Genomic DNA, 72,089 nt, shown 5'->3' with positions numbered 1-72,089 from the left:
AGGCCCGGCAAATTTTATAGTTAGCCGAATTTTCATCACTTTTCACCATTCTTTCAAAACCCAAACACCATAGGCGATTTTTCAAGAACAATCTTCATCCCAAATCAATTGTAAGTCGATTTTTACTCAATTCTTTCAATCTTTAACATCATTTAACATGTTTTCCACTTAAAATCAATGATTTGCATGGGTGAAATTGGAGGTTTTGGGTAGAACCTAGGTTTTCTAAAAATTGGGGATTTGCACCTCGATTTGAGGTCCGATTTCAAAACAAATTACATATTTGAATTCGTGGGGGAATGGGTAACCGGGTTTTGGTTCGAACCTCGAGTTTTGAGCACGTGGGCCCGGGGGCGTTTTTGGAAATTTTGAGTAAAACTTGGGAAATTCATTTTTATGCATTCAAATTGATTCATATAGTGTTTATTAAAGTAATTGAGCAATTTGCGATTAGACTTGAGCGAATTGGAGGTGGAACCGCGGGGTAAAGCGATAGTTGAGGATTAAGTAGATTTCAAGGCTTTGAGGTAAGTGTTTGGTTTAACCCTAGCTTGAGGGAATAGGAGTTCAGTCTTGTTTGCTAATTGCTAAATGATCGAGTACGATGTATAGGCATGGTGACGAGTATCTATACATTGGTGTCTAGTATGACCGTGAGTCCTCATAATGTGATTATCATGATTTGGTTGTGATTTTCGGGTTTATTGGAGGATTTCTATATGTTGTGAATAACATGTGAGTGATGATATGATCATTTGATTCCTAGGAGCATTGGCTCGAATTGTGATACGTATATTGAAAGTATATGAAATGACTTGATTCTTTGGAGCGTTGGCTCAAAATGGTAAAGTGGATTATAACGTAAGAAATGAAAGAAGGAGAAAGCGTTGTTGGTAGTTCCCTTGTCGGGACGTTGTATTGAACTTGTTGGTTTCTTTTCCCTTGCCGGGATTCCTTCCAATATTTGTTTAATTTTATGTCCCTTATTTGTGACTATTGTTTGGGGAGCTAGACTGTCGAATGATATGGATCGGGTTGCACGCCGCAACAATGATAAATGATATTTGAGGATCGGGTTGCGCACCGCAACAATGTTAAATGATATTTGAGGATCGGGTTGCACACCGCAACAATGATAAATGATAAATGATATGGGTCGGGTTGCACGCTGCAACAGTGGTATTTGTGGATCGGGTGGCACACCGCAATAATGGTAATTGTGGACCGGGTTGCACGGCGCAACAGTTATTGATACAAATGTGTTTATATTCAGTATTGGTTCCTTGTTCATCGTAAATTTAGACTGCTTTAGATTGTTACTCTGGATTACTGTTAATATTGCCATCTCCCCATAACATGTTTCCCCTCCCATATTGTTAACTGTTTGGTATTTCGATTCCGTTGTACATTTATAATTGCACAGGTTTATGTGGTGTCCAGTCTAGCCTCGTCACTACTTCGCCGGGGTTAGGCTAGACACTTACCAGCACATGGGTTCGGTTGTGCTGATGCTACACTCTGTGCATTTTTGCACAGGTCCAGGTTTTGAGGAGCAGCAGCAGCATTAGCACGGGAGTAGGCTTTCATTATCACGAGACCGAGGTAGCCTTGCAGGCGTCCGCAGGCCCGGCGTCTCTTCCTTATTTTCTCTTTAATACTGTTGCCTCCTTGTTTTCGAGACAAACAGTTTATATGTTTCTTTCAGACCTTTGTATTTAGTAAACTCTTAGAAGTTCGTGAGTAATGTGACACCAATCTTGGGTAGAGGCTATTGTTGACTGTTCCGCGTTTTGTTTCAGATTATGATTCAGACTTCCGCTATTATTATTAAATTTCATGTTCTATATTGATGTTATAAATTGTTAAAAGATTTGGTTAGCAATGGAAGAGCAAATGAGTAGGCTTGCCTAGCTACCACGAGTAGGCGCCATCACGACCCCGAGGGCGGAAAATCCGGGTCGTGACAGGGGAATGGCTATATCACGGAAGTATGCATGAAAAAATGTGTGATTCGCAAGCAAGGATTAATTGCATCTGGATAAGTAGGTTTCCATTTGAACTTTCCGTAGTGAACTTATGCCAGATATACTCGGTCAATCAGTAGATTTGATATCTTTGAACTGTCTTAATATAATGAGATTGTGACAATGCCAGACCTTGAGAAGTCTTATGGATTTTAATTCCCAGAATTAAATCAGCGACTCCTAAGTCTTTCATATCAAACTTGCTAGTTAGCATGTGCTTAGTCGCATTTATGTTGGCAATGTCATTACTCATTATCAGCATATCATCCACATATAAGCAAATAATGACTATGTGATTTGGAACATTTTTAATGTACACACATTTGTCACATTCATTTATTTTAAAACCATTTGACAACATTGTTTGGTCAAATTTTGCATGTCATTGTTTGGGTGCTTGTTTTAGTCCGTAAAGGGACTTAACAAGTCTACATACCTTCTTTTCTTTACCTGGAACCACAAACCCTTTAGGTTGTTCCATGTAAATTTCTTCCTCCAACTCTCCATTTAAGAAGGCCGTCTTAACATCCATTTGATATATTTCAAGACCATAAACTGCAGCTAACGCTACTAATGTTGGTATGGACGTAATTCTTGTAACTGGAGAGTATGTATCGAATAGTCAAGACCTTCTCGTTGTCTATACCCTTTGACCACAATTCTTGCCTTAAATTTGTCATAGTGGCATCATCTTTCATTTTCCTCTTAAAGATCCATTTAGAACCCAACAGTTTATTTCCAGGAGGAAGATCAACCAATTCCCATGTATGGTTGTTCAGTATGGATTCTATTTCACTATTGACTGCCTCTTTCCAAAACAAATGATTCCGAAGAAGACATAGCTTCTTTAAATGATTGAGGCTCATTTTCCAATAAGAAAGTAACAAAATTTGGTCAAAATGAAGTAGACATTCTTTGACGTATACTACATCTTGGATCCTCCTGATTAAGTGTACTTTCTTTTGTTTCTTCCCGAGGTCGTTTAGATCTTTCACCAATCGACTCACATTCCTTTTTATACGGATATATATTTTCAAAGAACTCAGCATTATCTGATTCTATAACCGTATTATTATGAATGTCGGTATTTCTGATCTATGAACCAGAAATCGATATGCTTTACTATTAGTCGCATATCCTATGAAAACACAATCAACGGTTTTCGGTCCTATTTTTACCCTTTTGGGTTTAGGAACTTGCACTTTTGCCAAACACCCCCACACTTTAAAATAATTTAAGTTGGGCTTCCTTCCTTTCCATTTTTCATATGGAATGGATTGTGTTTTGCTATGGGGTACTCGATTAAGTATTCGGCTAGCCGTAAGAACGGCTTACCCCCACAAGTTCTGTGGCAAACCAGAACTTATCAATAATGCGTTCATCATCTCCTTTAATGAACGATTCTTTCTTTCCGCAATCCCATTGGATTGGGGCATGTAAGGGGCCGTTGTTTGATGAATAATTCCATATTCTAAACATATTTGTTCAAAAGGAGATTCATATTCACCACCCCTATCACTTGTTATCATTTTGATTTTCTTGTTAAGTTGCGTTTCCACTTCATTTTTGTTAAGTTGCGTTTCCACTTCATTTTTGTATTGCTTGAATGCGTCTATTGCTTCATCTTTACTATTAAGTAAGTAAACATAGCAATATCGAGTACTATCGTCAATAAAAGTTATGAAATACTTCTTTCCACCGCGAGATGGTATTGACTTCATATCGCAAATATCTGTGTAAATTAAGTCTAAAGGATTTGAATTCCTTTCAACTGACTTATAAGGATGTTTAACATACTTAGATTCCACACATATTTGACATTTTGATTTGTCGCATTCAAATTTAGGCAATACTTCATAATTAATCATATTCCGCAAGGTTTTATAATTGACATGACCCAAACGTATATGCCATAATTCATTTGGCTTACGTAAGTAAGACGAAGCTGAACTTTTATTATAATTTTTAACAACCATTACATTCAGCTTGAAAGGGCCCTCAGTGAGGTGACCTTTTCCTACAAACATTTCGTTCTTACTTATTACAACCTTATCGGAAACAAAAACACATTTAAAACCATTCTTAACAAGAAGTCCAGCAGAGACTAAATTTTTCCTAATCTCGGGAACATGAAGGACGTTGTTCAAAGTCACCACTTTGCCGGAAGTCATTTTGAGAAATATCTTCCCACATCCTTCAATCTTCGCCTTTGAAGCATTTCCCATAGAAATCGTCTCATCGGGTCCAACAGGAGCATAAGTAGCAAAAGCTTCTCTAACAGCACAAACATGGCGAGTGGCTCCAGAATCAATCCACCACTCTTTAGGATTGCCCACCAAGTTGCATTCGGAAAGCATGGCACATAAATCATCAACATCATCACGCTTTTCAACCATGTTTGCTTGACCCTTCTTCTTGTCTTTCTTTGGAGCACGACACTCCGTAGATTTGTGTCCAGTTTTTCCACAGTTGTAGCAGTTTCCATTGAACCGCTTCTTGCTTGGGTTGTATTTTGGTCCAGAAGCCTTCTTCCTCTTTTTATTCTCTTCAACAATATTTGCTCCCATTATTGTTGAGTTTCCATGGCCTCTCTTTTCAGCAGCTTTGTTGTCCTCTTCGATTCTCAACCGAACAATGAGATCTTCAAGGGACATCTCCTTGCGTTTGTGTTTCAAGTAGTTTTTGAAGTCCTTCCACAAAGGAGGCAACTTCTCAATCATCGCTGCTACTTGAAATGCTTCATTGATAACAAGACCTTCAATGAAATTTCTATTAGTAAAAATACTAAGATTACTACTTTCAACATCAATATTAAATTGAGTTATACCTTCAGCAAGGAGATCGTGAATAATCACTTGCAATTCCTGGACTTGGGTAATAACAGACTTGCTATCTACCATTTTGTAGTCCAAAAACTTTGCAGCAACAAACTTTTTCAACCCGGCATCTTCGGTTTTGTATTTCTTTTCAAGCGCAGTCCACAGTTCCTTTGACGTTTCCACGCCACTGTAGACGTTATACAAACCATCCTCCAGCCCGCTTAGAATATAATTCTTGCACAAAAAATCTGAATGCTTCCATGCCTCAATTACGAGAAAGCGTTCAGTTTCTGGAGTTTCATCGGACAGCACAGGAACATCTTCCTTGATGAACTTCTGGAGACTTAGAGTAGTCAGATAGAAGAACATCTTTTGCTGCCAGCGCTTGAAATCAATCCCGGAAAATTTTCCGGGTTTCTCCGCCGGTGCCAATGCTGCCGGTGTCGTTCGGCTTGTTGACGCATTGGCAGTCACCATTGGAACCGCTTGGTTCTCATTCTCATTAGTCATTTCTGTAAAAGAATGACACAAACGTTAAAATCACGTAGATTTTAATAGAGTACAAAACCACAAAGGTTTTACTCTTCCAGAAACAGTAAGTACAAATACAGAAAATAAATTATTAAATTCCTTAAGCTTGTTATTACACTGTATTTGTAAAATAAATTCTGGAAATATAAATGAATATAAACAGTAATGAATATAAACAGAAATGACATAAACCAATTCGAGCCCACTGAATTCACAGTGTTTCCTTAAGGAATTTAATCCCCTCCTAGTACCCAAGGTTATGGATTATTTCCTCCCAGGATAGAACGAATTACACACTGGTGTAGTGGTACTTCAAACCCCAGTGTTTCAGCGAACACAAAGTTCGGTAGCAAATCACACTTACTTTTTGCTTTGTTTTGATGCTAAAAGTATGCAGAAGAAGGAGAGGAAACTCAGAAAATTGTAGTTAAAATTCTGAGCAGAATAGTGTTGTATTTATAGCCAAAGTTGGGTCTCTTCAGAATGGCTGTTTATGCAAAACGCCCACAACATAAATGCCATTACATAAATGGCCATTTACTCAATAATAAAGAGGGAAAATAAAGAGGGAAAATTGAAGAGGGTAGTTACTTTTCTGTTACCAAAACAGAAAAACGGATTGGATTTAATATTAATATTTAATATTAATATTTTGTTATTAAAACAAATATTTAATAACATTTCTGTTAATATTTTACTATTAACAAATAAATTTGGTCCAAAAAGTTAATCAATCAATCGATCATTTGACCAAATCCAAATCCGAATCCGAATCCGAATCCGAAGCCGAAGCCGAAGCCGAAGCCGTAGCCGTAGCCGAAGCCGAAGCCGAGCCGAGCGAGCGACGACGACGACGGCGCGAGGCTTGCCTTCTTCTCAACTCTTTAAGAGCTAGAAGAAGAGCAATTGCTTATATACCCATAAAAAACCTCTTCCTCTTCCAATATGGGACAATGCCCATTTGCCAAGGGAGGGGGAACTTAAAATTTCACTCAAAAATTTCATTTCCCTCCATTTCCCATTCACCCTCTTTTAAGTATTTAATATATTAATTAAATACATCCAAAACCCAACAATCCCCCACATGAATGGGGAATGGCTATATCACGGAAGTATGCATGAAAAACTGTGTGATTCGCAAGTAAGGATTAATTGCATCTGGATAAGTAGGTTTCCCTTTGAACTTTCCGTAGTGAACTTATGTCGGATATACTCGATCAATCGGTAGATTTGATATCTTTGAACCGTCGATCTTTGGTGTATACCTAGACAACCATAAGTCACACAACCAACCCTTAACCGTCTTTGGTTCTCATTGTTGTGTTCGTTTCAGCCATGAACACCGCCTGGTTTCATAAGTGCGTCGTGAACTGGCCTTACAAAGTTCTCCTTGAAGCGGCTAACACTTCACACTTACATAGGTGATTCCTAAATGTGTCATCCCATAGATACACTATTTGATATACCCCGTATCAAATTTAGAAATTATTAAAAAGCCTTAATGCTTTATCCTTGGTACTGAACATTGTCTCATCACGAGAATGGACCAAAAGTTTAGTTGACAATGTTGAACCATCATTAATGACTTTGTTTGATCTCCTTGAACCTAGATCTTGGGATCTCCAGTCTTCTAGGTAGAGTTACCGCCACTATGACTTGTTCCCGGCCATAGTCCCATTCCCCTTGATGATTTCTCAACTACCTCTCTAGTTAGGCCTTTTGTAAGTGGATCCGACACATTATCACTTGACTTTACATAATCAATCGTGATAATTCCTCTAGAGAGTAATTGCCTAACGGTTTTATGTCTTCGTCGTATATGACGAGATTTACCGTTATACATAATGCTCCTAGCCCTTCCAATTGCCGCTTGACTATCACAATGTATGCATATTGGTGCCAACGGTTTGGGCCAAATTGGAATATCTTCCAAGAAATTCCGGAGCCATTCAGCTTCTTCACCGGCTTTATCTAAAGCTATGAATTCAGCCTCCATTGTAGAGCGGGCAATACAAGTTTATTTGGATGACTTCCAAGATACCGCTCCTCCACCAATAGTGACTACATATCCATTTGTGGACTTTGAATCAGTTGAACCGGTGATCTAATTCGCATCACAGTATACCCTCAATCACCGCAGGATAGTTTACTGTAGTGACAAGCAAAGTCCTGGGTATGTACTAATTATACCCCAAAACTCGTTTCATGGCCATTCAATGAGATTGACCTGGATTGCTCGTATATCGACTCAATTTACTTATAGCACAAGCTATATCTGGTCGTGTACAATTCATGATGTACATTAAGCAACCCAAAACACGAGCATAATCCAATTGTGATATGCTTTGGCCTTTGTTCCTTGCTAATGTAAGATTCACGTCAATTGGAGTCTTTGCAACTTTAAAGCCCAAGTGCTTGAATTTATCAAGTACTGTCTTAATATAATGAGATTGTGACAATGCCAGACCTTGAGAAGTCTTATGGATTTTAATTCCCAGAATTAAATCAGCCACTCCCAAGTCTTTCATATCAAACTTGCCAGTTAGCATGCACTTAGTCGCATTTATGTTGGCAATGTCATTACTAATTATCAGCATATCATCCACATATAAGCAAACAATGACTATGTGATTTGGAACATTTTTAATGTACACACATTTATGACATTCATTTATTTTAAAACTATTTGACAACATTGTTTGGTCAAATTTCGCATGCCATTGTTTGGGTGCTTGTTTTAGTCCGTAAAGAGACTTAACAAGTCTACGTACCTTCTTTTCTTTACCTGGAACCACAAACCCTTCAGGTTGTTCCATGTAAATTTCTTCCTCCAACTCTCCATTTAAGAAGGCCGTCTTAACATCCATTTGATATATTTCAAGACCATAAACTGCAGCTAACGCTACTAACGTCGGTATGGAAGTAATTCTTGTAACTGGAGAGTATGTATCGAATAGTCAAGACCTTCTCGTTGTCTATACCCTTTGACCACAATTCTTGCCTTAAATTTGTCAATAGTGCCATCATCTTTCATTTTCCTCTTAAAGATCCATTTAGAACCCAACAGTTTATTTCCAGGAGGAAGATCAACCAATTCCCATGTATGGCTGTTCAGTATGGATTCTATTTCACTATTGACTGCCTCTTTCCAAAACAATGATTCCAAAGAAGACATAGCTTCTTTAAATGTTTGAGGCTCATTTTCCAATAAGAAAGTCACAAAATCTGGTCCAAATGAAGTAGACGTTCTTTGACGTTTACTACGTCTTGGATCCTCCTGATTAAGTGTACTTTCTTTTGTTTCTTCCCGAGGTCATTTAGATCCTTCACCAATCGACTCACATTCCTTTTAATACGGATATATATTTTCAAAGAACTCAGCATTATCTGATTCTATAACCGTATTATTATGAATGTCGGGATTTTCTTATTTATGAAAAAGAAATCGCTATGATTTACTATTAGTCGCATATCCTATGAAAACACAATCAACGGTTTTCCGTCCTATTTTTACCCTTTGGGTTTAGGAACTTGCACTTTTGCCAAACACCCCCACACTTTAAAATAATTCAAGTTGGGCTTCCTTCCTTTCCATTTGTCATATGAAATGGATTGTGTTTTGCTATGGGGTACTCGATTTAGTATTCGCTAGCCGTAAGAACGGCTTACCCCCACAAGTTCTGTGGCAAACCAGAACTTATCAATAATGCGTTCATCATCTCTTTAATGAACGATTCTTTCTTTCCGCAATCCCATTGGATTGGGGCGTGTAAGGGGCTGTTGTTTGATGAATAATTCCATATTCTAAACATATTTTTTCAAAAGGAGATTCATATTCACCACCCCTATCACTTGTTATCGTTTTGATTTTCTTGTTAAGTTGCGTTTCCACTTCATTTTTGTATTGCTTGAATGCGTCTATTGCTTCATCTTTACTATTAAGTAAGTAAACATAGCAATATCGAGTACTATCGTCAATAAAAGTTATGAAATACTTCTTTCCACCGCGAGATGGTATTGACTTCATATCGCAAATATCTATGTAAATTAAGTCTAAAGGATCTGAATTCCTTTCAACTGACTTATAAGGATGTTTAACATACTTAGATTCCGCACATATTTGACATTTTGATTTGTCGCATTCAAATTTAGGCAATACTTCCAAATTAATCATATTCCGCAAGGTTTTATAATTGACATGACCCAAACGTATATGCCATAATTCATTTGACTTAAGTAAGTAAGACGAAGCTGAACTTTTATTATAATTTTCAACAACCATTACATTCAGCTTGAAAGGGCCCTCAGTGAGGTAACCTTTTCCTACAAACATTTCGTTCTTACTTATTACAACCTTATCGGAAACAAAAACACATTTAAAACCATTCTTAACAAGAAGTCCAGCAGAGACTAAATTTTTCCTAATCTCGGGAACATGAAGGACGTTGTTCAAAGTCACACTTTGCTGGAAGTCATTTTGATAAATATCTTTCCACATCCTTCAATCTTGGCCTTTGCAGCATTTCCCATAGAAAGCGTCTCATCGGGTCCAACAGGAGCATAAGTAGCAAAAGCTTCTCTAACAGCACAAACATGGCGAGTGGCTCCAGAAGCAATCCACCACTCTTTCGGATTGCCCACCAAGTTGCATTCGGAAAGCATGGCACATAAGTCATCAACATCATCATGCTTTTCAACCATGTTTGCTTGACCCTTCTTCTTATCTTTCTTTGGAGCACGACACTCCGTAAATTTGTATCCGGCTTTTCCACAGTTGTAGAAACATCCACTAAACCGCTTGGGTTGTATTTCAGTCCAGAAGCCTTCATCCTCTTTTTGTTCTCTTCAACAACATTTGCTCCCATGATTGTTGAGTTTCCACGGCCTCTCTTTTCAGCAGCTTTATTGTCCTCTTCGATTCTCAACCGAACAATGAGATCTTCAAGGGACATCTCCTTGCATTTGTGTTTCAAGTAGTTTTTGAAGTCCTTCCACAAAGGAGGAAACTTCTCAATCATCGCTGCTACTTGGAATGCTTCATTGATGACAAGACCTTCAATGAAATTTCTGTAAGTAAAAATACTAAGATTACTACTTTCAACATCAGTATTAATTTGATTTATACCTTCAGCAAGGAGATCGTGAATAATCACTTGCAATTCCTGGACTTGGGTAATAACAGACTTGCTATCTACCATTTTGTAGTCCAAAAACTTTGCAGCAACGAACTTCTTCAACCCGGCATCTTCGGTTTTGTATTTCTTTTCAAGTGCAATCCACAGTTCTTTTGACGTTTCCACGCCACTGTAGACGTTATACAAAGCATCCTCCAGCCCGCTTAGAATATAATTCTTGCACAAAAAATCTGAATGCTTCCACGCCTCAATCACGAGAAAGCGTTCAGTTTCTGGAGTTTCATCGGACAGCACAGGAACATCTTCCTTGATGAACTTCTGGAGACATAGAGTAGTCAAATAGAAGAACATCTTTTGCTGCCAGCGCTTGAAATCAATCCCGGAAAATTTTCCAGGTTTTTCCGCCGGTGCCAATGTTGCCGGTGTTGTTCGGCTCGTTGAGGCATTGGCAGTCACCATTGGAACAACTTGGTTTACATTATCATTAGTCATTTCTATAAAAGAATGACACAAACGTTAAAGTCACGTAGATTTTAATCTCCAATAGAGTACAAAACCACAAAGGTTTTACTCTCCAAAAACAGTGAGTACAAATACAGAAAATATATTAAATTCCTTAAGCTAGTTACTAATCTGTATTTGTAAAATAATTCTGGAGAAAATAAAATAACATAAACAGAAATGTAAACGAAATAACAAAAACCAATTCGAGCCCACTGAATTCACAGTGTTTCCTTAAGGAATTTAATCCCCTCCTAGTACCCAAGGTTATGGATTATTTCCTCCCAGGATAGAACGCATTACACAATGGTGTAGTGGTACTTCAAACCCCAGTGTTTCAGCGAACACAAAGTTCGGTAGTAAATCACAATTATTGTTGCTTTCTTTGAAGTTAAAATATGCAGAAGAAAGGTGAAGAACTCAGAAAATTCGTATGGAAATTCTGAGCAGAATAGTCTTGTATGTATAGCCAAAGTTGGGCTGAAATCTGAAGAGGTGCAACTCTTAAGAATGGTTGTTTTTGCAAAACGGCCACAGCATAAATGCCATAACATAAATGGCTATTTACTCAACAATAAAGAGGGAAAATTGAAGGGTAGTTAATTTTCTGTTACAAAAATAGAAAACTGAAAATTGGATAACTGAATTGGATTTAATATTAATATTTATTTTAATATTAATATTCTGTTATTAAAATAAATATTTAATAACATTTCTGTTAATATTTACTATTAACAAATAAATTTGGTCCAAAAATTAATCAATCGATCGTTTGACCAGATCCGAAGCCGAAGCCAAAGCCAAAGCCGAGCCGAGCGACGACGACGACGACGCGAGGCTTGCCTTCTTCTCAACTCTTTATGATCTAGAAGAAGAACAATTGCTTATATACCCATAAAAAACCTTTTCCTCTTCCAATATGGGACAATGTTCCTTCATCAAGGGGGGAAACTTAAAATTTCACTTAAAAATTTCATTTCCCTCCATTTCCCATTCACCCCATTTTAAGCATTAATAGCTTAAAACCCCAATAAATATAACGTCAAATCCACCTCTGCCCTCTGCCCCTGCCCCCTGCCCCCTGCCCCCCACACCCATGTAACGACCCGACCGATCGTTTTGAGTCCTAGCGCTCCGTTCAGCAATCGGAGGCCGTGAACAACTTCATTTCAGGTGTCATGACTTGTACGCATGGTCGGAATTAAGTTCCGGAAAGTTCAGAGTTGATTTGGAAAGAGAATTCTCGTTTCAGAAGCTTAAAGTTGAAAGAATGAACTAAGATTGGATTTTTGAGTAAACAATTTTAGAATCAGGATCTGAAGGTTCCAGCAGGTTCGTATGATGATTTCGGACTTGGGCGTATGCCCGGTTCGGGTTTTGGATAACCCGGGAGCGTTTTGGCGCCTATTGTGGAAGTTAGCATTTTAGAAGGAATTTCATAAGTTTGGCTTGAAGTGCATTTCAGTGTTATCGATGTCCGTTTGGGGTTCTGAGATTGTGAATAGCTCCGTATGGTGATTCTGGAGTTGGGGGCGCGGTCGGAAGCGAATTCGGAGGTCCGTAGGTCATTTTGGAGCCATTTGGCTAAAGATAGAAATTTGAAGGTTTTTGAGAAGTTTGACCGGAGGTGGACTTTTTGATATTGGGGTCGGACTCCGATTTCCGAAAGTTGGAGTAGGTTCGTAATGTCAAATATGACTTGTATGCAAAATTTAAGGTCAATCGGACGTGATTTGATAGGTTTAAACATCGAAAATAGAAGTTTGAAGTTCTAAAGTTCATAAAGCTTGAATCAGGGTGTAATTCATGGTTTTAGCGTTGTTTGTTATGATTTGAGGCCTCGAGCAGGTCCGTAATGTGTTTTGGGATTGGGTTGTAGGCTTGGTTGAGGTCCGGGGGTCCTCGGGTGGATTCCGGGTGGTTAACAGATCAAAAATGGAATTTTTGAAGGGCAAAGGTTGCTGGTTGCTTGTATTTCCGCTTCTGCGAAAAAGGGACCGCAGAAGCGGCCCCGCAGAAGCGGCCAGGAAGACCGCAGATGCGGTTTTTTGGAGGAAAAGCTGGGACCGCAGATGCGGTCAGGAAGCCGTAGATGCGGGACCGCACCTGCGGAATAGAAAGCGCAGAAGCGGAAGCTGGGCGGCTTGGGAAGGAGCCGCAGAAGCGGCGTTTTGACCGCATAAGCGAAAAAAATTCCGCAGAAGCGGAAATCACTAGAGGCAGAAGACTTGTATTAAGTCGGGGTTTCGGTTCATTTCACCTATTTTTCATGGCTTGGGGCGATTTTTGGAGAGCTTCAAAGAGGGATTTCGTCATCTATGTTAAGGTAAGATACTCCTACTCATTTCCAAGTTAAATACAAGATTATATCATGAAATTAGACATAAGCATTGTGGGCAAGTTAGGATTTTTAGAAGAAAACCTAGAAACTTGATAAATTGGATTTTACCACGAATTTGAGCATGGAATTAGGAGTAAATTGTATATTTGAGTTCATAGGGTCATGGGTAATCTTTATCTTCAAAAAATTTCGGATTCCGGGCACGTGGGCCCGAGGGCATTTTGGTCAACTTTTCGTTCGGGGTTAGGAATTGTTACAAATTGGGTTGTAAAGTTTAATTGAGCATATATTAATGGATTTGTATAATCATTGGCTAGTTTTGGAGCATTGTGCGTTGGTGCAAGTCTTCGGAGGAATGTAGAATGCCGGTTATGAGTCTTCGGAGCGAGGTGAGTCTCCTTTCTAACCTTGTAAGAGGGAATTGTCCTCATAGGTGAAGTAATTGATTATGTGCTCCTATTTGTGGGGGCTACGTACGCACAAGGTGACGAGAGTCCGTGCGTAGCTACTATTATGCTATTGTCCGGGTAGTTAGGACCCAAAAAGCATGTTACACTTGGATTATTTATGAACCCCTTGATAGCTTGAATTGCTTAAATCACCTTGGATTAGTAAATGAATTTAAAAAGAGATTAAACCTCATTTTTCCTGAATTGTTAAAAAAGAGAAATTGTCTTATTTGGATAAATATCCCCGATAAGTTCCTAATTGACTGACTGAGCATGTATCTCTATGTGTACCTGCGTCGCACGCATTATTCGCGAGCAGGGTATGTGTTTATTTATGGAACGAGCCGAACGCCTCGGCAGATTAAATAGATGCATCTATGGTTCGGGCCGTTCGACCCTCGGCAGTGCACAGTTTACATTTCTGTTGGAGCGGACCGTCGACCTCGGCATGATTTGCGCATCATATATATATTGTTTTTCCTGAAAATTTTTAAATGTGGGTATTGCCTTTCATGGCTTGGTATAAATTGATAAAACAATGAAAAGAAAATCCTTTATTACTTGTTGATGGTGTTTACCTGTTTTCTCGCTTTGTGAGTTAGAACTGCTATATGAAATCCCTGATTTCCTCGCACATTTAGTATATTATTATTGGACCACTAGTAAGTGTCAAAGTTGACCATCTCGTCTCTACTTCTTCGAGATTAGACGGGATACTTGCTGAGTACACGTTGATTACATACTCATACTACACTTCTATGCATTTTTGTTGCACAGGTATAAGTAACTCCAGTGGCCTACTGGGCGTAGCAGCGCGGATGATTCTGGGACTAGTTGAGCTGCATTATTTGAGGCGCCCCGTAGCTAGTGTAGTTCCTTTCGGCTTATGGTATTTAATTCCTGTCCACTGTATTTTGGACGGATATTGTATTTTATTTCCTTATCAGTAGATGCTAATGCACTTGTGACACCGGGTTGTTCTTACTTAATTCGAATTGAAGTAGAAATTGTTTTTAATTATGAAAAATGGAAGGAAGAATCCTAGATTTTCAAGGGTATTAAAAGAGAATTTAATTGATAACTTAGTTGGCTTGCCTGATGGTAGTGTCCGGCGCCATCACGACCCGTAGTGGATTTTGGGTCGTGACAACATGGTATCAGAGCACTAGGTTCCCGTCGGTCTCACGAGTCATGAGCAAGTCTAGTAGAGTCTCGCGGATCGGTACGGAGACGTCTGTACTTATCCTCGGGAGGCTACAGGGCTGTTAGGAGTACTTCCCTTCTTGATTTCCTTATCGTGCGATTCAATTCCATTGAGGCTTACGCCTCTGATTTCTTCCTACTCAATCTTACGCGAGCGCTTGTTATAAATCGAAAATTGAAGGATTGTAATGGCACTACAAATGTGGTGCGGGATGATTCTCCCGGTATAGTTGATTGGACTATTATAGTCGCCTTATGGAAGGATATTCTATTGTTCAGCTCATCAACACAACTTCTAAGAGCCTTGAGGCTGGGCACAGGTTGCCACGATGCTTATGAGCGATTATTCCGCAGTATTGTTGTGATGGTAGGATGTTTGCCCACGTGTCGGGGCAGTGAATGACTTGAAGGGAGGTTTACTCAGTACATAATCACGAGATTCAGTATTTTATTCCTGGGAGGGAAAGGCAATCGAACTAAGGATGGTCAGAAATGGACTGATGGAAGTAATGAGACTTGGTAATTGCAAGCGTGGTGGAGTTTTCTCCTATGATGGGGTACTATTGTCCTAGTTGGACGTATTATGTTTGTTGGTATTATGATCTTCTACAATCCGCCTTTGGGGCAGGACATCGGGAAATAGTATCGGAGATGCAACTATGAGATATCGCAGGGTGCGGTGGTTTTGGATTGAATCAGTATTTCAAATGTGGCGGTTCGAGAAGGATGACCTTCGAAAAAGTTTGGAGTTAGTAGCAAATTGTGGATTCAAGTACTATGAAGATAAATTTTATTAAGACAACGACTGAGCAACAAAAGATGAGAAGGACATATGGGAAGTGTCAGGTGGAGTTTTAAACTCCTAAAGGGCCAGCCTTAGGGAGCGCAGGCCGAGCAGTTGATTAAAGAAGTGAGTTTGCCCAAAGTGGGAGAGTAGCGGAGCTGTGTAGGGGCTTGGTAATGAGATGACTATGCACCTTAAGGGAGTTTGGAACGATTTGAGAATATTGGTGCTTGGTTATTGGGGTATACGGATCTAATTTGAAGTAGGGATTCTTGTGCGGCCGGAGATTTAATATAACGGGAAGGAGCCGCTTAAATGAAGAAGGATGTAGCATAACTTGAATTGAAGGATGTTGTCGCGCACTTAAATGATGTCCACGAGGGGTAAATAGACCTGTGCAGCTGGAGAGTAAGCTCAGACTTAGGAAGGGTCATTGACGTCGAAGTGATTGTACCCCCATGCAGCGGCGTTGGAGGATGCCGGGGAAAGCTTTTTATAGGTGGGTTACCCAAGTGAGCAGGTTAGCAGTCGCATGGTTGGCGAGGCTCCTGCGAAGAATTTTATCGATTATGTAGCAGAGAGATCGGTCGTACGAATGTAGTGGGTGAATCAGAGTATAAAAGAATGGGGCTTTGCGAAAGGAATCCGAGAATTTATGCGGTTGATCACGCAAGGTTATGTCGATGAAAGCTGGGGAATCTTGGTGAATACCAGAGTTGTGAAATAATGGCTTCATTATAAGTGGGAGAGTCCCACCGCTTATGATTGGGTTGCATGGTTAACTACTTGCGAGATTTTTGGCTATTAGCATATCGACGGGCTGTTTCAGCTATGGAAAGGACCATAAATCGTAATTTAAGTAAAGGAAGTATTAAAGGTGGGCTATCGTTGGCCCTATTGGCCCATGTTCAGACTTGGGGAAAGATTCAGGATTTTGCCTTGTATAGATGCGGGTTCCTAGGGAAGTGACTCGGCGTGTTCTTCGCCAAGAGGGTATTCATGTGATGGAAGACTCATGAAGTTGACTATATTCGGGGCCAAGTCAGAGCGGGTGGCTCTTAGTAGTGGTCCTAGTAGATCCTGAGGGATAAAGTGTGGTGCCCAATGATTTCAAGCCTATGAGTACAGTTAAGGATCAAGATTGTAACAGCTTATGAGAAGGTGCCCAAAATGTTCCATGATTTTTTGACTTGTGGTGTAGCATTTGAGAGATATGAAATAGTTCGTGGGAATTGAGACAGCATGGCCTCGTGACTCAAGGTCACTCGAGGTGAGTGTAGAGGGAGTATGTTATGTGTTGAAGAGAGTTAGTATTATTTCCAAGGCAATCAAGGATAAACTGGAAAGAGGTAGATTGATCAGCCATAGTTGAATTGGCATATTGGGGTCAGTGATCAGTTCATTCAGCGCGATCAAGTTATGCGTATGATTTGTGGCGGTACGTGTGAGGCTTGTCGGCCGCCGTAATTGATGTTATTCAGAAGCATTCTTCTGTTATGGCTTGTTAAGTGGAAGCGGATTCTGGAAGGGCTGTGGTTCCTTAGACCATTACTTAGAGATTTATGCATTTCCATGGTCATAAGAAATTGCCTGTGTGTTGCTATGATTCTCCTGAAGTGAGTTCAGTGAAAGGCTTTTATGTGATGAAGTGAGGACCTATTAGCAATTTCGGGTTATGATAAGGGTCATGTTCTATCGTACATTGGCATGTTGGGTGCAATGACTAGTATGGGATTTAGAGTGAAAAATCAAGGTTGCAGTTCGGTGCTGACAAGGATGTCACGAGCTCGGATGAGCACGAATAGAGTTTCGATGTTTAAAGTAAGTGGTATTGTCATCAGTGTCACCTGAGATCGGTGCTTTGTGAAAGAGGCTTTGCATCCTGGTTAGGGATTCTTGATCGCTTTTCAGCGTTAGTGCGGCCGATGGTTTGGATGTGTGGACCTGTTAAGTGTGGTTGAGAAGTTACACCAAGTATGAAGAGTTGTGAGGATATCGTTAAATTTAGAATATATGCCTGGAGGGCACTCATCTATTAAGTTGTGGACCGTGGAGGATTTCTCCGGTTATGACGGTTGTTCTTGTGTGTTATGAGAAGCGGGAAATTAGTATGGACCTTTGAAAGGTTATTGGCTTAGTTTGATGTGATCAGAATCGACTTGAGGTCAGTGGATGGGTTTAAATGTGAATATGGGCTCTATGTCAGGCCAGTTGTGTTCATTTCAGTAACGCGCTCCTTATGGAGTAGTCAGGGTGTTATTTCGTTGTCAGATATTTTGTGTAGTGGCACGTTGCGCCGTGTGAGTTGTGAGACGGCTTGAGAAATTGTTTATGTGTTGAGGATCCGCGTGGAAATGACGTATTATGAGCAAAATGGCTCTTGAGATTCAGATTATATATATCGCACCTCAGTTGTGCTTGAGTTTTGTAGCTTTTGACGCTATATGTTCCCTCAGGGATGTTATTGTGCCCTTAGCATGCTTATGACCGATATTCGATATTTTGTTGTAATGGGCAAATTTAGCTCGATGTTTATCTCCTTATGTGAGTTCTACGTGTGGATCGGTTGGCACGCCGCCATGGGTATGTTATTCGGATCGAGTGGCACGCCGCCATGGTTATGTTGTTTGGATCGGGTTGCGCGCCGCAACAGCGTAATGATCAGTACAGTTCCCCATATCTGTTTATTGTGTCCTGTTCCCTATTTTCTGAAGGAAGCTCATATTAGTTGTGCGCCCGCGTCGCATGTGTGATTCGCGAGCGGGGTAATTAAAAATTTCTTTCAGAGTTCATTTCCTTTTTGGGTCGCATTCTAATTGGTAGCCTATTGGCACATTGTGGCATCATATGAGACTTTTGGTCATGTCGGGGTGGCTTATTGCCTGAGCAGTTCGTACTGGGTGAGACGAGGTTGTTGGATTTGGGATTAGTGCAATCTGATTACATGAAATATATTAAGGAGCATAGATCATTATTTGGTTCAGAATGTGGTAATGTTACTTGTCAGAAGTATAGGCTCAATGATTGGTTGGCTCGGCAGTTGATTATGAATTTCTGCACATCTCTTCCATCGCGGTGTTATTGTAAAAACTAGAGCAAGACCTATGTAGGTCATGAGGTGCAACGGGAGCCTCAGATTCGTGGAATTTCGGTCAATTGATCAGAGAAAGTTATTGTAGTCCTATGAGTAAAGTGGTGCAAGTTGTGAATTCAGCAAAGTTATGCAGTCGCGTCTGGGTACAGCGTGTAGTTATTGATATGGTGATCATATGTTGGAAACGGGCCTAGCATTGAGTTCCGGATGTTGGAATTGGACTATAAGGCGTATCTGCTTGAATAAAAGAGGATATCTTCAGAATGGATCGAGCTAATGTGCTCAACTGAGCCGTAGTAGCATGGGAAGGTGCATGAGAAGTTAAACAGCAATTTCGGACCACTCCAGTGCAGTTCTCAGCACGTTCGAGGACGAACGTATAGTTAAGTGGGAGAGAATGTAACGACCCAACCGGTCGTTTTGAGTCCTAGCGCTATGTTCAGCAATCGGAGGCCGTCAACAGCTTTATTTCAGGTATCATGACTTTTACGCGTGGTCGGAATTAAGTTCCGGAAAGTTCAGAGTTGATTTGGAAAGAGAATTCTCATTTCAGAAGCTTAAAGTTGAAAGAATGAACTAAGATTGGATTTTTAAGTAAACAATCTCGGAATCAGGATCTGAAGGTTCCGACAGGTTCGTTTGATGATTTCGGACTTGGGCGTATGCCCGGTTCGGGTTTTGGATAACCCGGGAGCGTTTTGGCGCCCATTGTGGAAGTTAGCATTTTAGAAGGAATTTCATCAGTTTGGCTTGAAGTGCATTTCAGTGTTATCGATGTCCGTTTGGGGCTGCGAGACTGTGAATAGCTCCGTATGGTGATTGTGGAGTTGGGGGCGCGGTCGGAAGTGAATTCGGAGGTCCGTAGGTCATTTTGGAGCCATTTGGCTAAAGATAGAAATTTGAAGGTTTTTGAGAAGTTTGACCGGAGGTGGACTTTTTGATATCGGGGTCGGAATCCGATTCCGAAAGTTGGAGTAGGTTCGTAATGTCAAATATGACTTGTGTGCAAAATTTGAGGTCAATCAGACGTGATTTGATAGGTTTAAACATCGGAAATAGAAGTTTGAAGTTCTAAAGTTCATAAAGCTTGAATCAGGGTGTAATTCATGATTTTAGCGTTGTTTGATATGATTTGAGGCCTCGAGCAGGTCCGTAATGTGTTTTGGGATTGGTTGGTAGGCTTGGTTGAGTTCCCGGGGGCCTCGGGTGGATTCCGAGTGGTTAACGGATCAAAAATGGAATTTTTGAAGGGCAAAGGTTGCTGGTTGCTGGTATTTCCGCTTCTGCGGAAAAGGGACCGCTGAAGCGGCCCCGTAGAAGCGGCCAGGAAGACCGCAGATGCGGATTTTTGGAGGAAAAGCAGGGACCGCAGATGCGGTCAGGGAGCCGCAGATGCGGGACCGCACCTGCGGAATAGGAAGCGCAGAAGCGGAAGCTGGGCGGCTTGGGAAGGAGCCACAGAAGCGGCGTTTTGACCGCATAAGCGGAAATCACTGGAGGCAGAAGACTTGTTTTAAGTCGGGGTTTTGGTTCATTTCACCCATTTTTCATGGCTTGGGGCGATTTTTGGAGAGCTTCAAAGAGGTATTTCGTCATCATTGTTAAGGTAAGATACTCCTACTCATTTCCAAGTTAAATACAAGATTATATCATGGAATTAGACATAAGCATTGTGGGCAAGTTAGGATTTTTAGAAGAAAACCTAATAACTTGATAAATTGGATTTTAACACGAATTTGAGCATGGAATTAGGAGTAAATTGTATATTTGAGTTCATAGGGTCATGGGTAATCTTTATCTTCAAAAAAATTCGGATTTCGGGCACGTGGGCCCGAGGGCGTTTTGGTCAACTTTTCGTTCGGGGTTAGGAATTGTTACAAACTGGGTTGTAAAGTTTAATTGAGCATATATTAATGGATTTGTATAATCATTGACTAGTTTTGGAGCATTGTGCGTTGGTGCAAGTCTTCGGAGGAATGTAGAATGCCGGTTATGAGTCTTCGGAGCGAAGTGAGTCTCCTTTCTAACCTTGTAAGAGGGAATCGTCCCCATAGGTGAAATAATTGATTATGTGCTCCTATTTGTGGGGGCTACGTACGCACGAGGTGACGAGAGTCCGTGCGTAGCTACTATTATGCTATTGTCCGGGTAGTTAGGACCCAAAAAGCATGTTACACTTGGATTATTTATGAACCCCTTGATAGCTTGAATTGCTTAAATCACCTTGGATTAGTAAATGAATTTAAAAAGAGATTAAACCTCATTTTTCCTGAATTGTTAAAAAGAGAAATTGTCTTATTTGGATAAATATCCCGATAAGTTCCCAATTGACTGATTGAGCATGTATCTCTATGTGTACCTGCGTCGCACGCAATTTTCGCGAGCAGGGTATGTGTTTATTTATGGAACGGGCCGAACGCCTCGGCAGATTAAATAGATGCATCTATGGTTCGGGCCGTTTGACCCTCGGCAGTGCACAGTTTACATTCTGTTGGAGCGAGCCGTCGACATCGGCATGATTTGCGCATGATATATATATTGTTTTTCCTGAAACTTTTTAAATGTGGGTATTGCCTTTCATGGCTTGGTATAAACTGATAAAATAATGAAAAGAAAATCCTTTATTACTTGTTGAAGGTGTTTACCTGTTTTCTCGCTTTGTGAGTTAGAACTGCTATATAAAATCCCTGATTTCCTCGCACATTTAGTATATTATTATTGGACCACTAGTAAGTGTCAAAGTTGACCATCTCGTCTCTACTTCTTCGAGATTAGACGGGATACTTGCTGAGTACACGTTGATTACGTACTCATACTACACTTCTGTGCATTTTGTTGCACAGGTATAAGTAACTCCAGTGGCCTACTGGGCGTAGCAGCGTGGATGATTCTGGGACTAGGTGAGCTGCATTATTTGAGGCGACCCGCAGCTAGTGTAGTTCCTTTCAGCTTATGCTATTTAATTCCTGTCCACTGTATTCCGAACGGATACTGTATTTTATTTCCTTATCAGTAGATGCTCATGCACTTGTGACACCGGGTTCTGGGATGATTTTTCATAGATGTGTACTAATTGTTATTACTTAATTCGAATTGAAGTAGAAATTTTTTTAATTTTGAAAAATGGAAGGAAGAATCCTAGATTTTCAAAGGTATTAAAAGAGAATTTAATTGATAACTTAGTTGGCTTGCCTGACAGTAGTGTCCGGCGCCATTACGATCCGTAGTGGATTTTGGGTCGTGACACCCCACACCCCCCACCCCCCTCCCCCAAAAAAAGAAGGGAACAACAGTGTTGGCAGAACATAGATTTTATTATTTTAATGCTCGCTTTGCTGGTATTATATATGAAGCATTTACTTCAGCCAGGTAACATCAAAAGCGATTGAGAACTACAGAAACCTAAACGATGGAGTTTCGTTCTCCTGCTCAAGGTTACACTTGTAATAATATTGTTTTTATTTTAGATCTGTTGAAGATTGAATATGTTGTTCAAATTAGAACCATAAGCCCGCTGCTCTTGAATATTACTAATAAGTTTGTTGTCAGGGGATAACCAATCCCCAAGAGCTATTACAACATACTTGAGAAATGTAATCTCAATCTTTGGCTTTAAAAGGATAATTCCACATGGTAATGCATAAATTTTTACTCGAGTACAAACAAAAAGAGTATCACATTTAGTTCTTAAACCTCAAAAAAGATATTGATTATCTTTTGAGTGTCAGTAGAATCATTCCTCGAGATGTTATGACAAAAAATAATGAAAACTCCATGAAACATACAGCGAAAAATCTAAGCAAAATATAACTCAAAATATCAATTTGTAGAAGTAAAAACATAGCAGAAACCGCTGTTTGAGGAGCACAAAAATTGTTCCTTTTCACAAGCTTTTTCTTCCACCTTAAACCCACACAAACCAGCTTTAAACTGGAACTTAGAACAGCCGCAAAATACTCCAAAAAGCTGAGAAAATCAGCATCAAACAGTCCGAAACGCTGCGACTTTCTCACCTAAAAACAGTCCAAAAATTCCAGCTGAAACCTGCTGCCGATATCGCTGAAAAACAGTCAACAAATCTGGACCAAGAATAGCCAATACCTAGCGAAATACGGCTATAAGATCTGCCGCAAAACTCACCCTAAAAAGTCAGTCAATACAGCCCCCCGTAAGTTCCGAAAATCAGCCTAGAACGCAGCTTAAATTGTTCCACTACGCAGCAGGAAAACGACATGAAAATATCCATGAAAGCAAACGTAAAACCAGCCCCAAATAAGCTGCGGAGAAAAAGTTGTACGATGAAGTGTAGGTGTGTTTATCTAACTCTTTTTTTTGGTTTGAGACTAATCATCACGAATGAATTTTGTGTAGTTCTCTTATCTTTCTGTTGCATTATATTGTCTTGTAGGTGCATTCTCTTTCTTCCATGTTTTCCCTTCGCCTGTTTGGTCTCCTCATAACCAGATACTTACTTTATTGACATGATTTTTCCTTCATATGCTTACTAAGTTATAGTAGCTTTCAACCTTCATATGAGACGAAAGGTTCACGTCCCTGATGTTAATTTCAAAAGATTGTCTTTAGTACCTGTGAAAGGCAATACAAAAATTCAGTAAGGCATCACATTTGTACTTCGTGCTAACACGGTTTATCAAAATGACATTCTCAAAAATAATATTAAGTAATGAGTTCATCATATGAAAGTAGGATAAGATATTCGTTGCAGAATGATTGACCTGGTGTATATACTCGGAAATAAAGTTGTTGGCTAAGGTACTGCGTTGCCCAGAATTGAGGCCTCAGGTAGCTTCAAGCTTATATGATTTTTGTGCTACATTATCCTTCACCTCAATTAGAATAGAGCATCAACTACATCGGAAAAATGGAAACTCAAGGTTTTAGCCAATTGACAAAATGACTGCAACGGTCTAGATGAAAGCAATATGATTTATCCCCGAGAAAAAAAAGGAGGCAAGCAGTATGATGTGATCATTCCGTGCAAAGACGTCGACAAATACATATTCTAAAAGAAAAGACATCTATACATACAGATAAGTACTGTGCAAATGAACTTCACCCTAAGCAACTTCATAGCAATTGATATGAAGCTAAGACCAAGAAAGGAGCACTTACCAAAAGCCATTGCATAGTCTGGTCGCACAAGGAGAGCACGCTGGTAACACATAATAGCCTCCTGTGGCATTCCCAGAGCCTGGAAAATGCAAGGCAGAAACACATATGTCCCATATTCTTACCACGGCACTTGCACCACAGACCATATTAGCACAAAGCAGAAGGTGTTACCTTATACACGTTTCCCATGTTCAAATATGCATCTGTAAAGTTTTGTTTTAGCTTGACGGCTTCCGGGATACGAGAAGGTTGATTCACAAAAATAGTGAGTAAACATAATGCCAAAACAAATCCAAAACTCTGGATAATGTAATATGCGAAATGATTTAAGGTATTCCATACCTTGTAGTATTGTAATGCCCTGTTAAGATGACCTGCATCCATGAAGAGGCTAGCAAGATTGGACCATGCAACGGCAAAGGTAGGTTGTATACTAGTGCCTCCACATAACAATTGTATGCGTAAAACAAAACCAATAATCAAGACCACAGAAATCAATCAGCATAACAGCCAGGAACGCGGAGTAAACAGAAACGCACATGAGATGCACCTGAAGATTAAAAGATCTGTTAAAGAATAATAAAATTCGATAATGCATGAGTGTACCTAACTCAGACATATGCATAGACAATGTACAAAGTTAACGTCCACAGCCATCCCAAAACCACAAGTAAAATGTATGTATTTACATAAAAAGGCTAAGAAAGTCTCAGTATTTTACCTCTTCCACTAACCCTTGTGCTTTCATATGATTCCCAAGATTGCTATGTGCATCAACCTAGAATGACACAAGTGAGTTAAGAAACAAACATAGAAGGATGCAAATCATCTGAGCTGTTAAAAAGAAGCCAAAAACATAGGTAAACCCGAATACCAGTGTCACGACCCAACCCCCGGTCGTGATGGCGCCCAACACATTGCTAGGCAAGCCCGACCATTTCCACAACCTTAGCCAATTAATCTAGATAGATAAATAAATATTCACTACTAAAATACCAATTTAATGCGGAACTTCTGAAATAATCTCTAACATTCGAAAACCCCAAAATAAAAACAAAATACTAATCAGCCCACAGAATCTGGTGTCACGAACATGAGCCTCTAATACAAATATTCACCTAATCACAATTCTGTCTAGGAAAGAAAATACGAATAAAAGGATAAAGATAGATGGGAGAGATCAAGGCTGCGAACGCCATGCAGCTACCTCGATACTCCCGGATAAACGCTGCTCAGCCAACAAGTCCTCACTTACCCTGTGGTGTACCTGAATCTGCACACAAGGTGCAGGGAGTATTGTGAGTACTTGCAACCCAGAAAGTAATAAATATAAATAAAATTTGAGGATAAGAAATCCTAAATAACACAAGGTAAAGCTATAAATACAATAAAACAGCGAGGACAATTATAATATTACCACAACAAATAAAGAATAAATGACAATTAAAATATGCAATGCAATACATAAACCGGTACTCTCCAGTACCCCGCTGCGGCCGTGCAGCCTGCTCCATTTATTTAACGTCGACGGCGCTCACTGGGGGTGTGCAGACTCCGGGAGGGGCCCCAAGCGCAATAATAAGCCATATCGTGGCATCAAACAGGCCCTCGGCCTCATATCAATATCAACATTATACCACTGCGGCGTGCAGTCCGATCCCATACTCAGTCCAAAATCACATAAGCCTTTCGGCACAATACTATAAAAATATTCAGCCCAAACTTCATTTAAAAATATTACTTTAGTTTCTACTTTTAGAAAAAATGGCTGAGTTTACAACAACAGTCTTAAATACCAGGACTGAGTTCAATATCTAGAAATATGGTAAGAAACCAGTAAAAATAATCCCTGAAGGATTCAAGTAGTTGGCACGAAGCCCAATTATGACAATTAATCCATTTTTATAAGGATATCACAAAAACTACAATCAATTAGGTAGTAATTTTATTAAGCGGGACAGATCAAGTCACGATCCCCGACGGTGCTCTACCCCACGCCCGTTATCCGGCGTGCAAGTCACCTCAACATAGCACTACAATGTGCAAATTCGGGGTTTCAAACCCTCAACACAGCATTTATATTTATTACTAACCTCAAGCCGGCCAAAGTCCTAGCTTGCTATGCCCTTGCCTTTCGAATTCACCTCTTCGTGCGTCGAATCTGACCAAAACCACAACGAATACGTCACAATATGCTAAGGGAATATAACCCAATCGAAAAGACTCGAAAAAACATCGAAAATCACGAAGTTGGCAAAACCTGAGCCCCGGGCCCACTTCTAGAAAAATTATAAATTTCACATCACCGGATTCCTTATCTCGCCACGAGTCCATGCATATAAAGAACACCAAAATCGGAGTCCAAATGACCCCTCAAATTGCCATTTTTGTTCTCTTAGGTTTCAAGCCCTAAACCACCCTTTCTGACCTTAATTCCTTGAGTTTTCAGTGCAATTTCATGTATTTGCATGATAAAATTGTGTTCTAAGTCCAAGAATGCTTACCTGATCGAAGTCCTTGAATTTTCTCTTCAAAATCGCTCAAGAACACCCCAAGTCATTTTCCGTTTTTGCGGCTACCGCATCTGCGGTCTTTTTCCGCTCATGTGGAAATCTCCTTAAAGTCCAAAATTCCGCATCTGCGGTCCTTTTGTCGCATCTGCGACTCCGCAGATGCGGTTGGCATCTTCGCACTTGCGATTACTGTCGCTTCTGCGGTTCTTTAATCGCTTCTGCGGTACCGCTTCTACCGTCCCATTTCCGCAGAAGCAAAAATACCAGAAGCAGCAAAATTCTGCAATCTCTTTAAGTTCAAAACTTCCCGTTAGGCATACGAAATCACCCCGAGGCCCCCGGGACCTCAACCAAAAACACAAACATGATCCAATACCTTATTCAAACTTTCTCCAATCATCAAAACACCTCAAACAACACTAAAACCATCATTTCTCATCAAATTCAAGCCTAAGTTCTTTCGAAACTTCCGAAACACGCATTCGATCAAAAACCCAACCAAAACACCTTCGAATGACCTGAAATTTTGTACACACATCCCAAATCACCTAACGAAGCTACTGAAACTCTCGGAATTCCATTCCGACCCCCGGATCAAAATCTCACCTATCGACCGGAATTCGCCAAAATCTTAACTTTGCCAATTCAAGCCTAATTCTACTCTGGACCTCCAAAATCACTTTTGATCACACTCCTAAGTCACAAATCATCCCCCGAAGCTTACTAAATCATCGGAATTCAAATCAGAGCCCTCTAACACAAGGGTCAACGTCTGGTTGACTTTTCCAAAACAAGCCTTCCTTAAAGAGACTAAGTGTCTCATTTCCTTCTAGAACTAATCCCAATCAACTCTAACACATCAAATACTTATAATGAAGCATAAGGAAATAGAAAATGGGGAAAACAGGGCGGTAACACACGTGACGACGGGTCGGGTCGTCACATCCTCCCCAACTTAAACAAACGCTCGTCCTCGAGCGAGTCAAGAAACATACCTGATGCCTCAAATAGGTGGGGGTATCTGCTCCGCATCTCCCGCTCGGTCTGCCAGGTAGCCTCCTCCACGGGCCGACCTCTCCACTGCACTTTCACCGATGCAACATCTTTTGATCTCAACTTCCGAACCTGACGATCCAAAATGGCTGTTGGCTCTACCTCATAAGTCAAGTCACCCTCCAGCTGAACTGTACTGAAATCTAAAACACGGGACGGGTCCCCAATGTACTTCCGGAGCATAGACACATGAAAAACTGGATGGACGCCCGACAAACTAGGTGGCAGGGCAAGCTCATAAGCCACCTCCCCAATCCTCCTAAGTACCTCAAAAGGCCCAATGAACCGCGGACTCAGCTTCCCTTTCTTCCCGAATCTCATAACACCCTTTGTGGGTGAAACCTTCAGCAAGACCTTCTCACCAATCATAAAAGATACATCTCGAACCTTCCTATCTGCATAGCTCTTCTGTCTCGACTGTGCTGTACGGAGTCTCTCCTGAATCACCTTCACCTTCTCCAATGCATCCTGAACCAAATCTGTCCCCAACAATCTAGCCTCACCGGGCTCGAACCAACCCACTGGAGATCTACACCGCCTCCCATATAAGGCCTCATACGGTGCCATCTGAATGCTGGACTGATAGCTATTGTTGTAGGCAAACTCTGCAAGCGGTAGAAACCGATCCCATGACCCTCCAAAATCAATAACACAGGCACGCAACATATCCTCCAATATCTGGATGGTGCGCTCGGACTGCCCGTCCGTTTGAGGGTGAAAAGCTGTGCTCAACTGCACCTGAGTACCCAACTCTCGCTGAACCTCCTGCCAAAACTGAGAGGTGAACTGAGTGCCCCGATCTGATATGATGGAAACTGGGACACCATGCAATCGAACTCTTTCCCAAATATAGATCTCTGCCAGCCGCTCTGAAGAACAAGTAGTACAAACCGGAATGAAGTGCACGGACTTGGTCAGCCTATCTACAATCACCCAAATAGCATCAAATTTCTTCAGAGTTCGTGGGAGTCCGGTAACAAAATCCATAGTGATCCTCTCCCACTTCTACTCAGGAATATCCATCTGCTGATGTAAGCCACCCGGTCTCTGTTGCTCATATTTCACTTGCTGACAATTAAGACACCGGGCCACATACTCCACAATATCTCCCTTCATCCTCCGCCACCAATAGTGCTGTCTGAGATCCTGATACATCTTCGCGGCACCCGGATGAATGGAATACCGCAAGCTATGGGTCTCCTCCAATATCAACTCCCGAAGCCCATCCACGTTGAGCACGCAAATCCGTCCCTACATCGTCAACATACCATCATCTCCAATGGTCACATCCCTGGCATCATCATGCTGAACCCTGTCCTTAAGGACAAGCAAATGCGGATCATCATACTGACACTCCCTGATGCGGTCATACAAGGAAGACCGAGAAACCACACAAGCCAACACTCAACTGGGCTCTGAAATATCTAATCTCACAAATCGGTTGGCCAAGGCCTGAACATCAACTGCAATTGGCCTCTCCTCAACTGGAATGTATGCCAAGCTCCCCATACTCACCGACTTCCGACTCAGGGCGTCGGCCACTACATTGGCCTTCCCCGGGTGATACAGAATTGTAATGTCATAATCTTTAAGTAACTCCAACCATCTACGCTGCCTCAAGTTAAGATCCTTTTGCTTGAAAAAATGCTGAAGACTGCGATGATCAGTGAATACCTCACAGGATACGCCATACAGGTAGTGCCTCCAAATCTTCAGTGCGTGAACTATAGCTGCTAGCTCCAAATCATGAACGGGGTAGTTCTTCTTATGGGGCTTCAACTAACGAGAAGCATACGCAATAACTCTACCCTCCTGCATCAAAACACAACCAATCCTAACTCTCGAAGCATCGCAATATACCGTATAAGAGCCTGAAGCTGATGGCAAAACTAACACTGGGGATGTGGTCAACGCTGTCTTGAGCCTATGAAAGCTCTCCTCACACTCGTCCGACCATACAAATGAGACCCCCTTCTGAGTCAACTTAGTCAAGGGCGATGCAATAGAGGAAAATCCCTGAACAAACTGGCGATAATAACCTGCCAACCCTAGGAAGCTGCGAATCTCTGTGGCTGAGGTCGGTCTAGGCCAACTCTGCACTGCCTCTATCTTCTTTGGGTCTATCTGAATACCCTCACTGGACACCACATGTCCCAAGAAAGCCACTGAACCGAGCCAGAACCTACATATTGGTAGAACTTTAGTCATAAAGCCTCTCCTCCCTTAATCTCTGCAATACAACCCTCAAATGTTGCGCGTGCTCCTCCTGACTGCGCGAGTATACCAGTATGTCATCAATGAACACTATGACAAATGAATCCAGGTGAGGCCGGAACACACTGTTCATCAGGTGCATGAAAGCTGTTGGGGCATTGGTCAGCCCAAAAGACATGACAAGAAATTCATAGTGGCCATATCTAGTCCTGAAAGTAGTCTTATGAATGTCTGTCCCTGATTTTCAACTGGTGGTAACCCGAACGGAGATCAATTTTGGAGAACACCCTCGCTCCCTGAAGCTGGTCAAACAAATCATCAATGCGAGGTAGGGGATACTTGTTCTTAATTGTTACCTTGTTCAATTGCCTATAATCGATGCACATTCTCATTGTGCCATCCTTCTTCTTCACAAATAGAACTGGTGCACCCCAAGGTGACACACTAGGCCGAATAAACCCCTTATCCAGGAGCTCCTGAAGCTGCTCCTTCAATTCTTTTAACTCCGCTGGTGCCATACGATATGGTGGAATAGAAATGGGCTGAGTACCCGGCACCATGTCAATACCAAAATCAATATCCCTGCCCGGCGGCATACCCGGCAGGTCTGCAGGAAACATATCGGGAAACTCCCTCACAACGGGAACAGACTCAATGCTAGGAGTCTCAGCTCCCACATCTCTAATAAACGCCAAATAGGAAAGACAACCCTTCCCAACCATACGCTGGGCCTTCAAGAAAGAAATAACTCTGCTAGGAATATAGTCAGTCACACCACGCCACTCGATCCGCGGTNCATGCCCCAAGATAATATCGAAATCTACCATATTCAGTAGCAATAAATCAACTCGGGTCTCCAGACCCCAATGGTCACCAAACACGACCGGTATACATGGTCCACAATAATAGTGTCGCCCACCGGGGTAGACACATGAACAGGTAAGGCAAGACACCCTCGGGATGTACCCAAATGATGAGCAAAATATGAAGACACATATGAGTAGGTAGAACCGGGATCAAATAATACTGAGGCGTCTCTGTGACAGACTGAAATAATACCTGTAATGACCGCGTCTGAAGCAATGGCTTCTGTCCTGCCCGGCATAGCGTAGAAACGAGCCTGGCCATGACTGATCGATCTCCACCTCTGGGGCGACCCCTGGCTGCCTGATCTCCACCCTTAGCTGACTGGGCGGGTGATGAAGTGACTGGAGCAGAAGTCGAGGGCTGACCCTTCTGCTAATGCTGTCTGCCACGAAGGCGAGGGCACTGCCTCCTAAAATGACCCAACTCTCCGCACTCATAGCAGCTGCCCGGTACTGGGGATGGGGTCTGACAAGAACCCCTCGCACCGGAGTGACTAGCAGCTGCACTCGGTGCGGAAGAACCCTGAACTGATGGGGCATGGGATGAACTCTGAGCTGGGAGGGCGCTGAGTGAAGTCTGGCCCTGCTGGGGCCCATGATGACCACGGCCTGAAGATCCCCCACGATACTCTGGACGAGCTGACTGAGCAGGCCTGAAAGAGCGACCTCTACTCTGTTGAAGCTGACCTCTCGACGGAGCACCACTGTAATTGCCTGATCCACGAGGCCTCTTAGCCTCCCTCTCCTCTCGCTCACTACGGCGAAGTGACTCAATCTCACGAGCAATGTCTACCACCTCCTCAAAGGTAGCACCCAGTACTCTCTCTCTAGTCATCAGAATACGGAGATGGTAGTTAAGACAATCCACAAATCTCCTGATCCTCTCACGATCTGATGGAACCATCCAAGTAGCATGACGAGCCAGCTGGGAAAACCTCATCTCGTACTGAGTCACTATCACATCTCCCTGTGTCAACCACTCAAACTGCCTACGCAACTCTTCCCTGCGGGACTGAGGTATATACTTCTCCAGAAAAAGAGCTGAGAACTGTTGCCAAGTCAGAGGTGCTACAGCGGCAGGCCTACGCCTCTCAAAGTCCTCCCACCAAGTAAGAGCAGACCCCGTGAACTGAAAAGTAGTAAATACCACACCAGTCGACTCAAGGATCCCTGCCGTACGGAGCATACGCTGGCATCTGTCAAGAAAACTCTGGGCATCCTCGCCCTCAGCACCACCGAATGTCGGAGGCTGGAGTCTACCAAATATTTTGAGACGACGCTGCTCATCGTCTGGCATAGCTGGAACCACAAAACCCTGAGCTGGTGCAACCTGCTGAGCTGGAGGTGCCTCCGGTGTCTGTAGCCCCTGCACTCCCTGCACTCTCTGCGCAGGTGTGCGGGCATCGGGGGTCTGATTACCTCCCCCTGTCTGTGAAGTAGCTACTGCTGCTGTGGTAGCTGAAACTGCATGAGCCAATCCGGTACAGACCGTCAAGATCTGTGCCAAAGTCTCTTGAAGACCCGGAAACACGATAGGCACAGCTGGTGCCTGAGCAGGTGCTGCTGGAGTCTCCACCGCTGGAGCCTGATCCTGAGTTGGGGCAATTACCGTATTAGCAGGTACTGCCCCGGCTACTCTACCCCTGCCATGACCACGACCGCGTCCACGGCCTCTGGCGGCCTCAGTAGGTGGCACTGGTGGTCGTCTGTCACGTTCGGTAGCTCGTGTTCTCACCATCTGTGAGAGAATAGAATAGCAAAGATTTAGTTCACAGTTCAACAAAACCGCACGACAAGAGTTTCAAGAATGTGGAGTATTTCCTAAAGGTTCTGCAGCCTCTCGAGGATAAATACAGACGTCTCCGTACCGATCCGCGAGACTCTACTAAAACGGCTCATGATTCGCGAGACCAAGTAACCTAGGCTCTGATACCACCTTGTCACGACCCAACCCCCGATCGTGATGGCGCCCAACACATTGCTAGGCAATCCCGACCATTTCAACAACCTTAGCCATATAATCTAGATAGATAAATAAATATTCACTACTAAAATACCAATTTAATGCGGAAATTCTGAAATAATCTCTAACATTCGAAAACCCCAAAATAAAAACAAAATACTAATCAGCCCACTGAATCTGGTGTCACGAACATGAGCCTCTAATACAAATATTCACCTAATCACAAGTCTATCTAGGAAAGAAAATACGAAAAAAAGGATAAAGATAGATGGGAGAGACCAAGGCTGCGAACGCCATGCAGCTACCTCGATACTCCCGGATAAACGCTGCTCAGCCAACAAGTCCTCACTCACCCTGTGGTGTACCTGAATCTGCACACAAGGTGCAGGGAGTATTGTGAGTACTTCCAACCCAGAAAGTAATAAATATAAATAAAGTTTGAGGATAAGAAATCCTAAATAATACAAGGTAAAGCTATAAATACAGTAAAACAGCGAGGACAATTATAATAATACCACGACAGATAAAGAATAAATGACAATTAAAATATGCAATGCAACACATAAACCGGTACTCTCCAGTACCCCGCTGCGGCCGTGCAGCCCGCTCCATTTATTTAACGTCAACGGCGCTCACTGGGGGTGTGCAGACTCCGGGAGGGGCCCCTTACGGCCCAAGCGCAATAATAAGCCATATCGTGGCATCAAACAGGCCCTCGGCCTCATATCAATATCGACATCATACCACTGCGGCGTGCAGTCCGATCCCATACTCAGTCCAAAATCACATAAGCCTTTCGGCACAATACTATAAAAATATTCAGCCCAAACTTCATTTAAAAATATTACTTTAGTTTCTACTTCTAGAAAAAATGGCTGAGTTTACAACAACAGTGTTAAATACCAGGACTGAGTTCAATATCTAGAAATATGGTAAGAAACCAGTAAAAATAATCCCTGAAGGATTCAAGTAGTTGGCACGAAGCCCAATTATGATAATTAATCCATTTTTATAAGGATATCACAAAAACTACAATCAATTAGGTAGTAATTTTATTAAGCGGGACGGATCAAGTCACGATCCCCGACGGTGCTCTACCCCACGCCCGTTATCCGGCGTGCAAGTCACCTCAAGCCGGCCAAAGTCCTAGCTTGCTATGCCCTTGCCTTTCGAATTCACCTCTTCGTGCGTCGAATCTGACCAAAACCACAACGAATACGTCACAATATGCTAAGGGAATATAACCCAATCGAAAATACTCGAAAAACATCAAAAATCACGAAGTTGGCAAAACCCGAGCCCCGGGCCCACTTCTCGAAAAATTATAAATTTTACATCACCGGATTCCTTATCTCGCCACGAGTCCATGCATATAAAGAACACCAAAATCGGAGTCCAAATGACCCCTCAAATTCCCATTTTTGTTCTCTTAGGTTTCAAGCCCTAAACCACCCTTTTTGACCTTAATTCCTTGAGTTTTCAGTGCAATTTCATGTATTTGCATGATAAAACTGTGTTCTAAGTCCAAGAATGCTTACCTGATCGAATTCCTTGAATTTCCTCTTCAAAATCGCTCAAGAACACCCCAAGTCCGAAGTTAAAATATGTGTTTTGTAAAATTTCGCGAAGGGATTAAAAACCCACTTCTGATCAGTTGTTTTCGCACCTGCGGTCATTTTCTGCTTCTGCGGCTACCGCATCTGGGGTCTTTTTCCGCTCCTGCGGAAATCTCCTTAAAGTCCAAAATTCCGCATCTGCGGTCCTTTTGTCGCATCTGCGACTTCGCAGATGCGGTTGGCATCTTCGCACCTGCGATTACTGTCGCTTCTGCGGTTCTTGAATCGCTTATGCGGTACCGCTTCTGCGGTCCCATTTCCGCAGAAGCGAAAATACCAGAAGCAGCAAAATTCTGCAATCTCTTTAAGTTCAAAACTTCCCGTTAGGCATTCGAAATCACCCCGAGGCCCCCGGGACCTCAACCAAAAATACAAACATGATCCAATACCTTATTCAAACTTGCTCCAATCATCAAAACACCTCAAACAACACTAAAACCATCATTTCTCATCGTATTCAAGCCTAAGTTCTTTCGAAACTTCCGAAACACGCATTCGATCAAAAACCCAACCAAAACACCTTCGAATGACCTGAAATTTTGCACACACATCCCAAATCACCTAACGAAGCTACTGAAACTCTCGGAATTCCATTCCGACCCCCGGATCAAAATCTCACCTATCGACCGGAATTCGCCAAAATCTTAACTTTGCCAATTCAAGCCTAATTCTACTCTGGACCTCCAAAATCACTTTTGATCACACTCCGAAGTCACAAATCATCTCCCGAAGCTAACCAAATCATCGGAATTCAAATCCGAGCCCTCTAACACAAGGGTCAACGTCCGGTTGACTTTTCCAAAACAAGCCTTCCTTAAAGAGACTAAGTGTCTCATTTCCTTCTAGAACTAATCCCAATCAACTCTAACACATCAAATACTTATAATGAAGCATAAGGAAATAGAAAATGGGGAAAACGGGGTGGTAACACACGTGACGACGGGTCGGGTCGTCACAACCAGACGAGGATTTAAAGCTAGTGCCTGACGGCAACATTGACCTACCTCACTCAGCCTTCCTTTCCTCATATATGCACCAGCTAGATTTGACCAAGCGTCAGCAATATTGGGACGCAGCTGAAACACAAATTTTGACTTAAATTATGTCATCCAACAATAATGAACCATAAGTATTTCATTGGAAACACCTTTACTGTATTACTATATGAAGGTTTTAATGTACCAAAAGCCAAACTTGCAAATTCAGTAAGGCATCAAAGGCAATACAAAAATTAAGTAAGACGTCACATTTGTACTTCGTGCTAACACAGTTTGTCAAAATGACATTCTAAAAAATAATATTGATTAATGAGTTCATCATATTATTCTAACCTGTGTGGTACAATGTGAAACTGCGTCTATAAGATTGTATTGTGTTTTACTTGCAGGACTCCATCTACCTTCATCCATTCTGTGAAAATTACAGTATCTTGTTGTATTGATTCAGTTATTAAATCCATGTGGTTTATTAATGAATAGAATGAGATGTTAAGGAGTAATTACGCAACGACAAAAAAAGAGTAGCCATCAAGATGCCAGCTTTGCATAATGTTATATGTATTCTGGAAAACAATCTGCACAAATGGTTTGTAATCTGGTCCCATAACTCCCATAATAAGCCACCAATTTATTGGAATAAAAAATGCAACAACAACAGCTGGTTGAGGAGCACGAAAATTGTTCCTTTTCACAGCCTTCTTCTTCCAACTTAAACCCACACAAACCAGCTGTAAAATCCTTTTTAAAACAGGCCCAAAATACTCCAAAAATATGTGAAAATCAGCAGCAAACAGTGGAAATCGACAATCCGCTGTTTCACATCGACATTACAAAAAAATCAAATTAGCATGAAGAAAATGAAATGTCACTTCCATTGTCCTCACGATTGTGAACCAAAATGTAAATTTACAATATTAGGACACTTGATTACCTGAAAGATTGTACACACAAGCACAGAATTGGAAACAAATATGAAATCAAGCAGACAATCCCTAAGATTGAAATCCTTTCAAGTATGACGCCATTAGATCAAAGGTGTGATAGAATTGCATCGTTGTTGTCTAAAAAAAGGGTAACATAATGAAGAATCTCTTTTTGGATACTGAAGATGACTATTTTCCAGCCATTGGATTCATAGAGTGATAGAAGGAGTTTTTGCGTAGGTTCTGACAGTTAATTTTAGCTATAAACAGAAAGAACCCTCCATGATGAAATGACATTGATCAATATATAAAAATAAGTTTAATTCGGCTCTGATGGTTCTGAAGTTTTGAAGCATTGATCCTGATCTTAAACATGCTTTGGGTTGACAACAGAAATTGGCGCTCCAAACTGCTCAAGAATACTTCAGAAAATGAAGAATTAAAACCACCAAAGAGAAGTAATGAAAATACATGTATTGCCATTGAATCTAAAAGGAAAGGGAAAAAGAAAAAATTTGTACATGACATTATCTACTTCTTCAGAAATGCGATGTAAGAAGTCCCGTTAATCCATGTTATGGCAAATCCTAACATATCTGTATTTACAACATTATTTTAAATGTTAATTTTTATATAGAATAGAGAAATATATTAAAAAAATAACAGAAAGTAAAGCGTACCTATCCAAAGCTACAAATGTCATATCAACAGCTATTGTCACCCTTGGTTAATGAATCTCGGCAACAAAAGTAGTAGTTAAACCTCAAAAAAGATACTGATTATCTTTCAAGTGTCAGACTAAACTTCGAAAAACTTCTTTAAATACAACATTTGTAGCTTCAGTAGTTATTTGCGCAGTGTCATCACAAACCAAAATTTTTAATCCCTTTCTGCTTGTCACCCGAGAAAGAGCAACATATAGTTGTCCATGTGTAAAAACTGGCTTCTTCAAAAATAAACCCACGTGAGACAATGACTATCCTTGACTTTTGTTGATTGTCAGGGCAAAAGAAACAATGATTGGAAATTGTCTTCGCTGGAACTTAAATGGAATTCTAGCATCAAATAGAGTCAATGTCATTCTTGGAATAAACACTTTCTGCCCGGTCATCTGTCCTGCTAACAACTTGGCTTCAATAACTTGATTTTCAAGTTTAGTTATGATCAACCTTGTTCCATTACATAATCCTGCTGACTGATCAATATTGCTTAATAACATTACTGGAATACCAACCTTTAGAGTAAGAGCATGATTTGGAACTCCAGAACATTTAATTGTATTTAAGAATTCAGGAGTGTGTACATGTTCCAGTGCTAAATAAGTATTGTCAGAGCTGTAGATTGTATCAGAACTCAAATATGATTTCTCAGAACTTTGATTAAGAGAAATCATATATTCGTTGATTGATTCCACCATATCAAGAGTTGGAGTAAGAATGGCTCTTTGCTGGAGGTATCCTATATCATTGCAGCGGCTATTGAAATCCGGATATGTACTCTCTACAATTGCAGATGTTGGATCAACAGATTCTTTTATCAAAAGATCATCTGGTATTTCTACTTTTTCATTTCCCTCAACAGAAGTACCAATTATACCATCACCAATTGCCAATATCCAATCTGAAAAAACTCTCAACTCATCTACATGTCTCCCTATTTCATTACCTTGCAATCTCATATTCTTTGTTAACTTTAAGAGTTGACAGTGAGGCCACAAATAAGAAGAATTGAGATAAGCATTAACAATATCTTGTCTACTACCTTTTGGAATGACAAGTAATATTTGTCTGAAGTCACCACCAAGAACAATTGTTTTACCTCCAAATGGTAGGTGTAAATTGGATGGATCTTTAAACCTAATGTCACAGCCCAAATCCCAAACCCGGCCGTGATGGCACCTCTCGTGAAGACAAGGCCAGCCAGAACAATGCCAACACCTCTTTTAAGCAGTTAATTACCATTAAACAATTCTAAAGCATGACTTAATAACAATAATTCGCGGAAGTATAGTATATAACAGTAGAAACCATCCCGACACAGCCCAAACCGGGGTGTCACAAGTCATGAGCTACTACAGAATTTCTATAAGTCTACAAACAGAATATCTGGTACAGAAGTCTGGAATAACTGAAATAGCATGAAATAGGGGAGTCAAGGGGGCTGCGGACGCCAACAGCTACCTCGAAGCTCCGAACTCGCTGCCTGATCTGGACAAGGATATCAGTGCTTAGGAACGGACTCTGCTATGCCTGAATCTGCACACATTGTGCTGGGAGTAATGTGAGTACACCAAACCAGTGAGTAATAATAATAAATAATAGCTGAAGATAAGAAAACACATAACAGCACAAGGCAGTTCTATATCAGGCAGTAAATCACTTAAAGCAGTAAAATCCGTGAAATCATGTGAAATCTCCGTTTTAAAGGCAGGTAAATCAGGTAAAACAGCTAATAAGTGGTAAATAGTAAAACTGCCCCTCGGGCCCAGTATCAACCGCTCAGTACAGTAACTCAAATTACTCTCAGAATAGTATCATATAATAACCACTGCGGCGTGCAGCCCGATCCATATCTCGCTGCGGCATGCAACCCAATCCATCGCTAAGGCGTGCAGCCCGATCCATATGGGTACCCACGCTCACTGTGGGGATGCAGACTCCGGAGGGGCTCCTACAGCCTAAGCGCAATATTGCTGCGGCGCGCAGCCCGATCCACATAAACATTTGTTGCGGCGTGCAGCCCGATCCATATAAGTATTTACTGCGGCGTGCAGCCCGATCCATAATATATATAATATCCTCACTGTTGGGTTCTCAACCCCTCTTAGTCATTTTAGGACACAATAGTATAAGGTAGGGATCTCAGCCCACATATCTTCCTTCATTTAGGATTAACACTTATAAAAATGGTTCACATTGTTTAATCAAATAGAAACATGACTGAGGATGTGATTTTTACTAAGTAAAGTGAGGAAAATCAGTCATAATGCCCCTAAGGGTTCTACAAGTCGGCACGAGGCCCCAAACATGGCAACTAGCCCAAATCATGATGATAAACAAATCAGCTTAATCAAATACGCAGTAAAATATCAAACGGTACGGACCAAGTCACAATCCCCAGTAGTAAACAACCCCGCGCTCGCCATTAAGCGCGTGTTTCACCTCAATATAGCACTACGTTGTGCAAATCCGGGGTTTCAAACCCTCAGGATATCATTTACTATCATTACTCACCTCAAGCTGGCCAAAATCCTAGCTCGCTATGCCCTTGCCTCGCAAATCGACCTCCTCGCATGTCGAATCTGGTGAAAACCACAACGAATACGTTACAATAGGCTAAGGGAACATAACCCAATCAAAAAGACTCGAAAAATATCGAAATTCACAAAATTGGCAAAACCCAAGCCCCGGGCCCACTTCTCGAAAAATCAGAAAATTAACACCATCGGATTGCTTATCTCGCCACGAGTCTATACATACCAAATACACTCAAATCCGATCCCAAATGACCCATCAAACTCCACTTTAAAATACCAAATTTCCAAGCCCTAGCTTTACCCTCTTTTGATGAATTTCCACAAATTTCTATGTTAATTCTACCATTAAATAATGTATTAAGGTCAAGGAACTCACCTCCAATCTCACCTAGTCGAAATCCCCTTCAATTTCCGTCCAATAGCTCTCAAGGTCGATCAAAAATGGTGGAAATGAACTTAAGCTCGCGGAACAAAATGAGCTTTAAAACCCTTCTCTGAACAGTGATTTTCGCGTATGCGGTTCCCTTACCGCATATGCGACTACCGCTTCTGCGGTTCTGTCACGACCCAACCTCGGTCGTGACGGCGCCCAACACACAGCTAGGCAAGCCCGACCATTCAACAACATTATCCCAATTTCTTACTCAGACTATAGATAAATAACACAGGGATATTTACTAAGTCGTTACTTTCAAGTTTATAAATAATAATAAAATCTGCGGAAGTTCAATTAGAATACCACAACATAGCCCAATAGAATCCGGTATCACGAACATGAGCCTCTAATACAGAATATCCACCTATCACAAGTCTGTCTAGGAAAAAAATACGGAATAAAAGAATAAAGATAGATGGGAGAGATCAAGGCCGCGAACGCCATGCAGCTACCTCGATACTCCCGGATACTGCTGCTCAGCTAAACAAATCCCTACTCAACATGTGGTGTACCTGGATCTGCACACACATCCCAAATCACCTAACGAAGCTACTACAACTCTCGGAATTCCATTCCGACCCCCGGATCAAAATCTCACCTATCAACCGGAATTCGCCAAAATTCTAACTTTGCCAATTCAAGCCTAATTCTACACCGGACCTCCAAAATCATTTCCGGTCACACTCTTAAGTCACAAATCATCCCCCGAAGCTAACCAAATCATCGGAATTCATATCCGAGCCCTCTAACATAAAAGTCAACATCCGGTTGACTTTTCCTAAACAAACCTTCCTTAAAGAGACTAAGTGTCTCATTTCCTTCCAAAAATCAACTCAATTCAACTCGTTCACACAAGACACTGATAATGAAGCATAACAAAGCAGGAAATGGGGGAAACGGAGCGGTTCTCATGAGACGACGGGTCGGGTCGTCACACGAGCCCAAATGACCCATCAAACTCCACTTTAAAATACCAAATTTCCAAGCCCTAGCTTTACCCTCTTTTGATAAATTTCCACAAATTTCTATGTTAATTCTACCATTAAATCATGTATTAAGGTCAAGGAACTCAACTCAATCTCACCTAGTAGAAATCCCCTTCAATTTCCGTCCAATAGCTCTCAAGGTCGATAAAAAATGGTGGAAATGAACTTAAGCTCGCGGAACAAAATGAGCTTTAAAACCCTTCTCTGAACAGTGATTTTTGCATCTGCGGTTACCTTACCGCATATGCGACTACCGCTTTTGCGGTTCTCCATCCGCTTTTGCAGAATTCCCAATCCTCGCCCAGGACCGCTTCTGCGGTCTGGTATTCGCATTTGCGGACACCGCTTCTGCGCATCTTGTCCGCTTCTGCGGAAAATCACCATAGCCCAACCTTCGCTTCTGCGATTCCTCCACCGCATCTGCGGCATCGCAGATGCGGCTCCAAGCCCGCACCTACGGAAACAGCAAATCTCTCAAGAACTCGCACCTGCGACCAGCCCCTCGCATCTGCGGAACCGCTTCTGCGGCCCCTTTTCCGCAGATGCGGAAATACCAGATATTAGCAAACTATCAACTTCATAACTCCAAAATCCATCCCGATAGCTATCCGAAATCACCCCGAGGCCCCCGGGACCTCAACCAAAAGTGCCAACCCATCCTAAAACATCATTCAAACTTGCTCCAATCACCAAAACACCACGAACAACACCAAAACCATCAAATTACATCGAATTCAAGCCTTAGTTCTTCTAAAACTTCCAAATTACGCATTTGATCAAAAACCCGACCAAAACACCTCCGAATGACCTAAAATGTTGCACACACATCCAAAATCACCTAACGAAGCTACAGCAACTCTTAGAATTCCATTCCGACCCTCGGATCAAAATCTCACCTATCAACCGGAATTCGCCAAAATACTAACTTCGCCAATTCAAGCCTAATTCTACACCGGACCTCCAAAATCAATTCCGATCACACTCCTAAGTCACAAATCATCCCCGAAGCTAACCAAATCACCGGAAATCACATCCGAGCCCTCTAACTAATAAGTCAACGTCCAATTGACTTTTCCAAAACAAACCTTCCTTAAAGAGACTAAGTGTCCCATTTTCTTCCAAAACCAATCCAAATCGACTCATTCACCCAAAACTCTCATAATGAAACACAAGGAAGCAGAAAATGGGGAAAACGGGGCGGTAACTCACGTGACGACGGGCCGGGTCGTCACACCTAAGAATATCTCTTAAAGTTTTATCAAGAGCTTCAAAACAATATCTATGCATCATGGGTGCCTCATCCCAAATAATCAGCTTTGCCTTAATAATTAAATTAGCTAAAGGAGTACCTTGCTTGATATTACATGTTGAATCTTCAGTTACATTCAGAGGAATCACAAATCTTGAATGAGCTGTTCGACCACCTGGTAACAACAAAGATGCAATCCCGCTAGATGCAACAGTTAACACAATATCTCCTCTAGATCTTATGGCAGAAGATAGAGTTCTCCAAATGAAAGTCTTGCCCGTTCCTCCAAAACCATATAAAAAGAAAAATCCACCTTTGTCTTCATTCACATCTCTTATTATTTTTTCATAAACTGACTTTTGCTCATCTGTCAAATTCTTTACTAATTCTTGATGTTCCTCTGCCAAAGCGCGTTTATTATAACGCAATTCATCCCGTATTAATCTGTTACTATTGTCAATTTCTTCCGTATTATAAACAGGCCTTGGCATTGTTGGAAAATCCTGGAAACTTCTTCCACAACCTTTCAAAAAAATTTCAAGCTTTTGCAAACAGCGATTTTTCAATTCTTCATCTGTTAGCTCAGCTTCTGAAATAACATGAAAATATAAAATAATTAAATACAATTAGATTGTAAAGTTTAATTTAGCCTCATGAAATAAATAATAAGATTAACGAAAAAATATAGTGGTCAATAGTAGTTTACATTAATTTAACGTACATAGAATTTGAAGTAATAATATAGTCGAAACAATGTGCTCCATTTTATTTTTTAAAATTGTTAATAATGTGAATATGCAATTTATTATTCGTAATTTTTTTTAAAAAAATAAGTTTTTACATTAATAAAAAGTTAATCGAAGTATTTTTAATTAAAGTAGAGAATGCATAAGAACGATTATAGGCTTTCCCGAAGGTTTAGGGCATTAAATACAATGCATTAATTTTAAATTAGTATTTATTTCTGGAAAGTGCATTATTTAGTACCAATATTATTCCAATCATCTAAACAGAACAATATTTTAAAAGACAACATAACAGAATATTATTTAACAAACATTAAGTTGTTGAGTGAATTTTGTATGAAGTTGGAAAACAAAAAAACAAGATAATGAACAATCGGATTAATATGAATGAAGTAAGTAAAAAGAAAATTAATTAATAAAGTTACGCAAATCGGCCATCCTTCATAAGTATCATATCATAAATCGAAATTGTAAGCATTAAAAAAATACCTGGGTGATCCAATATTCTTCTTTCTTCATGAAGGATATCTTCTGATAGTAAATGCCATGTTGCTTGCCAAACAATTTCTGGACGTGACATTGAATTTGATAAAAGTAGCATAGCAAATAATTGCCTAAGATATGATGCCATTCCCCAATTACTTGCTTCCATTATGTAACGATCCAACCGGTCATCTTTAGAATACACGCCCCGATCCCCTATTAACTGCTTCCCCTAAGTTCATTACTGCTATTTTGGTTTGCCAGGACGTTCGGTGTGGGGTTTCGGAGAGTTTTGGGACACTTAGTCCCTAAATGAGAGCTTAAGTGTTGGAAAGTGGCCCGTAGTCATAACAATGTGAACACGGCCTCGGAATGGAAATTCGATGGTTCCGTTAGCTTCGTTAGGTGATTTCGGGGTTGGATGCGTGTTCGGATGTATTTTGGAGGTCCGTAGCTAATTTAGGCTTGAAATGCCGAAGTTTGAATTTTTGAAGTTTCCGGTCCGATAGTGAGTTTTTGATCTGAGGGTCGGAATGGAATTCCGAAAGATGCAGTAGCTCCGTCATGTCATTTGGGGTGTGTTTTCAAAATTTCAGGTCATTCGGACGTGGTTTGGTTAGGTTTTTGATCGAAAGCATACTTTAAAGATTTGGAAGTTCATAAGCTTGATTTTTGGTTTGATCCGTCGTTTCGATGTTGTTTTATGTGATTTGAAACTTCGAACGAGTCCGTGTTAGGTTATATGACTTGTGTGTGTGATTAGACGGGGTCCTGGGAGCCTCGGGTGTGTTTCGGTTAGGCTACGGGTTATTTTCTTCCATTTAAGAACTGCTGAAACTGCTGCTTCTGATACCCTCCTACGCGATCGCGAAGCATCTCCCGCGATCGCGATGCCTTACGTTGCCCACCTGGATATTTCCTCTTCTCGTTCGCATAACACCTACCGCGATCGCGAAGCCCAGTTTATTTCCTCTTCGCATTCACGTAGACGACCTCGCGTTCGCGTACCTCTGCTATGTCCGCTCTTTGCGTTCGCGTAGAGCAACTTCTGGACCTCGATATTTTTCCTTCAACGTGTTCGCATTCATGCTTCCGCGATCGCAAAGCACTAGTTTTCTCTCCTCCGTGTTCGCGTCCTCATCATCGCGTTCGCGATGTACATTTCTGGGCCTTCCCCAATTTCCTCTACGCGATCGCGACCATTGTTCCGCGATCGCGATGAACAAATCACTGGGCAGACAGAATTAAATCCCAAATTCGAGGGTTTCACCATTTTATCACATTTTGACTTCTAGAGCTTGGCGATTTTTGAAGGGATTTTCACCTGGGCGACTTGGGTAAGTGCTTATCACTCGATTTAGACCAATTTCCATGAATCTCCTCTTAATTTCATCCTTTAATTTCAGATTTTTAATGAAAAATGGGTAGAACTTCATAGACCGAATTATTGGGTTTTGAGGGGGTGTTCGACCTCCGATTTGGGAGATTTTTATATGGTTAGACTCGTGAGTGTACGAGGGTTCTGAAAATGCAAAAATTATCCGATTCCGAGACATTGGCCTAAGGGGCATTTTGGTCATTTTGCCTAATTTTGCGCTTTAGCTTTGAATTAAATAGTAGAATCAGTTGCTTGAGATGTTATTTACAACGTGTGATCCAGCCCGAGCCCAGGCACCTGGCACGCGTACTCCTACTACTACTCCAGCCCTTCAGGAGACTTTGGCACAGTTCATGAGTATGTACACCACTTTGGCTCAGGCAGGATTGCTTCCCCTCGCTGCAGCCACATCCCAGGCCGGGAGAGGAGCACAGACTCCCGCCGCGCGCACTCCTGAGCAGCGAGCTCATGTTGAGCAGGTCCCAAAGATTATTCCTGCACTGCCTGCGGCACCAGTTCAGCCCGAGGGCATGGCAGCGGCTTCCGAGCAGGAGCAGATGAGACTAGAGAGGTTCAAGAAGTATGATCCTCCGGTGTTCAGTGGATTAGCATGAGACGATGCCTTGGGGTTTCTTGATGAGTGTTACCGTATTCTCCTACTATGGGTATCTCTGGATCGAGCGAGGTTTCTTTCACTACTTTTCAGCTTCGAGGAGCCGCCTATGAGTGGGGCGCACCTATGAGTTAGACAGTCCAGACGAGGCAGCTTTACTGACTTGGACCCGATTTTTAGATATGTTTCTGAGAGAGTTTTTTCCTCAGAGCCTCAGGGATGCATGGCACGCGGAGTTTGAGCATTTGCGCGAGGGTGCTATGACCGTCTCGGAGTATGCCGTCCGTTACACCAGTTTGGCTAGACATGCCTCAGCTTTGGTTTCTACTATTCGCGAGAAGGTTCGCAGGTTCATTGAGGGGCTCATTCCTAGCATGAGGTCCAGCATGGCCCGTGAGTTGGAGATGGATATTCCGTACCAGCAGGTGGTGAATATTGCTAGGAGGATAGAGGGTATGCATGCTAGAGAGAGAGAGGGCAGGCAGGGTCATGAGAGATAGAGCAGCCGAGATCAGGAGAGAGAGCTTGAGGAGGCCTCGTAGACCGGGGAGGTATATCGGTCCTTATTTTGGAGGCAGGGTGCGTCATGGTAGAGGTTTTGCGGGTCAGCCAGTTCAGTTCGCGCTTCAGGCTTTGCATGGTGGCTCAGGAGCTCATAGGTCTCGGAGTAACCGCATCGCACAGTTCCCACCGCCTCGTCAGCAGAGAGGGTGCTTTGAGTGTGGAGATACTAGCCACATGATGAGAGATTGTCCCAGACTTCGGATCGGTGTGTCCCAACGAGGTATTCAGGCAGGTAGAGGGCACCCAAGAGGGGGAGGCCCGACTCGTTGATGTGTTTCATATAGTAGGCTTGAGGCCGGTGCGCCAGTTGAATGTCATTTAGGTACGGATTCGGTTTGTTATAGAGGGGCATTATCTGTAGTTCATCATAGTTCTGCTTATCGGGGTGAGTTCCCTTATTTATTGTTCCGTTTATGAGTGCGTTTCATGATTGTACTCTGTTTACGTGATTATTCTGTTGGGAGGTTCTATGAGTGATAGCCGTGTCTATCGTCCGTTCCTAGCTGTTGTCGAGAGTTATGAGGCTAGTAGTAAATTCATGGTGTCTGTTTCGGTAGGTTTGATGTGATCTCTGAGTATTCTTGGTTACGAGCTGTGATTTTCTATGCTCCACTGGTGTGGGAGCCAGCCTGTGTTGTAAACTGTAGACGGAATTGATCTAGTGAGAGTCTCTAGATGGGTTGATGTGTGCCCTACTTGTGATTCAGTAATGAGGGCGGGACCCTCGTGATTTCAGGTGATTTCACATGTTGAGACCGGGTAGTGTACTGCGGTGAGAAGTTATATCAGTATAAGATCATTGTGAGTCTTTTATATGCTTTCATTCTTACTTGTTAGATGTTTTATCGATTTGTATTTTAGAAGAATCTGTGCTAGTTTGATTTGTTTGTTAGTCCCCTTATGTGTTTCCTTTCTCGTATTCAGTCATTTCAGTTTTATGCTTCTTGAGTTCTAGCTTGTGGGGTGTATACCCATTGGTGTTGGCTGAGACTTGGTTGTTCGAGGGTTTTGTTATGTGGATTTCGTGGTTATTGAATCATCGCCAGTGTTGTGGAGGTTTGAAAAGAGTTCCTGTTGGACATGAGGCTTATGGTCGGTACGGATTTGATCTCAGGCAAGTATTGCTATCAGAAATGTTATTGTGGGCCTATGTGTGATGCGTCATGTTATATGGTTGTACCCTGTATGTGTTGGGTTGTATTGAAATAGCTGGTTGTGACTGATATCAGACATGGATTTAGGATCGGGTCTTTTGGAAACGGATGGAAGGTGAGAATTCTGGCTTGAATGCCTATTGGTATTGCTAGAAAAGGTTAAATTTCAGTTGAGATGGTGTCGTCAGGCTTAAGTGGATTGGGGTGACGTGGGATCACCCGCGGGTGTATGTTGGAAGTGCGCACTCAGTGACTTGAAGACTTTAGGTATGTTCTCTATGCTCGTTCGAGGACGAACGAATGTTTAAGTGTGGGAGGATGTAACGACCCGACCGGTCGTTTTTATAATTCACGCCCCGATCCCCTATTAACTGCTTCCCTAAGTTCATTTCTGCTATTTTGGTTTGCCGGGACGTTCAGTGTGGGGTTTCGGAGAGTTTTGGGACACTTATTCCCTAAATGAGAGCTTAAGTGTTGGATAGTGGTCTGTAGTCATAACAGTGTGAAGACAGCCTCGGAATGGAAATTCGATGGTTCCATTAGCTTCGTTAGGTGATTTCGGGCTTAGATGCGTGTTCGGAATGTATTTTGGAGGTCCATAGCTAATTTAGGCTTGAAATGCCGAAGTTTGAATTTTTGAAGTTTCCGGTCCGATAGTGAGTTTTTGATCTGAGGGTCGGAATGGAATTCCGGAACATGCAGTAGCTCCGTCATGGGTGTGTGCGCAAAATTTCAGGTCATTCGGACGTGGTTTGGTTAGGTTTTTGATCGAAAGCGTACTTTGAAGATTTGGAAGTTCATAAGCTTGATTTTTGGTTTGACCCATCGTTTCGATGTTGTTTTATGTGATTTGAAACTTCGAGCGAGTCCGTGTTAGGTTATATGACTTGTGTGTGTGATTAGACGGGGTCCCGGGAGCCTCGGTTGTGTTTCGGTTAGGCTACGGGTTATTTTCTTCCATTTTTGAACTGCTAAAACTGCTGCTTCTGATACTCTCCTACGCGATCGCGAAGCATCTCCCGCGATCGCGATGCCTTACTTTGCCCACCTGGATATTTCCTCTTCGCGTTCGCATAACACCTACCGCGATCGCGAAGCCCAGTTTATTTCCTCTTCGCGTTCACGTAGACGACCTCGCGTTCGCGTACCTCTGCTATGTCCGCTCTTCGCGTTCGCGTACGCTTTCACGCATTCGCGTAGAGCAACTTCTGGACCTCGATATTTTTCCTTCAACGTGTTCGCATTCATGCTTCCGCGATCGCGAAGCACTGGTTTTCTCTCCTCCGCGTTCGCGTCCTCATCATCGCGTTCGCGATGTACATTTCTGGGCCTTCTCCAATTTCCTCTACGCGATCGCGACCATTGTTCCGCGATCGCGATGAACAAATCACTGGGCAGACAGAATTAAATCCCAAATTCGAGGGTTTCACCATTTTATCACATTTTGACTTCTAGAGCTTGGCGATTTTTGAAGGGATTTTCACCTGGGCGACTTGGGTAAGTGCTTATCACTCGATTTAGACCAATTTCCATGAATCTCCTCTTAATTTCATCCTTTAATTTCAGATTTTTAATGAAAAATGGGTAGAACTTCATAGAACGAATTATTGGGTTTTGAGGGGGTGTTCGACCTCCGATTTGGGAGATTTTTATATGGTTAGACTCGTGAGTGTACGAGGGTTCTGAAAATGTAAAAATTATTCGATTCTGAGACGTTGGCATGAGGGGCATTTTGGTCATTTTGCCTAATTTCGCGCTTTAGCTTTGAATTAAATAGTAGAATCAGTTGCTTGAGATGTTATTTACAACGTGTGATTTAATTGAATAGATTTGGGCCATTTGGAGTCGAGTACTCGTGGCAGGAACATGGTTGCTAGTTGATTTTAGCCGGTTCGAGGTAAGTATCTTGCCTAACCTTGTGTGGGGGACTTCCCCTTAGGATTTGAGTCTTCTTTGTTGATTGTATTCCTTGTACGCGAGGGGACGAGTGCGTTCTCGGATTTATTTGTGGAAAAATTGCCCCTTTTAGGCTCTTAGATCCTTGTAATCACCGAATATGAAGTTGTTCATGATACGATTGAGTTCCCTGTTATTAGTTTCACCTCTACAGGACTTACTTGGAATTTATCTGCCCTCTTTGGTTATTCTTGTTGCCTAATTGACTTTTACTTGTTTAACTGTAGACATTTACCTTTCTGTAGTCACATTATCATTCCTAACTGCTCGTCTTTACCTGAAAAGCATTATTTCTACCTCTCGTGTAATTAATTGGTCTTAATTGGAAAGAAGTTAGATATCCTATGTTTAGTTGATATTTCCTTAATTGTAATTATTTGATTCATGTTAACTTCCTTGTTGTTGAACTTAATATTATGGAATCGTTGTTTTATATTATTTCTCCCTTGTTGAGTTGTTCTTATTGCGCTTAGTATTTCTCTATTACAGTTATTCCTTGTGAGTTAGTTGTACCGTCTTTTGGTGAACGGAATTTCTTGAGTTGATCCTCTTGCTTTGTTCCTGTATATATTGTCATTTGTTGTGTTGCATTGATATTGTGATGCACGAGGTTTCTGCCGTGCGGTTGTTGATATTGTGATGCACGAGGTTTCTGTCGTGCAGTTGTTGATATTGTGATGCACGAGGTTTCTGCCGTGCGGTTGTTGATACTGTGATGCACGAGGTTTCTGCCGTGCGACTGTTGGTACTGTGATGCACGAGGTCTCCACCGTGCAGTTGTTGTTGAAGGGTTGCACGAGGTCTTTGCCGTGCTATTATTGCTATTGATGTGTTGCACATGCGGCGTAATAAGGCGGGATATGTTATATGCTTATATGTGGGTTGCGCATGTGGCGGAATAAGGTGGGAGCATTGTGATGCATGTGTGGCAAAATAAGGCGGTGCTTATTATGTTATTAATTGCACACGTGGCGTAATAAGGTGGGCTATGTCAGGGGTTGATTGTAAAGAATTGTGACGGCCTGTGGAGGAATTCCTATTTATTTAATATTGTGATTGTGGGTTGCTTACCTGTATGAGCTTTATCGCATGGAAGTTGTGAGGAAACATCGTACGAGCGGTCCGTTCTCCTTTTCATGCTTACTAGCTGGTAGAATTTTGTTAGAAAACATTTGCACAGGTATACACGTAGCTAAATACTTAGAGGTGATTTCCTCCTGATTTTGCTAAGGGTGGAGGTACGCCCTCGTTTATCCATTATATTTGTGAGAGCGGCCCTACTTAGCCAGTTAGTTATCAGTATGAGCATGAGATTGATGGGGCACAGGATGCTAATGATTAGATTTCAGATGCTGGGTCTTCGCGAGTTGTGGTTTGTCCGAGACTTGGTGAAATTGTGGGAAGAGTTGAATAAGACTTTGTGGACATCATTGTTGGATAGGGGTTATTGACTTGTTTTCCCCTTGCTGTGTTGTAACCTTAGGATTTGGATTGTGATTCTGTCGTCATTTGTATCATCATTTATTGTATTCTCGTTGTTACTTGTTGTATTTTCCCTTATTGTGAATTGTAGCATTTTTGGTCATTCATGCAGTCTTTACATAATTATATGTCGTTTCCATTATTTCTATGATTATACTGTTTATTGATCGGTAGGTGCCTTGACTGTTCCTCGTCACTACTCCACCGAGGTTAGTCTTGATACTTACTGGGCACCGCTGTGGTGTGCTCATGCTACTCTTCTGCACATTTTTGTTGTGCAGATACAGGTACTTCCGCTCAGTTTTGTCAGCCTTGGAAGGAGGCGTACAGATAGAGACTTCAAGGTATATCTGCTACGTCCGCAGACCGAGGAGTCCCTTTCCATCTTTCTGTAATAAGTATAGCTTTTCCAGTATTTCTCCTTTGTATAGATATTCTTGAGTCAGAGCCTCTTATGTATCCCCTTAGCTTATGATTTGTGAGTTTCCGGGTTTTGGGAGTTTGTTAGCTTCGAGAATTGTTGTGATATGTGCCGAGCGGCACCTTAAACACCGTTTCATTTTTACCAGTTCAGTTTTATTTATTTTCTTCCGCAATTAAGGTTTATCTTCCGCATTGTCAGGCTTACCTAGTCATAGGGACTAGGTGCCATCACGACATGTTCATGGAGGGTGAACTGGGGTCGTGACACATTATAGCATCCACGTATTCCTTGTCATCATCTAATAAACCCAACGCATAACATGCATCTCTAAAAGTCTCATGATCAATCCCGTTGATTTTTTTTAAATCATCATAACTCTTTGGACCTTTAATGACATTCAACAACAATGTAAGGTAATATTGCTCGCCAGAGCCAGGTGGGACAAAGAATATTCTCCCAATAGAAAATGCAGATGTTCTTCTTTTTTCCCATCTTTTTAAGTTTTGTTTCCACACAAATTTTAGAGGGAATTCGGCATAAGTCAATTCTCTTGCTTCATGAAATGTCTTATTAGCTTCCAACCAGCTTAAAAACATAGATTCCTTTACGGTTGGTCTATTGACAACAACATCAATTGGATCATCATCCGAAAATATGACCGTCTGATTATTTGGTAGGTGAAAAGATAGCCTTTCTACCGGTGGTTCTCTATGGTGTATTGGGAATTTAAAAATTCTCCAAGCAGCTTCACAAGGTGATATGTATCGGCAATCACAATACATATTTATTTCATCAACGACCCCCGATTCTTCATTATTTACACTTTGAGAAAAAGCTGCGGTGACACGATCATTACCTTTATTTACATACTTAAATAAGTATTTAATGGATCGTGATTGATTACACCACTCCACGTTAATATGTGCACCATACTTCATTAATAAAAATCTATTGTGTGGTACAACATACCTATTATCCAACTCAATACCTACTCTCTTTGCAGTTCTACCATCATCCCTTCTTCTATAAATTGATACCCATCTTCATCAATTATGGTTGATGACACAAATTTTTTTGGAAAGTGCTTTGTGCATCTACCATTTTTCATGCACGGAGAAGATTTTCTAGCAGTACCACAAGGACCATGCATCATGAAATTTGTAACAGCATTATAATAAGAAGGATCTACTTTTTTATCTGGTAATTCTGCTGAAATTATTCCATCAATATCTCCAACATTTGGGTATTTATTAATAAGAAAAGCAAGATGTGTGCATGAGGCAAGCCTCGCTTTTGGAATTGAACTGTATAAATCACTGAAGAATGAAGATGTAATTAGATCATTAAGCTTATATGTTAGTTATTTTTAATATTAGCATATGATAACGTTAATGTGCAAACATAATAATTCTGTAGAACATTAAAATTATACCTGCTTTTACTTCTCCAAAAATTTCATTGTCGCGTAGATCCTTTATCATGCGATCCAACTTGATTTTGAAAACCCTTGTTAAAATGTCGGGACGATCTTCTGGAGATAATCCCCTACTCTCCACAAATCTAGTAATCTCTGGCCATTTTGGGTTGCAAGTAAAAGTGATGAACAAATCAGGGTACCCCGCCCATTTGCAAATTGCCATGGCATCTTGATAATTCTGCAACATGTAACGTGCACTTCCCATAAAGCTAGAAGAGAGTATAACTCTTTGTCCTTGAGAAGAAGGTTCTATATCCCCATGTAAAACAACATCTTGTAACCCTTTATAAAAATGTGCTCTCAATTGTTTTTGATGAAGCCTAATAAACCTTAATCGAGAAGATTCCATCATTGTATAACCATCTACCAAGAATTGCTGAAATAATCTTCTAGCTGACACAATTGTTGGATCTTCATCCTTCCTTTTTTGAATTTTATATGATAAGTACTCACGTGTGCTAACACATTTTCTTCCACCGGTTGAATCATCAATATCATTTAAAGGAATATCTTCTCGGTATCCATCTTCACCATACGGAAATAGTAATGGATATTGCAAACCTAAGTATGCTGCATTTAATTCATTTATCCTTTGTAGTTGTCCAGATTGGCTTTCAACTATGATATCTCTGTCAGACCTTGTTTGTTCAAAATCTTCTACAATCAAAGCAGCTACCTCCGAAACGGTTGGTAAATTGTATCTTCTTCCATCAGAGCCTCTTTTCCCAATCAATCTAAGTTTAACATTTGAGGTCCCATCTGTTTGAAATTGATCTCTCACCATTCTAAATGACTTTGCAAGAACATTGTTCTCATCAAGCATTTGCTTCAAGTCATTCACAATTTCAGCATGAAGTTGATTGTTATATTCACCACGGCTGTAAAGAAAAATATTGAATTCAACTAACAATTTATGTCTTATTAAAATTATAATTTTAAAATAATTTGAGTAACCAATTGTATATGCTAACCTGATAGCATGAATTCTATTTTCCACCTCATTTTCTGTATCATAGATATAAAGCTGAGCAAATTTTGGAGAAGATCCCTCCGGAGGCAATAAGCTTCCAATCTGATGATAGTTTTGCCCAGAGAATCTGAATGTTCTCAGTCCCTTTGTTTTGTTGACAGAGAAATCCACCTTTCCTCCCATTGATGTAAATGCAAATATAGAATTATATGTTCGAATGTTCTCTCTGAAATGTTTGATTTTTGCACCTTCATGAAATTAGGTTAGGTTAAACAAACATATATCTATATATATGCAAAATTATAGTGTATCTTTTTAATGAAATGAATTTATTTATTAACCTGATCCAAACAATAAATTCTTCAAAATCGAAGGAGGCTCCTTTGGAGTTGGTAGCTTGATTTTTCCACGACCACAACATAAAGTGAAAACAGGTTTTTTATTTTTATACTTCTTCTCAACTCTTTCCTCAAACCAGAAATAAGCCCCACAATATTCACATTCATAATTGGCATCTCCAATATCCCAGTATTCTGGTTGTATGAGAGTAAAATAAAGAGATAAAGTTAAAAAAGTTATTACATAGAAAGTAAAAGTATGTTGTATATGTAACTTGAAATTACGACATACTTACCTTAATTGGTGATCCGGCTCTCAACTTCATCATCTAAATATAATAATAATTAGTGCGTAAAATTTGAAATTTAATATAGAAGTTTTAATGCATTTGACCATTATCGAACATTGATGAGTTATATGTGAATACCTTCAAAAACATCGTCATCTTCATTTGCATCGTGAATATGTACGTTGGATTGCATATGGCCTTGATGAATAAATTATAATTTAATAAACTTGTATGTATGACTATAAGTTGTGGTTAATTCAAGGACATACCTGGTATATCAGCATCAATATTGTCATCTTCAAATTCTAAATATAAATATTAATTGTTAGCCGTTTTCCAATTTCAAATTTAGGAAAAAGTATATTGCAAAACTGAATTTGAAATAAAAGGGATGCATTTAAAAGAATGAAAATTGGATAAGTGTAACCAAAAAAAAAAAAACTCATAAGTAAAATTGTAAAATAACAAACATGATGTACTTGAGAAAATAAAGAGACGCAAATAACTTGAAGAAAATTAAAGTTGAGTTTTTTAAATAATTCTGTTGCCCATGTTTCGCATATAAATTATATGTTTAAAAATTAAAAACTTCATTATGTTTTTGGACATGTATATAGGAGCACCAAAAATTGATTTCCTCAAATTTCTAAAATAATTTAAATAACTTTAGCATAAATATTACCTTCAAATAATGGTATCTCATTTAAATCAGGTAGAAGTTGTTCTTCCTGCAAATTTGAACTCGACGAACCATATTGGAAATTATACTCTTGCATTGATATTGGATATTGTGCTTGAGAATAAGATGTCGAAACATGTCCAAAACTCTTTTTTGGGGTTCTACTAAATCGAGGAAAATTTAGACGATTTGTTATGTCCGTTAATGGTTGTTTTGCTTTCCCTTTTTGAGAAGTATTCCCTGTGATAGTAGAATCAACGAATTCTGTAAACCATAAAATAAATACAAAATAACTAATTGCTAGAATTGGAAAAAGATATGAAAACTATGAAACAAATTTTTACAGGCAACACTTATTATGTAAACCATGTTAACACGTAACATTTCTTTTTGATTTCATGTTGGTCAAGATAAAGTTTAAATTTATTGCAATAATGATATTGAATAAATTATTTTAAATTAGTCATACTTTCAATGAAAATGTAAACCGCCTATCAAACAACATGTTAAATTAGAGGGCTAAAAAATATTCATTTAATAGTATTCTAAATATTAAGTCTAATCAACCAAAGAAATCTCTTTTTAAAAATATAAACATCGCAAAAGAGAAGATAAATTGTTTAACAAAAATTTCAAAAGTAGAACGACAAAAAGCAAAATTCATGAAAAATTATAATTTTATATTTATAACAAACATGTATTAATTATAATAAAATAAACAAAAGCAAAGATATGGTAAAAAATTAAGCTTTAAATTTATAAATTACTGTACTGGCGCATATGAGATAAAAGTAAATAGGTTAAAAACTTTTAAAAAAAAATATTACTCGTCAGAATAGAAACGCTGAATTTTAACTTCCTCAAATTTTCATTTATGATATAACAAAATTTACACAAATATTTACCTTGCAATAATGGCAACTCATTTAAATCCGGTAAAAGATGATCGCTTTGCAATTTTGAAGGCGAATAATCATATCGCAAATGTTGTTGTTGCGTAGAATTTGGATACTGTTGTTGTGAAGACCCGATCCGTCGTCTCATGTATTACAGCCCCGTTTTCCCCATTTATTGCTTCTTCATGTTTCATTATCGACATCGGGTGAGTTAGAGTTGAATTGGATTGGTTTGGATAGGAAATGAAACACTTAGTTTCTTTAAGGAAGGCTTGGTTTGGAAAAAGTCAACCGGATGTTGACTTATGAGTTAGAGGGTTCGGATGTGAATTCCGGTGATTCGGTTAGCTTTGGGAGGTGATTTGTGACTTAGGAGTGTGATCGGAAGTGATTTTGGAGGTCCGGTGTAGAATTAGGTTTGAATTGGCGAAGTTAGTATTTTGACGAATTCCGGTTGATAGGTGAGATTTTGATCCGGGGTTCGGAATGGAATTCCGAGAGTTGCAATAGCTCCGTTAGGTGATTTTGGATGTGTGTGCAAAATTTCAGGTCATTCGGAGGTGTTTTGGTCGGGTTTTTGATCGAATGCGTAATTCGGAAGTTTTTAAGAAACTTAGGCTTGAATCCGATGTGATTTGATGGTTTTAGCGTTGTTTGATGTGTTTTGAGGATTGGAACAAGTTTGAATGGGGTTTTAGGATGTGTTGGTGTTTTTGGTTGAGGTCCCGGGGGCCTCGGGGTGAGTTCGGGTGGTTAAACGGGAAGTTTTTAGAGTTTGCTGCAGGTTCATATTTCTGGTACCTGGTATTTTCGCTTCTGCAGAAATGGACCGCAGAAGCGGTTCCGCAGAAGCGGGTGAAGGGTCGCAAAAGCGGTCCGTGGTCTGGTGAGGTAGTTCCGCAGAAGCGGAAGGAGGTTCGCATCAGCGGGTCTGCAGGAGCGGACGATTCACCGCAGAAACGATTTTCGTGTTCCGCAGAAGCGGAATTGGAGCCGCAAAAGCGGAATCTGGATTTTTAATGAGGATCCGCAAAAGTGGGAATTTGGCCGCGGAAGCGGTCCCGCATAAGCGGAAGCGGGACCGTAGAAGCGAAAGTCGACTGGGCAGAAGGGTTAAAACATCATATTTCATCCGCGAGCTTGGGGTAGTTTCCACCATTGTTGCGCGACCTTGAGAGCTTTGGGCGAGGATTTTTGAGATTTTTGACTGGGAATCGATTGGAGGTAAGTCCCTTGGCCTAATTATTCAAGTTTATGGTAGAATTAACATGTAAATTGGTGGAAATTCATCAAAAAGGGGGTAAGTTAGGGCTTGAGAAATCATAAGTTAAAAATGGAATTTGGAGGGTCAAATGGACTCCGATTTTGGTAAATTTGATATGTATAGACTCGTGGTGAGATGAGGAATCCGGTGATGTAAATTTCATAATTTTTCGAGAAGTGGGCCCGGGGCTCGGGTTTTGCCAACTTCGTGATTTTTGGCATTTTTCGAGTCTTTTCAATTGGGTTATGTTTCTTTGGCCTATTGTAATGTATTCCTTGTGATTTTGATCAGATTCGGCGCGCGAGGAGGTTGATTCGAGAGGAAAAGGCATAGCGAGCTAGACTTGCGGCGGGCTTGAGGTGAGTAATAGATGTAGATGATGACCTGAGGGTTTGAAATCCTGGTATATCGCATTGCGACGCTATATTGAGGCGAGACACGTACTCTATAACGAGTGCGGGGTCGTTTGTGATTGGGGATTGTGACTTAGTCCGTCCCGAGTGGTGTTCGCACTGTGTTCTTGACTAGAATTTGTTTGGTAATCATCCTACTTGGATTTTATGGATATATTTGGGCTTTGTGCCGATCATTTGCATCCTTCAGGGATTATTATCACTGTTTCCATATCACTTGGCATGTTAAATGATTTCAGTCCTGAGTTTAAACACTGTTTTGAAATGTTCAGCCATATTTCTAAGATTTGAAACTTAAACTACATTTTTTTCTGACATTATGAGCTGAGAGCTATTACTCTAAATTACCCGAGTGGTTTACGTGCATATTCTGGACTGAGTATGGATCGGGCTGCACGCCGCAGCGATGTTACGTTAATATTGCGCTTGGGCTGTAGGAGCCCCTCCGGAGTCTGAACCCCCACAGTGAGCGCGGGTACCCAAATTGATCGGGCTGCGCGCCGCAGCGGTCATGTGCATTGCATTGCATTCATGCATTGATATCTATTTGTGTTACCTGTCATTGATTTGCTGCTGTTTCACCGTTAAATGTGCTGGATTGCCAGTTATAGCTTTACATTGTAATATTTCGTGATTTCTTATCTTCAGTCATTATATACGTTTATTACTCACTGAGTTGGAGTACCCACTTTACTCCCTGCACCATGTGTGCAGATACAGGTGTCCCGGAGGCTCAGTAGAGTTATTGGCTATTTGCAGACTCATCCCGGAGTTGTCGAGGTAGCTGCCTGGCGTCCGGAGGACCCGACTTCTCCCCTATCCCGTTGTTTTTCCGTTTATCCTAGATTCTCATCTGTTTAGATTTTGCTACTCAGTTGTATTCAGAGGCTCTAGACTCGTGATCCTAGATCTATTGGGAGTTGTATTGACAGTTGTTATGGTTTCTGTACTATTTCTGTCTATAATCACTGGTTGGAACTATATTATCTGATAATTTAACTCTATTAATTGGTAACGGGTTGCGTATTTGGATTTGGGAGTGTTTATATGGTCGGGCTTACCCAACAATTGTGTTGGGCACCATCACGACCAGGGTTTGGGTCGTGACAAGTTGGTATCAGAGCCTAGGTTACTAGGCCTCGCGAGTCATGAGCCGGTTTAGTAGAGTCTCGCGGAGCGGTATGGGGACGCCTGTATTTCTCCTCGAGAGGCTGCAGAACCTTTAGGAAAACTCCATATTCTTGAAATTCTTATCGTGCGGCTTTGTTGATTCGAGAACTAAACTTCTGTATTCTATTCTCTCGCAGATGGCGAGAACTCGTGCTACCGGACGTGATGGACGACCACCAGTACCACCCACTAGAGGCCGTGGACGCGGTCGTGGTCGTGGTCGAGGTAGAGCAGTAGGGACAGCACCTGCTGACCCACCAGTTGCCTCAGTTCAGGGCCAGACTCCAGTTGTTGATGCTCCAGCAGCACCTGTGCAGGCACCAGCAGTGCCCATTGTGATTCCCGGCCTCCAGGAGGCCTTGGCTCAGATACTATTCGTTTGCACTGGCCTGGCTCAGGCAGTCTCAGCCACTACTGCAGCAGCTACTTCACAGACCGGGGGAGGTCATCAGACCCCCGCTGCTCACACACCTGAGCAAGTTGCTCAGGGATTTCAGACACCGGGAGCAGCCCTAGCTCAGCCAGTCGCTCCAGTTGCTCCGGATGCACCAGTTGCACCAGTTCCAGCCTATGTGGTTCCAGCTATGCCAGACGATGAGCGGCGTCGTCTTGAGAGATTCGGTAGGCTTCAGCCTCCAACATTCAGTGGTGCTGAGGGCGAGGATGCCCAGGGTTTTCTGGATAAGTGTCAGCGTATGCTTCGCACCGCAGGGATCTTAGAGTCGAGTGGTGTGGCTTTTACTACCTTCCAGTTCTCAGGGCCTGCATTTACCTGGTGGGAGGACTTTGAGAGGCGTAGGCCTGTTGGTGCAGCGCCCCTTACATGGCAGCAGTTCTCCACTCTCTTTCTGGAGAAGTACGTACCGTAGTCTCGCAGGGAGGATCTGCGTCGTCAGTTTGAGTGGTTGATTCAGGGGGACATGTCTGTGACCCAGTACGAGATGAGATTTACGCAGCTAGCTCGGCATGCTACTTGGATGATCCCGACAGATCGGGAGAGGATTAGGAGGTTCGTGGATGACCTCAACTATTCACTCTGCATTTTGATGACCAGAGAGAGAACGAGGACGTCAAAATATGCCAAGGGAACAAAGCCCAAACGAAAACAATCAATAAAGGGCACAAATCCCGAAATTATCAAAACCCGACCACGGGGCCCACGTCTCGAAATTCAGAAATTTTCACACCAACGGATTCCTTATCTCCCCACGAGTTCTTTCATATCAAGAATACTAAAATCGGAGTCCAAATGACCCCTCAAATCCCCATTTTAAAAACTCAAGCCCTAATCCTCCATTTTAGCCATTTAATTCCTTTAATTACAGCCCTAAATTCATGAAATACTGCCATAGAATCGTGTTTTAGGTCCAAAATCCTTACCTTAACGAAGTTCCCTTGAAATCCCTCTTCCAATTCGTCCAAAAGCTCTCAAGCCGAAGTTAAAAATGGTGAAATAACCCAAAATTCGCGAAGGACTTCTTTTAATTCTTCTATCCAGTTAATTTCGCATCTGCGGTACTATAGCCGCTTTTGCGAAACCGCATATGCGGTTATTCTTCTGCTTCTGCGGAATCCACTTGAAAGTCCAAAATCGCATCTGCGATAAGCTGTCACGACCCAATTCCCGAACCCAGTCGTGATGGCTCCTCTCGTGAAGACAAGGCCAGCCAAACAAAATGAAACACCTGTTTTAACAATTAATTAACATAAGCAAATCTAAAACATGATTAAGATAACCATAAATGCAGAAACAACGATAATAACAAAGGGGAACCATCCCAACACAGCCCAAACCGGGGTGTCACAAGTCATGAGCTATTACAGAGTCTGCTATAAGCCTACAAAGTATGAAGTCTGATACAATAGTTTGAAGAAAACATAAATGATAGAGGATAGGGGAGACACGGGGCTGCGGACGTCAACAGCTACTTCGTAACTCCAAATCACTGCCTGGTCTAGAAGGATCAACGCTCAGGAACGGACTCTACTATGCCTGAATCTGCACACACGGTGCAGGGAGTAATGTGAGTACTCCGACCCAGTGAGTAATAATTATAAATAATGACTGAAAGCATGAAAACACGTAAAGGCACAAAGCAATTCTATATCAGGCAGTAGAAATCACTTAAAGTAGTAAACAGTGAAAATTCTTATGAAATCTCTTTTAAAACAGGTAAAACAGATTATTAACAGGTAAATGACAAGTAGAAATTTGCCCCTCGGGCTCAGTATCAATCGCTCAGAACAGTATCAGCCCCTCGGGCTCAGTATTAGTCACTCAGCATAGTATCAGCCCCTCGGGCTCACTCTCAGATCATACGGGTACCCGCGCTCACTATGGGTGTGCAGACTCCGGAGGGGCCCCTTACGGCCCAAGTGCTATATCAAGCCACCTCGTGGCATCATCACTCGGCACTCGGCCTCACATCACTCAACATATCCTCACATGTGGCCCTCGGCCTCACTCAGTCCATAAGTCATCACAAGCCCCTCGGGCATCATTAAAACAATAGTGCTCAGCCCAAACAACATTAGAAATATCATTAAGTCTCAAAATGCGAGTAAATATGGATGAGTTTGTAAAACAGTATAAATCAATAGGACTGAGTTCAAGTAATGTGTCAAAATAGTGAGGAATTAGTGATAAGAATCCATGAAGGATTCAAATAGTCGGCATGTATGGCAATAAGCCCAAATCATGATGATAACAAACAAGTCTCAGTCAAATACGTGGTAAAAACATCAATCGGGACGGACCAAGTCACAATCCCCAATAGTAAACGACCCTGCGCTCGTCATTAAGCGTGTGTCTCACCTCAATATAGCACTACGTTGTGCAAATCCGGGGTTTCAAACCCTCAGGACATCATTTACAATCATTACTCACCTCAAGCCGGCCAAAACTCTAGCTCGCTATGCCCTTGCCTCTTAAATCGGCCTCCTCGCGCGTCGAATCTGACCAAAACCACAACGAATATATCACAATAGGCTAAGGGAACAAAACCCAATCGAAGATAATCGAAAAACCTCAAAAATCCCAAAATTTGCAAAACCCGAGCCCCGGGCCTACTTCCCGAAACTCAGAAATTTTTACATCAATAAACTCCTTATCTCCCCACGAGTTTATACATATCAAAAACACAAGAATCGGAGTTCAATTGACCCTTCAAATCCCCAATTTTTTCTCTCTTAAATTCAAGCCCTAAACCACCATTTTTGCCCATTAATTTCTTAAGTTTTCAGTCCTAATCCATGAAATAGCACCATAGTATCGTGTTTTGGGTCCAAAGATCCATACCTTATCGAAGCTCCTTGAAATCCCTCTTCAAAATCGCCCACAATTCTCCAAGTTCGAAGTTAGAATGATAAACCCTTCAAAATTCGCGAAGAAGGACTTAAATACCTTCTGCCCAGGTAAAATCGCATCTGCGGTCCAAAATCCGCTTCTGCGGTGCCGGAACTGGTGCTGCTGGAGCATGATCCGGAGCTGAGGCAGCTGGTGGATCAATAGGTGCTGCCCTCGCCGCTTTGCCTCTTCCATGACCACGACCGCGTCCACGGCCTCTGGTGGCCTTAGTGGGTGGCACTGGTGGTCGTCCACCTCGTCCGGTAGCGCGAGTCCTCGCCATCTGCGAGAGAATAGAATACAGAAGTTTAGTTCCCGGATCAACAAAGTCACACGACAAGAATTCAAGAATATGGAGTTTTCCTAAAGGTTCTGCAGCCTCTCAAGGATAAATACAGACGTCTCCGTACCGATCCGCGAGACTCTACTAAACTTGCTCATGACTCGCGAGACCTATGTAACCTAGGCTCTGATACCAACTTGTCACGACCCAATTCCCGAACCCGGTCGTAATGGCGCCTCTCATGAAGACAAGGCCAGCCAAACAAAATGAAACACCTCTTTTAACAATTAATTAACATAAGCAAATCTAAAACATGATTAAGATAACCATAAATGCGGAAACAACAATAATAACAAAGGGAAACCATCCCAACACAGCCCAAACCGGGGTGTCACAAGTCATGAGCTACTACAGATTCTGCTATAAGTCTACAAAGTATGAAGTCTGATACAATAGTCTGAAGAAAACATAAATGATAGAGGATAGGGGAGACACGGGGCTGCGGACGTCAACAGCTACCTCGTAACTCCAAATCACTGCCTGGTCTGGAAGGATCAGCGCTCAGGAGCGGACTCTACTATGCCTGAATTTGCACACACGGTGCAGGGAGTAATGTGAGTACTCTGACCCAGTGAGTAATAATTATAAATAATGACTGAAAGCATGAAAACACGTAAAGGCACAAAGCAATTCTATATCAGGCAGTAAAAATCACTTAAAGTAGTAAATAGTGAAAATTCTTATGAAATCTCTTTTAAAATAGGTAAAACAGATTATTTAACAGGTAAATGACAAGTAGAAATTTGCCCCTCGGGCTCAGTATCAATCGCTCAGAACAGTATCAGCCCCTCGGGCACAGTATCAGTCACTCAGCATAGTATCAGCCCCTCGGGCTCACTCTCAGATCATATGGGTACCCGCGCTCACTGTGGGTATACAGACTCCGGAGGGGCCCCTTACGGCCCAAGCGCTATATCAAGCCACCTCGTGGCATCATCACTCGGCACTCGGCCTCACATCACTCTGCATATCCTCACATATGGCCCTCAGCCTCACTTAGTCCAGAAGTCATCACGAGCCCCTCGGGCATCAGTAAAAGAGTAGTGCTCAGCCAAAATGACATTAGAAATATCATTAAGTCTCAAAATGCGAGTAAATGTGGCTGAGTTTGTAAAACAGTATAAATCAATAGGACTGAGTTCAAGTAATTTGTCAAAATAGTGAGGAATCAGTGATAAGAATCCATGAAGGATTCAAATAGTCGGCATGAAGCCCAAATATGGCAATAAGCCCAAAACATGATGATAACAAACAAGTCTCAGTCAAATACGCAGTAAAAATATCAATCGGGACGGACCAAGTCACAATCCCCAATAGTAAATGACCCCGCACTCGCCATTAAGCGCGTGTCTCACCTCAATATAGCACTACGTTGTGCAAATCCGGGGTTTCAAACCCTTAAGACATCATTTACAATCATTACTCACCTCAAGCTGGCTAAAACTCTAGCTCGCTATGCCCTTGACTCTCAAATCGGCCTCCTCGCACGTCGAATCTGACCAAAACCACAACAAATATATCACAATAGGCTAAGGGAACAAAACCCAATAAAAAATAATCGAAAAACATCAAAAATCCCGAATTTGCAAAACCCGAGCCCCGGGCCCACTTCCCGAAACTCAGAAATTTTCACATCAATAGACTCCTTATCTCCCCACGAGTTTATACATATCAAAAACACAAGAATCGGAGTTCAATTGACCCTTCAAATCCCCAATTTTTGCTCTCTTAAATTCAAGCCCTAAACCACCATTTTTGCCCATTAATTTCTTAAGTTTTCAGTCCTAATCCATGAAATAGCACCATAGAATCGTGTTTTGGGTCCAAAGATCCATACCTTATCGAAGCTCCTTGAAATCCCTCTTCAAAATCGCCCACAATTCTCCAAGTCTGAAGTTAGAAATGATAAACCCTTCAAAATTCGCGAAGAAGGACTTAAATACCTTCCGCCCAGGTAAAATCGCATGTGCGGTCCAAAATCCGCTTCTGCGGTCTATGTTCCGCATCTGCGGAACTTCATTAAATCCGCCTGGCCACATCTGCGGTCCAATAGCCGCATCTGCGGCTCCGCAGGTGCGGCTCCCAATTCGCATATGCGGTTCCAACTTTACTCCCCTAATCCGCATCTGCGACCAACCTTCCGCATCTGCGGCTTCGCAGATGCGGCTCCTCGTCCGCTTCTGCGGAAACAGCTGCCCCCGACCAAACTCGCACCTGCGGCTTCCCCTTCGCACCTGCGAGACCGCACCTGCGGTCCCCTTTCCGCAGATGAGGAAATACCAGCAACAACAAATTTTCTGCAATGACACAAGTCCAAATTCTTCCCGTTAGCCATCCGAAACCACCCCGAGGCCCCGGGACCTCAACCAAAAGCACCAACGCATCCTGAAACATCATTCAAACTTGCTCCAATCATCAAAACACCTCAAACAACACCAAAACCATCAAATTACATCGGATTCAAGCCTAAGTTCTTATTAAACTTCCGAAACACGCATTTGATCAAAAACCCAACCAAACCACCTCCGAATGACCTGAAATTTTGCACACACCTCCCAAATCACATAAGAAGCTACAGCAACTCTCGGAATTCCATTCCGAGCCTCGGATCAAAATCTCACCTACCAACCGGAAATCGCCAAAATACTAACTTCGCCAATTCAAGCCTAATTCTACACCGGACCTCCAAAATCACTTCCGATCACACTCCTAAGTCATAAATCATCCCCCGAAGCTAACCGAATCGTCGGAAGTCACATCCGAGCCCTCTAACACATAAGTCAACATCCGGTTGACTTTTCCAAACTAAGCCTTCCTTAAAGAGACTAAGTGTCTCATTTCCTTCTAAAATCAATCCAAACCAACTCGATCACACAAGACACGGATAATGAAGCATAAGGAGCAGAAAATGGGGGAAACTGAGTGGTAACCCATGAGATGACGAGTCGGGTCGTCATATAAGCCATCCGCACCTGCGACTCTACAGGTGCAGTCCCACACCGCATATGCGGTTCCTGGTAAGCCCTCAAACATTCCGCTTCTGCGGCTCCCTTTCTGCACATGCGGCACCGCACCTGCGGTCCCCAAACCGCGGGTGCGAAAACACCAGCAACATCAAAACTTCAGCAGCTTCTAAACTTCAAAATGGTCTGATTGACCACCCGAAACTCACCCGAGGCCCCCGGGACCTCAACCAAAGGCTCCAGCATATCCTAATACCTTATTCAAACTTGTTCCAATCATCAAAACACACTTCAAACAACGCTAAATCAACCAAAACACCTCGGATTCAAGCCTAAGTTTCCAAAAACTTCCAAATTCCGCTTTTGATCAAAAACCCAATCAAACCACGTTCGAATAACCTGAAATTTTACACACACATCCCAAATGACATAACGAAGCTACTGTAACTCTCGGAATTCCATTCCGACCCCTGGATCAAAATCTCGCCTATCAATCGGAATTCGCCAAAATATCAACTTCGCCAATTCAAGCCTAAATCTACTCCGGACCTCCAAAACCCATTTCGATCACGCTCCTAAGTCACAAATCACCTCCCGAAGCTAATCGAACTAGCAAAACTCACATCCAAGCCCTCTAACACATAAGTCAACATCCAATTGACTTTTCCAACTTAAGCCTTCTTAAAAGAGACTAAGTGTCTCAAACTTCACCAAAACCAATCCGAATCCAATCCGACCAACCCGATACCTCAAAACACGGATAAACAAAGCATAAAGAAGCAGAAATGGGGGAAACGGAGCGGTAACTCATGAGACGACCGATCGGGTCGTCATATACTCCCCAACTTAAACAAACGTTCGTCCTCGAGCGAGTCAAGAAACATACCTGAAGCCTCAAATAGGTGAGGATATCTGCTCCGCATCTCCCGCTCGGTCTCCTAGGTAGCCTCCTCCACGGGCCGACCTCTCCACTGCACTTTCACTGAAGCTATATCTTTTGATCTCAACTTCCGAACCTGGCGCTCCACACTACTAGAAAAATATCAATTTGTGACCGAATTTTGCGACTGAAAATGAAGTAGTCGCTAATGGGACTACTTCTGCGACCGCAGTAGTCGGAAAGGGATTGAATTTTTATTTCTTTTTTTTTTAAAAACGACTATTATTCCGACCAAGGCAGTGGGAAAACAGCGCGCCAATTTTCCGCCTTCACCTTTGCGACCGATTCGGTCGGACATTAAAAAGTCAAATATTTCTGTTGACCCACTAAGCGACTGTATCGGTCGCAAAGTTAAAATTAAAATAATAAAAGAATTTTACGCGGGTTTGCGACTATGGTGGTCTGTAACATTAATCTAATATTCCACATCCAAACCCTATTTCCCCAATTTCCTCTATCTCTCTCTCTTTGCTCGCCGATAACCCCCCCCCCCCTCTCTCTGCTCGACACCGATAACCCCTCTCTCCCCAAATATATATATCCCACTATTTATGTTATCTCAGAGCAATTTTCTTTTGCACTCTATTGAGATAAAGTTATAGCCATAAATGCCAATAAAAACAACCTCGTGGACTCCAAGTACTGTACAAATCGACTTTGCAATTTGCAAGTGAAAGCAAGTAGTGGAATAGTCTCATAATTAGGTAATACTTTTTACCCTACTAATTTCCCCTTCTCTTGCTAGTCATAATTCAATTTAGAACAGGGAAAGGAGCATCTGCGTTATTTTCAGTGTGCAGAAAATATTGATCCAATTTTTACATATTCAGAATTACTCTGCAAATTTTGTTTAGATTTATGTTGTTATTTCTTTTCTTCTCTTTTATTTTTTTTATTTTTTGTGTGCATTTTCTCTTGTTTGTCCGATAAATGTATCTAGTAGGACTTGAAATGTCCATTGTGATTGCATTTCCTCCTTTTGTATATTAACTCAATTTGCTTGTCTTGTATGAAAACTTATATTGGATTGGATTTCATCTATTGGATTATGCGTGGCGGATTTATTAAGTTGCAACTGAGCATCATTTTGGATGTGAATTTGATGTGTATATTAACAAAATCATATATATATTGAGGGGGTTTTCAAGAGTGTTGAATAATTTTTTATTTCACAATGTATAATATGGAACTATGAATAGAGAGAGTGTAACGACCCGACCGGTCGTTTTGAGCTTTTGCACTTTGATCGCCAATTCTCGGGCATGACTTGCCCCGTGTTATGTATTATGACCAATGTAGATCGTTGGTTTTGGTTTTCAGGAAAATTTGGAATGAATTTGAAAGAACAGTTTCAGTTGAAAGCTTGGAATTTGAAAGGTTTGACCAAGAGTTTACTTATTTGTATACGAGCTCGGGTCAGAGTTTTTCTGATTTTGTTAGCTTCGCTGGGTAATTTATGACTTAGGAGCGTGATCGGAATTGGTTTTGGAGGTCCGGTGTAGAATTAGGCTTGAATTGGCGAAGTTAGTATTTAGGCGAATTCCGGTTGATAAGTGAGATTTTGATCCGAGGGTCGGAATGGAATTCCAAGAGTTGATGTAGCTTTGTTAGGTGATTTGGGATGTGTGTGCAAAATTTCAGGTCATTCGGAGGTGTTTCGGTTGGGTTTTTGATCAAATGCGTGTTTCAGAAGTTTTAGAAGAACTTAGGCTTGAATCCGATGTAATTTGATGGTTTGATGTTGGTTGAGGTGTTTTGATGATTGGAGCAAGTTTGAATGATGTTTTAGGATGGGTTGGCACTTTTGGTTGAGGTCCCGGGGGTCTCGGGGTGATTTCGGATGGCTATCGGGATGAATTTTGGACTTGTGTTGTTTCAGGAAATTGCTGGTTCTGGTATTTCCGCATCTGCTGAATTGGGACCGCAGATGCGGGAAGGGGGATCGCAGGTGCGAGATTTCTTGGAAGGTTGGTTTTTCGCAGATGCGGGCGTGGAGTCGCATCTGCGGTGCCGCAGATGCGGCATTGGCATCGCAGATGCGGATATTGGCATTTTAGTGGATCTCCACAGAAGCGGAAACCGCAGATGCGGTGCTTGAATCGCAGGTGCGAAAATGAGCTTGGCAGAATGTTTTAAAGTCACCTTGTTCGCGATTTTGGGTCTATTGCTCATTTTTGGAGGAGATGAAAGAGGGATTCAAGAGGAATCGACTTGAGGTAAGAATCTTGGTCTTACAACTTGATTATATTGTGAAATCCACCTAGAAATTCATGGAACTTAAGCGAAAATGGAAGAAACTAGGGCTTGGGATTTTGAAATTTGATTTGGGGATTTGAAGGACCAATTGGGGTCGGATTTGAGAACTTTTGGTATGTATGAACTCGTGGAGGAGATAAGGAACGTATTGATGTGAAAATTTCTGAGTTTTGAGAAGTGGGCCCGGGGCTCGGGTTTTGCCAATTTTGAGATTTTTAATATTTTTTGATTATTTTCGATGGGGTATTGTTCCATTGGCATATTGTGACGTATTCGTTCTGGTTTTGGATAGATTCGATGCGCGTGGAGGCTGATTTGAGGGGCAAAGGCATCACGAGCTAGAGATTTCGCCGGTTCGAGGTGACTAATGATTGTAAATGATATCCTAAGGGTTTGAAACCCCGAATTTGCACACCGTAGTGCTATATTGAGGTGACTTGCACGCCGGATAGCGAGCGTGGGGTAGAGCACCGTTGGGGATTATGACTTGGTCCATCCCGATTGATGATTTTACCGCGTATTTGACTGAAACTTATTTGTTATTATCATGATTTGGGCCGATTTACATATTTGGGCTTCGTGCCAATTATTTGAACCCTTCGGGAATTTTATCACTTTTTTCCTCACTGTTTTGACGTATTATTTGAACTCAGTCCTGTTGATATCTACTGTTTTACAAACTCAGCCAAATTTTACTCAGATTTGATCTTAAATAATATTTCTAAATGATATTTTGGGCTGAGAACTACTGTTTTACAAAGCCCGAGGGGCTTGTGATGATTTTCGGATTGAGTGAGGCCGAGGGCCATATGTGAGGATCTGCTGAGTGATATAGGCCGAGGGCCTGAGATACATTTATATGCCACAAGGTGGCTTGAGTGACGTGAGAAGGCTTTCAGGCCTTGTGAGTGATGTGAGGAGGCTTTCAGGCTTGTGAGTGATGTGAGGAGGCTTTCAGGCCTTGTGAGTGATATGAGGAGGCTTCCAGGCCTTGTGAGTGATGTGAGGAGGCTTTCAGGCCTTATGAGTGATGTGAGAAGGCTTTCAGGACTTATTTTATATGCCACGAGGTGGCTTGATATTGCACTTGGGCCGTAAGGGGCCCCTCCCGGAGTCTGCACACCCCCAGTGAGCGCCATCGATGATACATGGATCGGGCTACATGCCGCAGCGGTTACTATATGATACTGTTCTGAGAGTGATCTAAGAGAGAGAGGGAGAGCCCGAGGGGCTGAGAGGGTTTCTGAGAGTGAGCCAGAGGGGCTGGTACTGTTTTGAGATATTGCCCGAGGGGCGAACTTTTATGTGCTTATCTTGCATATTTACTTGCTTTTTTTACCTGTTATACTGTGGTATTTGTGCCCGAGGGGCAGATTTTTCTGTGCTTATCAGCACTAACTTTTTTGAAATCGTTTCGTAACTGTTGAAAAGATCATTTTCAAAAGAGATTTAACTGAGCCAAGATATTTCCAATGATTTCACAGCTTCACTGTTTTCTCGAAGGATTGTACCCTGCTTCTATACAGCCTGATGGTTTGCTTTACGTGATTTCTTACTGCTCAGCTGTTATTTACCTTTATTACTTACTGAGTTGGAGTACTCACTTTACTCCCTGCACCTCGTGTGCAGATGCAGGTATCTATTCACCCGGTAGCGGGTTTTGGCCGATCAGAGGCAGAGTTATATGAGTGAAGGAGGTGACAGCGTTCGCAGCACCATGTTTCTCTCTTTGTTCATTATTCCGGTTTTGTATATTTTAGACCTTGTAGTGGATTTACATTCTGATAGATGCTCGTGACTTGTGACACCCCGATTAGGGCTGTGTTGGGTTGTATTTCCACTAATTAATACTATTAAGTCATATTTAAGCTATTTATTTATGTTTAACTATTTTTGAAAAGACGAGTTGGGTTAGTTGGCTAGTCTCGTCTTCACGAGAGGTGCCTTCGCGACCCGTGCGGGGTTTGGGTCGTGACAAATTGGTATCAGAGCATAGGTTGCTAGGTCTCACGAGTCATGAGCAGGTTTAGTAGAGTCTCGCGGATCGGTACGGAGACGTCTGTATTTATCCTCGAGAGGCTGCAGAACCTTTAGGAAAACTTCACATTCTTGGAATTTTTATCGTGTGTCCTTGTTTCAGCTTGAAAAGAAACTTTTGAAATTCCTTCCACGCGTTCGTATGCGCGCATGAGCGCTCAGTATCAGATGTGCCTTGATGGCTTGTGATTCCCCGATCGAGGGGCGAGATGTAACCTCTGTGAGTTTAGGTTGGGCTAGTCTGGAGGACTTGAGGCCGGATCTTTGCCTATGGCTTGAGCACCGAGGTGCTGATTGTGTGAACAAGTGTTTTTGAACTTATATGTTCGGTATTGTCCTTATTAGTGGAAGTGGAGGCTGGATAGCCACGTGATGAGTATGTTAGTACTGCGAGATGTATTTATGTGACTTGGAAGTGACGAGGGAGGTCTGCTGGATGATAGATGAACTAATAAGTGCTTGATTTTCATTGTGACTGGATGTGTAGCCCCAAGTTATGGGCGCGTGAAGAATCTTTTATGTCTTCCAGCTGGAGTGAAGTAAATTTCATATTGCAGTATGAGTTCAGACTCAGGAAGACTAAGTGACTGTGTAACGTGTATGACGGTGGAAGATATACAGAAATGTTATATTAAGGCGAAGCAGGTGGGTTATCTCCTGCGGAGTGTTCTAAAGTGGTGTGATCCTTATGTGTATGTTAGGAGATCTCATGTGCAAGTGAAAAGTACGTGTTGAAATTTGAAATTTCGGGTCGCTTAAGAGAGTGGGCTTAACTGTTGCGGGAATGAATGCGAGAATTGCAGAAGAGTTACAGTACGGGATGATCTGTGTTTTCACAACTTATAAATGATTTGAGTTTAATCTCACTATGTTATTGTGGCATCAATAGAGTAAAAGTGTTATGAGTTATTGAGGGTATTTTGATCTATGGCTTCGAGCCAAGTGGGGGAGTCTGCTGTGAGTAGTTGATTGCACGGTTAGGTGCTATGCTGGTTCCAATTTGAGGCGTGCGGGTGAATCAGTTATGACTTGTGGGAATTGAGACTGAGGATGTTGACGAAGGTTATATTATGCTTCATAGGGTAAGGAAATCACAGGATGTCTTAAGTTGTTGTTGGTAGAGAATGCTCAGCGCATAGAGCAATAAGTTGCTTGGGTTTATTAGGATGAGGATTTCATTTTGCGGTATCGGAGTGCCAATGAGGCACGGGTGGTTTTATTCGTTAGGTCAGGTAATTTGCAGTTTGAGTAAGAGTGAATGACTTTCGAGAATGGCTCTAATGTGTTCAAGATTCTGCAGGAAACAATTGGGTATTTTAAAGTTGCATGCGTGGTTAGAAACTGTGTTTTCATTGGAAGAGGTTCAGATTTGTGGTATTTCTAGGTTAATTATGGGGTTCTATGTATCAGTATCAGGAAAGTAAAGGTAACGAATTCGGATTCGTAGGAGGTTCTTCAGATTAAAGTATTCGGGAGCGTGATGTTTATGGTAATATTTGAGAGCGTATTCGGCGGCTTATGGGTCCTAGACAGTGTGGTCTTGTGCTTGGGTCTCGTGTGGTGAGCCTGGGATTGAGAGATTATGGCACTACAGCAAGAGGGATGCATCAAGTTGAAAATGAATCAGAAGGAAATTTAGATAGATAGAATAGTTTGATAATAAACCGAATTGGTATGGTAAGGATATGATCAATTCTTTGTATGTGTTCGAGGTAATGTGTTCTTACAGGTATTTTGCAGCAATGCTCATGGGCTTTGATGGCTTGCTTAGCTTGATCTAGTTAGAAGGATTCAGTCCTGGCAGTTTAATTTGTGCAAAC

The 72,089-nt window shown here is 41.6% G+C and overlaps 1 long non-coding RNA gene and 1 pseudogene across 1 annotated transcript; both read right to left on the bottom strand.

Annotated features, from left to right (window-relative positions):
• Window positions 1-24,031: 24,031 nt before the first annotated feature.
• LOC109206603 lies at window positions 24,032-24,224 on the bottom strand. Its single transcript, XR_002064889.1, has 2 exons — window positions 24,186-24,224; window positions 24,032-24,093 (listed from the first exon to the last, which is right to left on the bottom strand). It is a non-coding gene; the product is annotated as an uncharacterized LOC109206603 (long non-coding RNA).
• Window positions 24,225-36,953: 12,729 nt separating this feature from the next.
• LOC109206602 lies at window positions 36,954-55,685 on the bottom strand (annotated as a pseudogene).
• Window positions 55,686-72,089: the final 16,404 nt, after the last annotated feature.

The sequence above is a fragment of the Nicotiana attenuata genome, unplaced genomic scaffold (assembly GCF_001879085.1).
Source record: "Nicotiana attenuata strain UT unplaced genomic scaffold, NIATTr2, whole genome shotgun sequence".
Lineage (NCBI taxonomy): Eukaryota > Viridiplantae > Streptophyta > Magnoliopsida > Solanales > Solanaceae > Nicotiana > Nicotiana attenuata.
Note: the sequence above shows the minus strand (reverse complement) of the source record. Positions and strands in the feature narration are given on the sequence as shown.